General features: G+C 40.0%; 4 protein-coding genes and 1 long non-coding RNA gene across 5 annotated transcripts; 4 read left to right on the plus strand and 1 right to left on the minus strand.

The window, feature by feature from the left end:
* Nucleotides 1-13,707: 13,707 nt before the first annotated feature.
* LOC145799096 (uncharacterized) lies at nt 13,708-14,208 on the plus strand. The gene is made up of 2 exons (XR_014341100.1): nt 13,708-13,752; nt 14,019-14,208. It is a non-coding gene; the product is annotated as an uncharacterized LOC145799096 (long non-coding RNA).
* Nucleotides 14,209-16,997: 2,789 nt separating this feature from the next.
* On the minus strand, nt 16,998-28,541 carry LOC114311080 (cysteine-rich receptor-like protein kinase 29). Its single transcript, XM_028257156.2, has 7 exons — nt 27,490-28,541; nt 19,162-19,296; nt 18,709-18,839; nt 18,386-18,596; nt 17,908-18,145; nt 17,441-17,591; nt 16,998-17,351 (listed from the first exon to the last, which is right to left on the minus strand). Exons 1-7 carry the CDS (start codon nt 28,307-28,309, stop codon nt 16,998-17,000), a joined length of 2,040 nt encoding a protein of 679 aa, XP_028112957.2. The 5' UTR covers nt 28,310-28,541.
* Nucleotides 28,542-41,689: 13,148 nt separating this feature from the next.
* LOC145799451 (uncharacterized) lies at nt 41,690-42,784 on the plus strand. The gene has a single exon (XM_082889037.1). The coding sequence runs from the start codon at nt 41,690-41,692 to the stop codon at nt 42,782-42,784; it is 1,095 nt and encodes a 364-aa protein (XP_082745163.1).
* Nucleotides 42,785-43,446: 662 nt separating this feature from the next.
* LOC145799452 (uncharacterized) lies at nt 43,447-45,489 on the plus strand. The gene has a single exon (XM_082889039.1). It carries the CDS (start codon nt 43,447-43,449, stop codon nt 45,487-45,489), a length of 2,043 nt encoding a protein of 680 aa, XP_082745165.1.
* Nucleotides 45,490-45,795: 306 nt separating this feature from the next.
* Nucleotides 45,796-46,191, plus strand: LOC145799453 (uncharacterized). The gene has a single exon (XM_082889040.1). The coding sequence runs from the start codon at nt 45,796-45,798 to the stop codon at nt 46,189-46,191; it is 396 nt and encodes a 131-aa protein (XP_082745166.1).
* The last annotated feature ends 14,757 nt before the right edge of the window (nt 46,192-60,948 follow it).

The following is a 60,948-nucleotide window of genomic DNA, read 5'->3' on the forward strand; positions in this document are numbered from 1 at the left end:
TTTGATTCATAAATCAGAACATTCCAAAATGTATGTAAATACTATTATTGAGTCTCGGAATGCATCATTCTTTGAACATGTATTGCCAAATAAGACTGGACAGGAAACTAGTAACAATTAAAGATCTCATGATGCTATTACTAGTAAGGATCAAGAACATGATCAAGAACAAGAGTTAGATCAAAATGAGGAAGACGAACCTAGGCGTAGTAAACGTGTTAGAACCTCAAAGTCTTTTGGTCCAGATTTTCTAACATTTTTGTTAGAAAATGAGCCTTTAACTTTTAAAGAGGCTATGTCCAGTCCTGAAGCTCCTTTATGGAAAGAAGCTGTCAATAGTGAAGTTGAATCCATCTTGCAAAATCACACTTGGGAATTGGTGGATTTGCGACCAGGCCGTAAACTTCTTGGGTACAAGTCGATTTTCAAAAGAAAATTGAAAGCGGAAGGATCAATAGACAAATACAAGGCAAGACTTGTAGTCAAAGGTTTTAGACAAAAAGAAGGTCTAGATTACTTTGACACATACTCACCGGTTATTAGAATAGCATCCATTAGAATGCTAATTGCCATTACATCTCTATACAATCTAGAAATTCGTCAAATGGATATTAAAACCGCTTTCTTAAATGGTGAGTTAAATGAAGAAATTTACATGAAACAACCAGAAGGGTTTTCTGTTCCAGGGAAAGAAAAGAAAGTGTGTAAATTGGTTAAATCATTATATGGTTTAAAACAAGCGCCAAAGCAATGACATGAGAAATTTGGCAAGGCAATGATGTCAAATGGATTTAAAATTAATGAGTGTGACAAATGTGTCTATATTAAAAACATAGATAAAGGTTATGTCATTGTATGTCTTTATGTAGATGATATGCTCATCATTGGTAGTAATAATGACATGATTAAAACTACCAAGAAAATGTTGAATAAACATTTTGACATGAAGGAGATGGGCATTGCTGATGTAATACTTGGTATGAAAATTACCAAAACATCAGAAGGATATGCTTTGTCACAAATCTCATTACATTGAGAAAATACTTGACAAATTCAGCAAAGATGAAGATCATTGTAGACACCCCATTTTTGACCGACCTTAAGACTCAGACGTCACTGATTGAGCGCTTGGTGATGTTGCATAATGTGCTCGTTCAGAAGTTTCAGAGTTGCGGCCGTGAGCCCTGCCTCCGGACTTCCGAACCCTCTTTTGTACTTTGCCTCGGTTTGCGAACCAGGCTCGGTTTTCTTTGTTTCTTTTCCTGAGGGAAGGGAGAGGTCCCGTAGACCATCTCAATGTCCGTAGGCTACATTTGGTGGCCGTAGGCCATTTTTCCCATTTCGGAGTCCGGTTTCCGATTTTCGGAGCCGTCAGGCCGTGTGCCTCGGTTCGGGACCGCTTAACCATCTCCTATTGCTCCGGTTTTTGGCATACTTCCTATTTTCTCCCTTTTGAAGGACACTAGGGTCTGAGAAACCCACTTCGTGGCCGAATGCCACTTTCGGTGCTTAACAGCCCATTTTCGGGATCTCGAACTGCGCGTTTTGGTCCCCGAGCATTCGTTTTGCAACGGTTTTCGTTCATTTTTGGCAGGTACCTCTGTTTTATCACCGGGGAGGTCACTGAAGGGTGGGAGGCCAGCAATTGTTGCAGCAACCAGTTATACATCCTCCGACGCCCTCCGGCGCCCGTTTTTCACGCTTCCGGGCTAATGTTGAACACCTTGGGGTCACATTCTTGAAGTTTGAACCACATATTTGTGATGTACACATTTGGGAGGATCCTAAAAGTTCATGGCCGGCCACTAATCTTGCCTGACCCTTTTGAACCCCTCCTTCCGGGCCAATATTGAACACCTTGGGGCCATTTTCTTCAAACCCAAACCACATATTTGTGATGTACACACATGGGAGGACCCTAAAAAATGGTGGCCGGCCAGTAATTCCACCTGACCCTTTTGAACCCCTCCTTCCGGGCCAATGTTGAACACCTTGGGGCCATTTTCTTCAAACCCAAACCACATATTTGTGATGTACACACATGGGAGGACACCATCATGTGGTGGCCGGCCACTAAATCTGCTTGACCCTTTTGACCTCTAGCCGGCCGGCTAGGGGGTGTGGCCGGCCGGCCACCTGCAGCAAAAGTAACTGGCCGGCCGAGTTCCTTGCACTGTTCACTTTACAGCTGTATAGCTTTATCCCCCAGAAAATATCAATATCCGGGGGATATTTTGTGGGGGAAAGTTGCCCTCCTTTTCCCCCACCTTTACACCCCCTTTTTGGCCTTATAACCAGCAAGCTATATCACATTCAAGGGTTGGAAAATTTGTTCTTCAAGCCTCAAGATCCATATCTCCCTCCATCCTTCTCATTTCCCTAAAAAACCTTAAGTCCTACACCTTGTTTTCTTCATCACCACCAAGCTCTACCATCACCACTTCATTTCCAGAAACAAGGAGGGCTTCTCAAAGGCTAAAGGAGCTGCAAATTGGTCCAAGAAGCAACAAAAGCTTTAGTCTTCAAGGGTGAGTGACATTTCTCCTCTTTTGACCCTTTTTCTTGATCCATTTATAAGCCCTATATGCTTTTTCTTTCAAGCTCCGGCCCGAACTGAAAGTGGCCCTCTTTTGAGCTCATTTTCACTTTTCATTAAGGACTCAACCCTGTTTGAGTCCTCCATGATGCACTTGCTTCATTGATCCTCTTATATGTCATAATCTTGCATGCTATTTTCGGCCCATGAGTAATCTGTTTTTGAGCATGATGTAATCTGTGAATGTGCTTATTCTAGGCCCTTCTTCAACATTGTTGAAGGGCCCCTCACCATTTGATGCCTCCATGATGCACTTGCTTCAATATCTCTCTTTTGGTCCCCATTCTTGCATGCTTTGGCAGCCCACTATGCTTCCATTTTTGGACGATTTACAGGCCTAGAGATGGCCTTATTTTGACCTTATTAACATGTTTCATTAAGGTTCTTTGGCTGTTTGTGGAATATTTTGCATACCTCATGTTATAGCCTCTTTTGAGCCTTATTTTGCATTGCATTTCTAGCATGGTTGTATACTGTTTTTGGGTTTTTACAGTTCTGTAAACATGCTTATTTTTGGTCCCTCTTCAATGTTGTAGAAGGGAATTTTTCAGTTTGGGCATTGCATATACCACTTGCCTCTTTGGCCACCTTTTGGCCCTTTTTCTTGCATAAGAACTTAGCCTTGTCTATGATTGTTTTTAGGGTTTTTTACAGTTCTGAAAATATGCTTATTTTTGGCCCCTCTTCAATGTTGTTGAAGGGCCCGAACCTATTTGGGGACAGCAGCTGTGAGTTGCTTCTTTATCTCCCTTTTAATCCCCATTTTTGCATGCTTGTTTTGCCCTGTTTTTTTCCACTGTTTGGCCATGCTTTAAACTGGAAAAGTGCTCATTTTGGGACTGCCTTGCTTCTGTATTTACATTCCATGTACCAATTTTGCATAGTTGGTATAGCTATAGGCCATTTCGGGTGCCAAAATTCATGTTTCGGGACCATTCCGTGCATCGGGTGTGTTTTCGCCACATTTCGAGACTGTTTTCCCCCACATTTCAATGCTTAAATTCTATTACCATGTTTGCATATCATTTCCCATGCCATAGTTCGCATTTCTGCATTGCCTCGGTTTGCGTGCCCGTGTGCACGCATTTCGAGGCTCTTCATTTTCATCCATCGGCCTCTTATGTGAGTGTGGTTGAGGCTCTCTCATGTTAGTATAAGTCCATGTCGCATTCTATATGTCATTTCCATGCCATTGCATTGCGTATGCCATTGCCTCGGTTTGCGTGCCCGTGTGCACGCATTTCGAGGCACTTCATTTTCATCTATCGGCCTCTCATGTGAGTGTGGCTGAGGCTCTCTCATGTTAGTGTAAGCCCATATCATATTTCCATGTCATTTGCATTGCGTATGTCATTTTCTCGGTTTGCGTGCCCATGTGCACGCATTTCGAGGCATCACATTTTTACAGCATAGTGCATACTAGGTTGCATCTTAGATCGCATTCTGCCATTGCCTCGGTTTGCGTGCCCATGTGCACGCATTTCGAGGTATCTCATTTTCACAGCATAGTACATACTAGGTTGTATCTTAGATCGCATTCTGTCATTTTCTCGGTTTGCGTGTCCGTGTGCACGCATTTCGAGGCATGTCATTCCATAGCATTGTGTATGTTAGGATTGTATCTTAGTTGCATTTCATGCATGTCATGCATTATTGCATCGTGTTCGGAATAGGAGTTAGCCCGGGCACGGGAAACGAGGTGTATTTCGTACTCCGAGTGACGGAACATGTCTCAATTCCAAGTCACCGACACTCCGGATTACCCATGATGGAGTTAGGTTTTAGCTGTGTTTTCATGTGTATTCATCCTATATTGAATTGCACATTTCGACCCATCTGCCATCATGCATCGATATGCGTGATTGGTGGCACGAGGATTGAGGCATGCATATATCTGTGAAAATACATTGCTATGCCCCTTTCCTGCTCTCTGTTGCAGCAAAATGAAGAATCAGCAACTTTTCGGAGCTTGGCACGCTTTCCAAGAATAACTGCTAAACAGAGGCTAATTGGGGCATCCCGGTGGATTTCCGCGCAAGACAACCCGGACATGCATCATCCATCAGAAGCAAGGCAGTCCCTGGCTTGCATGCCAGCTTTATTTATTTTCTTAGTTAATTTGTTAATTAATTAGGAATTTGTATATTATTTGGATTGTAATATTTGGACTGTAATATTCTTTTATTCGGGACTGTATTATTTATTCGGACCCTCTGCGCGAGGGCACAACTGTAATAAGTGTGCGTGAGTGTGATGTATGTCTTCCAACCCCACGTCTTTCTTCCCTTTTATTTATCTGCTTATGATGGTTAGATTAGGGCATATTTAAATTAGCATACAGTATGACAGCATGTTTGCATCATTCATCTGTATTGCATGCACCGGGCTCGGCGGATCATACTAACTGCATTGTACTTTCAATTCCAAACTGAATACATGATAGTTGTAGCATTTCATATACCATGTTTAGAATAGCCGAGCCTGCTATAGTTTGCATTTTTGCATGTGTTGCATTAAGCATTTTTGTATACTTAGGATCATGCATGATTTCTAATGTAGTTCCTATTTTGGCTCGGAGTACTCGGTAAGTTCTATGCTTTAGCATCCTCACATGCGTGTGAGTGACTGCCATGAATATCATGCTTACCATGAGGCTATGTGCTTATGTGATATAACTGCCTGAATGCCTGTGGGTAAAGGTTGGGTTATTTGAATTGGAATAATTCATCAAATGTGTGTTTTAAGCCCACTAGATAGTGGCAAAATCATGTTTTCTAAGCCCACCCGAGGGTGGCAAATCCACGTCTTAGCCTACTTGCGGGTAGCACCATCAAACTACTTTCAAATAAACAAACATGAAATGTTTTGTTCCAATTCGGGCGACCCAGTCTATGCTTATATGCTGTGTGCATCACATAGTAACCTAGGCTAATAACCGGAGTAAGGACACACAAAGTTTTCAAAAATTGATATCATGGTTAGTAGAGGCCGATCTTTGATCGGGCGAGCGGGGGTGCTCACGAAGTGACCTTCCCCAATCGTACCCAAGTTCCCGAGCCGAGGCAACTTTGGTGATGACGGACACGTGGCCTTTGGCACCGAGTCAGGGTTTCCTAAATTTCCCATTAAAAAACATTTAGGTGGCGACTCTGTATCTGGCAAAGCAGTCCATGTTTGGCACTTCTTTTCAAAAATCTGTTTCTCAAAACGATTTGTCGGATTTGGACTCTTTGGTTCAAACTTAGAACCGTGACAAATTTGAGAGTCCTGAGCTGTAGTGACCCCAAAATGAACAGAACGGGAGCTCGTTCCTCCCGGGGCGTTCGAGGACGTCTACAATCATCTTGCTAGAACTCCTGTAGATGTTAATTTATATCTTTCTAAGAATGTACAGGAAAGTATTTCTCAATTAGAGTATGCCCAAATTATTATAACCTTAATGTACTTGATGAACTGCACTCGCCCAGATATAACTTATGCAGTAAGTAAATTAAGTAGATATACGAGAAATCCGGGAGTAGAACACTGGAAAGCAATTATAAGGGTTCTTAGATATCTCCGATTTACTTGTAACATTGGGCTTAATTATACTAGATATCCAGCAATATTTGAAGGATACTGTGATGCAAATTGGATATCGGATACAAGAGTCTCAAAGTCCACTAGTGGGTATCTCTTTACTCTTGGTGGGGCGGCTGTATCTTGGAAATCTTCCAAACAGACTTGTATTGCTAGGTCTACTATGGAATCTGAATTCATAGCTTTAGACAAACCAGGGGAAGAGGCAGAATGGCTTCGCCACTTCCTTGAAGATATTCCAATATGGCCAAAATTGGTGCCTGCTATATGCATACATTGTGATAGTCAATCAGCAATTGGTAGAGTACAGAGTCATATGTATAACGGTAAGTCTCGACACATTCGTCGTCGAGATAATACCGTAAGACAACTACTCTCTAATGGAATTATGTCCATAGAATATGTTAAGAATTCATGTACATAGCGGATCCACTAACCAAAGGGTTAGCAAGAGAGTTAGTTGAGAATTCATCGAGGGGAATAGGACTTAAGCCTATTAAATAAGAGTTACCACAACGGCAACCCAACCTAGTTGACTGGAGATCCCAAGATCTAGGTTCAAAGGGACAACCGAGTTGTGATTGACTTAGAAGGAACACTAGGGAGTCTAACTCCTACCCATTTCTTTGATGAAATAGTGATGTCTGTAGCGTTTGAGGTTAAGTAAAATTTTAATGATTCTTATATCTAGGTAAACCTAGTGGAGTATGGTAGGATACTCTTCATAAGAATCACCTATGCGAGTGTGAACTGGGCCGGTTCTATAAGATTTGTGAAGGGCTACAAGTCTTTAGAGCACTCATGAAAGACCAGGTTGTTCATGGCCAAAATGAACACAATAGTGAGAACTAAACTGTGTCTAGGAATATACTGTGTGAGTTCTATTGTCTTGGTTTACACAAGCGGCTGAACAGTTCAAGACATCATGTTCACTGGTTAACTAGTAAATCCGATAGTGTCTCACAAGGGAAGGTTCAAAGCCAAAAGCTACGTATCCTTTGCAGAATATTTCCAATTTCTGTACTCTCTGTAATTAGATCATGTTGTTGCATTTTCTCTCCGTCAAATTCCATTCATGTGGGGGACTGTTGGAAAAAATGGTTAATATAGGCATATTTTGGACCGACTTTGAGCCCAAAATTGAGTGGGCCCCGAACGTCTTTTGGGGTGGGTCCGAAGAGGTGAAGTGTTTCTTACCGCGTGGCAAGTCACACGGTGAAGACGGTTCATCAAAACCATTTATGAGTGAATGGGAACATGACGTCGTTTTTGGGTTCGTGGAATTGAACATTTAAGTTTTGAATGTGGGTTTCCTTGTGAGGCTTGTCCCACATTGAAACCTAAAGAGAGTTTTGTTGAGTTTATAAGCTCTAGCCTACAATACTTGGGTTGGGCCGCAAGGGGCACCCCAAGTTTGTAGAAGGGGGGAGTTATAGACAAAGTGAACCTTAGCCCAAACCACCATACACACTCGAGCGCGTCGCCGCCACCGTCCGTCCGGCCAAGCCAAGCCGAGCCGTGCCGGGCGTGGGTGTGGGTTGTGGGTCGGGTCGGTTCTTGTATTAATTTTTTAGACAAAATTCATTTGAATTTTTTCAAAATAATATTGTGAGAATTTAATTCAAATTTGAATTCTAATTTTTTGTCCAACATTTAAGACAACTTCTGTCTGAAATTTCTCAACAAATTTAAACTGGTTTTCAGTTATTTAACTTCCAGAAACTGCCTAGCAGTTCCAGGTATAACTGTCCAGCAGTTTATCTGTTGAAACAGTTTCAAATCTATTTGAATTTAAACTCATATCTGTTCAATTCAAAACACACCTGTTCAGTTCAAATTTTTGCACTTGTTCGGCTCTATATATACCAGCACTGTCTAGTATTGTTTGATATCCGAAAATCAGTCTGCTCTTTGCCTTTTCTGTCCAGATTTTGCTCTACTGCATTTATTCTTCATATATTAGGTTTAGGAATAAATTTCAGAGAGTTAGAACATAGGTTTGGTTCGCCGAACAAATTGTTTAGAGTACTACTACAGTTTGTGAAGATCATTGTATCCTGGGAGATAGACGCCACTCAACCATAAGTATCGTAGCGGGGCGAATCTGTCTTAAGGACAGAGTGTCTCACATTCGACTTTGTCTTGTAATTTTATTTGGTTCGACAAAATAAATTCTGTAAGTTTTTATTTATTTTGTTTGAAGTTGTTTCAATTTATTTTATTTACACAGAAGATTGTTCCAACACAAACATCTTAATGTCCTTAACAATTGCTCGACATTTCCAAGGGGGAACATCCTTGGAAACACAGAGATGGATGACAGGTTTATTGTCTCTTTCCACCTCCACTATCATAAGATTATAATCTTGAGCTAATTGACAAGAAAGACAGCAGGCTAGTGCTTCACCTTAGAGGAAGGATGAGATACAACACTTCTTTGTAAGTCCATCAATCAACTTCACTTTAGAATCCCGAAGAATAACCGCAGTTGTTGCTTGATTTGAGCCCTTCTTTACTGCCACATCGTAATTTATCTTATAATTCCCCGTGGACGGAGGCACCCAGTTCCCTACAAAAAGGTTAACACCAGCATGAATCCACAGACACAAATTATCACCCATACCAGTAGTTGACTCAAATTTTGTTCTTGCCATCCGAACACGATGTAAAATTGAAATAGGATCAATCGGTTGATGGTCAAAGATAAATTCATTCCTTCCTTTCCAAATAAACCAACTAATCCAAGCAACTTGACTAAAGAAATTATCACGCTCTTCAACATTCTGAAACTGTTCCATCAAATCACATGACAATTCTAAAACCTGGTGGATGGAACTTCAGTTGACTCTGTAATATAGATCACTCCCAAACCATATTGCTCGAACCTAATCACAACCAAAAAGTAAATGTTCAACCGATTCAGATCTGGATTGACAGATTTGACAAAGATTTGAATATGTACACCTCCTTCTAAACAGGTTCTCTCTAGAGGCTAAGGCATTTTTGCACACACGCCACTAGAAGTGACGGATCTTTGGTGGAACTTTGAGGGCCCAAATTTGTTTCCAAAACTTACTTGGAGGCTGGAAAGATGATGATGGTTTCTGGACCACAATGTTGTTTAACACTGACAAGGCAGTGTGATACCCCAAGTTAATCGAATATATGACTTTTGATTCATAATGCCAAACTCGAGAATCTTCCATAGGCGCCAAAGCAATAAGGATAAAGATCATAGCTTGTATCTCAGAGTCACATCCAGTTTCCAGCTTTTGTTTGTATCCATAGCATCCTCCATTCTCTCAATCTCGCAACCCACAGGTTTCGAAGAGGTTACTCTAAAATCAGGAAGAGAGGGGACCTATATATCATCCCGGAATCAAATAAAAGACCCAGAGTTAACTTGACACCTCACACATTCTTTTAAAATTTTCCTTTCCCGGAGGATACACTACAACAAAAACTGGCTATAACAACATTTTTTAGACAACGTTTTTCTAAAAAACGCTGTGGAAGAGGTAAAGTAAGATTAAAAGACACGCGTTATCCTCTTATGAACACGTGTTCCACAGCATTATCCTCCATTTCTCTTTCCGTTCCATTTCTGTCTCTATCGTTTTCTCTCTCCTTCCTAGATCTAGGGTTTTCTCTGTCTCCTCATGCTCCTTGAGAGATTCACCTAGGTTGATTCCGATTACTTGTTCAGATCTAACTCTAAATCCATCAATGCCTGCATCGATTTGGTTGAAATGTCTTGACGGTTTTTTGTTTTTCTTGATTCTAATTCTGATTTTGATGATTTTGCAGAGGAAGATAGTTCGATTGAGTTGCACAAATCGGCGGGGTTACGAGACTGAGGAGTGAAGAAGGATCAAGATCCTCGAGAGAGTCCTTTTTGCCTCTGTTTTCATACTCTCTGCATGGTGAGAGTAAGGTTTTTTTTTTTTTTTTTTTGGGCTTCTTCTTCTTCTTCGCTCTGTTTTATCAGATCTGCTATGTTCTAACTCTTCTCTTGTCATGTATGAGTGATTCGTTTTATGTTCTTCATTGATATGGACTTATTAGTAAGAAGATGTTAGGGTTTTGTTACTGCTTTTAGTGAATTTTTTGGTTGCAGTGCTTGTGGCCTTAGATCTAAAAAGTTTGAGATTTGACTTGATTTTGTGGTAGATTTGGAACTAAACACTCTAGTACAAGCTAGATCTCGCTATTTTGGCTGAAAATTTGCTTTTTCTTCTAACTTACAGTTTATTCGAAGTTTTTTTGCGTGACTAAGTAATTTTGTTACTGTTTTGGCCAACTTTTTCTGGCTAGCTCTCTGAGTCTACTTTGGTTTTTGGTTTTTGTTTTTGTATATTATGATTGGCTTAAAACAAAGACATACAGGAACATAAATTTGAATTTTAGTTATGCATAAATATTACTGCCACTGCCATAAACCCTTACTTAGCTGATTTTCAAAAACTATTTTTCAAATATTATCTCTACGTATCAGTAAAAGAAGATCATGTCTCTCTACCCTCCTAATCAAATTGTGAATATTTGAATTTGAATTGCATGAACTAGTGTCTTAATATATACATCATTGATTCTTTAGGAAACAAAAGCGTTAACACAGCTTCAGAAAGTCAAAAACACCAAAATGGGGTTCTCCCATTATATATAAATGATTTTACAATCTTTTGATCCAGATTCTGTGTCGTAGTGGTCATGCTTTCAATTAATGTTTGAAATATGGTTTGTAAAATGTGGGCAGTCATGCATCAGTTGGTAATTTTGGCATCTAGTACAAATGGGTGTTTATTTAATGCAAATTGTTATTTGTTATTAAGCCTTTGTTGCTTACTAATGCAACACGTAGAAGCATTGCATCTTAATTTTTATTTTGTTTCTCATTTCAATCCCTATAGTGAATTGGAAACATGTGATCACTTCAATTGTATGCTGGACTTTAATGGTTTCCCTGCTTTTCTACCTATCCACAGTGTTTGGGTCTGTCCAAATGCTTAGACTCTATGGTGTTCCCTACATGGTAAGTCAAACACATTCCATTCCCAAAGTGTTCCTAGAATTCCATCTGATAAAAAGAACGAATTTCAAATGCTCTAAATACTTCAATTCCATTTGATTCAATCTTGTCGCACATTTATCACAGATTTTTGTTATGTGGTTGGATACCGTTACTTGCATCACCATGGAAAAGAACAAAAGCTTCCTTGGTACCGCGGAAAGGTACTAGCAATTTTTTGTTCTCGGTTTTTCCAAATATGCTTAGTTTTAATCAATTCAGAAAAAAAAAACAAAAAGAAAAAAAAAAAAAAACCTTCCCCCATTCTTGTGTTTCTCTCTAGAGAGGTTGTGTATTTAATGTTGCTATTTTAATTGGTGGTTGTTGCTGTTAGAGATACTTTTACATGGGATTATTGCTTATTTTTTGCTTATGGGATTACTGCTTGTCCTTGCTGTTGAATTTGGAGTTGTTGTTTTTTGTTTTTATTTTTTATTTTTTGGTATTGAACATTTGGAATTATGTTATGGATGTGCCTATTTGGAATCTTATGTTATTGATGTCCCTCTCTCACTCTCTACATTCTTCTGTATCGGAAACCTGTTGCGTAACCATCTAAAATTGTCTTCCTGAACCAATATATTATGAACATTCATGTTGTTTTATATGTGGGTGTGTATCTATATAATTATTTGACTTTAGATTTTGAATGTTTCATATGTTGATAATGAATGTCTAGTTGCTTAGTTTCTCTTATGCGGGTTTGCTTGTTACCAGTTTGACGTATTGTCTTCCCTTCATCCTACTCCAGCAGTTTGTGGGTTTCCTATAGAAGAGGCACGTGTTCTAATTGCAGAAACTGGTACATGTATATTGCTATATTATTTATGTTCTTCAATCTATGTTCTATGGCTTGTTTACATCCATGTGAAATTTTTAACATGAGACATAATTCAATTCCTGATTAAAGTTGAACAAGAAAGGAATCAATGATCTGAAGAAAGTATACATACTTATCTTGCCTAGACGGAATCATATATCATGATTTACACTTCCCTGTAAAGCTTATGTGTTTACTGTCCATTAGTGCGACTCGTCTAATTTGAAGTACATATAACAGTGATAAAATTTGCACTATTAATGAATTCAATCTTTACTCTAGAACACTAGATTTAGCCAGACTAACATTGGTCATATTATTGTCCTTATGGTTTTGGTTCCACTTCCTGATGTGTTTTGGCAAAAGACCTCTGGTTTATTTTGAGTAATGATGCTCAATTCCTAACTGATGCAGCAGAGGATGGACTTGTATCAAGTCATAGACAAAGAAATTTAAAGTGGTATCTAAATTTTTACTTTGATTGAAGGAAATTCAATCATTCTCATTCGGAAATTTCAAGTGTTATCTGAATTTTTACTTTGACATAGACAAAGAAATTTAGGTCAACACTTTGAAGATGGAATGTTGAGTAATCTAAAATTTAGGAATGTTACAAGGAAAACTAGTTCAGGCTGTAAACCACCACACTTTCAAACACAATCTCATATAATTAGGATTATTGTAAGGTTGGATGGACTTTATCTCAATTTGTTTTGATATATCATTAAAAACTCAAATGGACCTGCTAAATGTGAAATAGGAGAACACCAAATATGTTCATTGACTGTAGCTAGTCCATCTGTTCTACTTGCTGGTGGGGAAGAACCACAACAGCATAGGCACCAGTTTCATTATTTTCAAACTGATCAATTTTCCTCCTCATCCTCTGGATCTACTATAATACCGGGAAATCGTCAAGGAATATATGTTCATAATCGGTAGTGATAATTAGCTGAATTTGTTGTTTTATTATTTACTATATTCTCATTATTTTGTCTGTAAGTTTTCTGAAGCATTTCTAAACAAATTTTCTGAACCAGAGTCTAAGTGTGCTACTTTTTTACTTTTACAGAGGTTTGGTCCATGAAAGATGATTGTTTTGGGTGGAATGGTAAAGTTCAACCTCCGACTTTTGCCAAAGGACTTATACCAGAAACGAGGATCCAGAGCAACTAATGGAGAAAGGAGATTTTATCTCACTGGCCTTAAGCAGTTGGGTCAGGGCCTAGTTGAGTCATCAATTAGTAAGTTCTACTGCATTACTAATTACTATAGCCCTATTTCCTTCACATTATGGTGTAAATAATATTATTTCCTTATTTTGTTAATCTGTGTTGCAACTTGCATTGCAATATATCATTTGGGAGGTTTTTTTATTATTATTTATTTTTATATCATTCTGTGACTTCGGTTGGATACATTGGCCTGTGCGCAAGTCATGCTTGGTTCAAAACTCATCTAGTTCACAATAATTGTGTATATTTTTTGGGTCAATAAATAAGATTTTGTTGCCTATTCATCTTGTTTCAGTTATGTTTCATTAGTACATGTTGCAATTTTATTATTTATTGGTGGTTCATGAACATTGTGAATCAGGATTTTAATTGTTTTGATCTATTACTTACTTCAAATTTTATGCATCAGGTTTGTGATTACGTCCCGCCTCCGTCAATTAACAATAGTATTAAGGTTGGTGCAACATTGTATATCTTTTACATTTGCATATATGGCATGTTGCAGATGCATACATGTTAGAAAATTAAAAAAAAAAAGGAAAAAGATTTTAGGATCACTTTATTTTATGTACAGAGAATTTTAACGTTGACTTTTGAATTTTGGTCACAAGTCATTTATAATTTATGATTATAATTTGCTAACTTTTTATTTTTTTATATTTTTTTTGGGTTAGTTTCTTTATTTTTTTTAATATTATTGATTCCAGTGTTTTTTTGTAGGAGCATTGGCCAACTTGTTCATTGAAATAAGCATTGGCCCATGAGCCTTATGGAAATTGTAGCCTTATGGAAGAGGAATTAAAATTGTTTGGTTTATTTTTAGTTTATGTGCTTGTGTAAAGAATCCTTGACTTTCAGATTTGATTTTATTTAGCTAATAGTGCAATTTGAAAATTGAATCGTTATTTTGCATTTTGTATTTTTTTTTTTTTTTTTTTTGAGGAGCTTTATTTTGCAGATTTAGTGCAATTGAAATTATACATTTTCTTTTTATATAAATTGCAGTGCTATATTGTTTTTTTTTTTTTAAAAAAGGAGAAAAGATGGTGCTTTTTTAAAAAAACGTCGGTAAATGTCGTCATACGATGTCAGCATTAACTGTGACAGTTTCACATAACGAAATGTATGAGAATTTATGACGTTTTAAAAAATGCCGGTTAAAGTCATTAGCGACGTTTTATAAACGTCGTATACCTAAGATGGCGGTCGTATCTGCGATGAAAGTTATAAATGCCGTCTTTATCCTTTAACGGTGTTTTGAAGACTTATAGTGGCATTTTTTAAACGTTGCTAATTCTGAAAATTCCTGCAGTGATACTTGCCTATGCCCACGAAGTTCAGTGACCGTTGGTTGTGTGCATAAAACTAGAATGAGGAAAATAAACGCCTTTCAAAATTTAAGCACTGAATGAATTTAGATATTTAATTAACCTCCATCCTTGTCTTGCTAGCAACACCAAATTGAACTCATTAAAATCTCTAAATCCCAACCCTCCTTGAAATTTTGACAACACCAGTTGATCCGAACTAACCCAGTGGATCTCTCTACCATCAAGATCTCCTCTCCACCAAAACCTACAAATATAGGAATTCAATTTAGTGCAGAACCTTTTTGGGAAAGCAAAACAAGCCATAGCATATGAGGGAATCATCTGTACTACCACCTTTATCAAAGTTTCCCTTGCAGCTTGCGAGAGCAATTTCATCTTCCAACCCTGAAGTTTTGACAGCACTTTTTCAATGAGAAACTCATAGGCCTCCGCCTTTGACCTTCCCCAAAATGAGGGCAGCCCCAAGTATTTTGCATTTGAGTGTGAAACTTTAAGACCAGATAGAGCACAAATGGAACTACACAAACTTGGGGGGGACGTTGGAGGAGAATTATACACTTGACTTATCAAAATTAATCAATTGTCCTAATGCTTCACAATAAGTTGACAAGATTTCCAAAACTTTTTGACATTCAGAGACATCAACCTTTAGAAATAGACGCTTTGCCTTGCAATCTTGAATCCAGAAATTTGCCTTTTCCCTAAGGTTCTTAGAGAGAAGATTTGAGGGTACGTCTATAACCAAAATAAAGAGATACAGAGATACAGGATCCCCTTGGCGACGTCTACGGGTGGGAATAAAAGAGGCCTTTTTCTCGGCGTTAGCACATACTGAAAAGCTCATAGTTGATACAGAATCCATAACCCATTGGACCCACATCAGATGAAAACCCATCTTCTTTAAGACCGCGACCAAGAAATCCCATTTTATTCTATCATAAGCTTTATTGAAATCGAGCTTTATAGCCATGTGACCAATAGTCCCAACCTTCTTCTGTTTCAAAGAGTGAAAAGCTTCATGAGCTACTAGGATATTATCTTGGATCATCCTCCCAGGAACAAAAGCTGACTAGTTCGGAGAAATTAAGAGATCGAGGACTTTTTTCAGACGATTAGCCAAAATTTTGGTAATGATCTTAACACTAAAATTACAAAGACTAATTGGGCGGAAATGTGATAACTTTGAAGGGTTACCAACCTTTGGAATCAATACCAAATTCATTTTATCAAGCTCTTTAAGCATGTGCCCTCCCACAAAAAAGCTTTGAACAGCTTGACAAACCTGGTTGCTCACCACATCCCAATAGGTTTGGTAAAAGAACCAAGGAAAATCATTCAACCTCGGTGATTTAATAGCACCTAGCTAGAAAATAGCAGTTCGAACTTCTTCATCACAAATTGAAAGGGTCAACTGACGGTTCATCGCTTCTATCACAAGTGGCTGAACCATAGAGAGGGCTTCACTAAAATTTCTATCCCCTTCACTTGAAAACCATTGAGAGAAACACTCAAGCAAGTGGAAATTTATCTCTAATTCTGAATCCATCCAACCTCCATTCTCATCTTGTAGTCGAAGGATTTGATTTCTCTGACGACGTTGAATCATGGTGGCATGAAAGAAACTGGAGTTTTTATCCCCATAATTTAACCATCTAACCCTGGACCTATGATGTAGGTACATTTTTTGCTCTTGCAAGAAAATCTTCCAATTTTGATTTGATCTGATATTGAAATTTAGAATTTTTATCAGAAAACGATTGCGATTGGAGATTTGCCAAATCAACTTTCAGGCGAACGATCTGAAGTTGAAAACCATGTTTGTGCACAAAGGAGGTAATGGAGCCAAAAACATAATTCAATGTACCTATTGAGTTTTCCAAATCTAATAACTCAATCTGGCATATGTCATCTACACAATATGCAATAATCAAGTAAAACACAAAAACAATACATGGAAAACTATTTGGAAAAACAATCCCGGCACAGCCTATTAAATACAATATTAGTCATTAAATGTTACTTCATTGCTTATCATCTTCATAACCAGAATGTGATAAATAAGGAATTATGGTGGTTTGAATAATTCAATTTTCTACTTGTAGAACAAATAAAAATTCTTACAAATATACTTATTGTAGAGTTGGGATTAGAATGGAATCACTATATCCAATATCTTAAAGAATAGATAACATGCTTTTTACGAGGCAACTCATGCCAGTCCTACCCCTGTAACGATAAAAGTACAATCCTTTGTAATGTCTTAAACTCAAACATTATTCCATTAAAATAAAGAAATTCAAAAGAGAAAGAACAGAAAACAAAAAAAATCATACAAATATATTTTTCACTTCAATCTTAACCTCAAAATTTATCGAGGATATAACTCAGTAATTGAAGCTTCATTGACCGACATATGGGTGGATTTACTTTTTGATTGACTGAACTCAGATACCACATAATTATTCTCTTGGAGTAATGGTATCTCTGAATTGATGGTACTAAGCGGAAAAGATGTTGGTTCTAAAGGTAATGAAAGAGTAAGAGAAAAGCTATTAAGCATGACAACAACAGAAGCCATGGTTGGTCTTACAACTACATTTTCTTGTACACATAGCAACCCAATATGAATGCATCTCATTATTTCATGTATCGAACCTGAGCCATCCCTTAATGTAGGGTCTATCAAATTTGATATTGTTCCTTCTCGCCAAGTTTTCCAAGCCTACAAGAATCAGTATGTGAAATAAGCTTTTAGGGACTGTAAAATTTCATGGGACTTGTAAGTTGTCATTGATATTAATTCATACTTACATAACTTAAGAGGTCCTCTACATTATCCCCATTTTGGAAGCAATTATTCTTTTGACCACTCACAATTTCCAAAACTAAGACACCGAAACTAAACACATCTGATTTGACTGAAAATTGGCCATGCATTGCATACTCTGGAGCCATATATCCGCTGTAATGTTTAATATATTAGAGGCAATAATAGATTAGAGTAATGCAATGACTAAACTTTTATATCAAAAGATGTATATTAAACGACATGTCATTCTTGTATTGATTGAAACCAACTCTCTTTTATGACCTTATCTCTATAGTTACCAATTCTTAATGATTACAACAAAAATGGTTTGCTAAATATTTTTTTCTTATTCGAAGCATATTTTGTGTACCAAAACAATTATCGGCATATGAACCAAAACCATTTGGAAATGAACAATTATAGAATGTTGATTTTAATCATATGATGCAGGGAAAAATTTAGCACTTACTAGGTTCCCACGATTCTGCTTGTATTTCCTTGAGTTTCATCTAATACAAACAATCTTGCCATGCCAAAATCTGAAATTTTGGGGTTCATCTGTGCATCTAACAAAACATTGCTAGCTTTGAGATCACGATGAATAATTCGAAGTCGTGAATCTTCATGAAGATATAGAAGTCCACGAGAAAGGCCTCTTATGATCTTGTAACGCGTATCCCAATCCAATTGTGCACGATTAATGGGATCTACAAGTTTATTCATGTAGAAGGGTGAACTAAAACTCAAAATGGATTAAATCATCTAAAAATGTCCTTCAAGGATTCTAGTTTTAGGCTTTATCATGTGATGAAATGATATTTTGATCAGGATATATTTTCACTGTAGTGTCCTTCTTCAATGCAAAGCGATGACAATGCATATTTTAGGTATGTCAAGATGAAGTTGATAACAATGCAATGTATAGGAAAACAACACAACAATCATACTGAATATGAAGTTATCGAGGCTCGAGTTGGTCACAAACTCGTAAATAAGAATTCTTTCTATTCCTTCAAGGCAGAATCCCAATAGTCTAACCAAATTCCTGTGTTGAAGCTTGGCAACTAGCATAACCTCATTCTTAAATTCTAGTTCTCCTTGTCCAGAATCACTTGATAGCCTTTTCACAGCTATTTCTTGTCTGTTTGGAAGCCTACCCTGAAGATGAACAAAATTGATGTTAAATAAATTAAACTATTTTTAGCAAATATAAAATTTAATTTTAAACATGAAGAGGATCCATCATATTCATAATTGAATATTTAATTACCCAATAAACAACACCAAATCCACCTTGTCCGAGCTTATTAGCATCAGAGAAGTTATTTGTTGCAACACTAATAGTATCAAAGTCATATTGCAAGGATTCCACTGTGCTAATTTCATCCATATCCTTACAAACTGAAACAAGTTAATAATTATGTCAATAAAAGTTATAAATGAAAATATGGATCTTTCAGTAATGTTGATAACTTCCTTTAAATCATAACGTTAGCCATCTTACATGGTATACCGAATTAGCATTCTAAAATTTTCCACTGGCACATTAAGAAGTTATCTTTTAATTTCCTCGCCAAGATTTATTTTTGGCAAGAACATACTGAGATAATTGACATCATTAGAGTTGTTCTACTTTCTTTTTTTGATTTGTTAATGGTTTCAATTGAAACAAAATCATATTAAAGTCCACATAGAGGTCTAAATAAAACTATCTTAAACTTACGTTCAACATTCTTCTTTGGCTTCCTCTGCTTTCTCTTTCTTAAGAAGATGTAAATGCATACAGTAAGTACTATCATAAAAGAAATAATTGAAACAACAATAATGATGATTGTTCGAGTTGTATTATCACCCTTTCCTGCAAAAAAAAGAAATTCTCTCTCATTAAATCATGCTATAACTATGGATATTAAATGTTTGATGCAGATCTAAGTAAACAAGGATATATAGTTGTCGAGATCCATGAATTGCAACCAAAAAGAAAAACACACATGACCACGACATCTAGTTATTATCTTTTAGGACGTCTTTCAAGAATTATCCAAGCTTGACTACTAATTCTCCTAATAACTTAAAATTGGGTTAAATTCTTTTTTTTTTTCCCTTTGTGGTTTAGGGCTGGAGCATTCCCCCCCTATCATTCAATTATAGCCAAAAAGTCTCCATGTGATTTTGGACTAAAGTACTATTAAGCCATACCATAGGACTTCTTAAATTTTAAATTAAAATTAGATTAAAAATTTAGCAATTGCAATAAATAGTTAAATATTTAGGATTAATTGTGATATAAAATATGATTAAATTAAAATTAGAATAAAATTTAAGAATTATAGTAAATAATTAAGAATTAAGAATTTATAATTAACTGTGATTTAATTGAATTAATACTAGACATTATCAATTATGTATATGAGAGGTGAGAGAGAAAGAAAATAACCCAAAAAAAATAAAAAAAAATAGGGTTTGACGGTATTATAGTCATTTCACATCTATAGTTAATGGTGTTAACGGTTGCATTTTAGTCCAAAATCACATAGGAGGCATTTGGCTATTTTTAAAAGATAGAGGAGTAAAACACTATCAAGCCATACCATAGGACTTTTTAAATTTGAAGTAAAATGGTTCAATTTATTATAGTCTCTAATTCTCTCTCCTCTATGCTAGTTTGTCTCATTTGTGCTGAGTGATTTGAGTTTTACTAAATGAGAGTTGAGTGAAGGAGAACACAAATAGAGTGTGCTTTCGCTAATTATTTGTTGTTTGTGTAGTTGTGCTTTACATGGAGCTAAAGAGAGTCTTTTGAGGGTTGAGTGATGTTATAAAATTACAGAGAGAGGAAAAGAGTGAGAGAAAAAATAAACTCTGTATTAATCATTAGTAAATAAACAATGAATACAAGAATGCTTTATATAGAAGGAGAGACAGAATTAGGAATGGAAATCCTAAGTATGGCAATGAAAACAATTTGGACATAAATATGAAGAGAATATATACACTATATTTAACACACACATACACCTCCCTCAAGCTCAAGGTAGTAAGGCAGATATCAACTTGAACTTGGCAAGCAAATCAGAGTAGCGTACGTCCTGGAGGATGAGCCTTGGTAAAGATGTTAGCTGTCTGATCGACAGAGGTAACAAAGAGAAAGCGAACAGTGCCACGAGTAACATGCTGTCGTATGAAGTGACAATATATCTCAATATGCTTGGTGCGATTATGGGAGGAAGACATCATTATGTGCAATTTGAATGGCACTCTGTTTGTCACAATAGAGATTGGTGGCAGTAGGATGAGAAACTCCCATATCAAAAGGAAGCCAACGAAGCCATACTAGCTCGTGAGTAGTGTCAACAAGAGTACAATACTCATCCTCTATACTAGAATGAGCAGTAAGAGTTTGTTTCTTGCTATGCCAAGATGAGAGAGTCACCCAAGAAGAAGCAGAACCCTATACTAGAGTAGCGGTCGATAGGATCCCCTGTCCAATTTGTATCAGAAAATGTATATAACTGTAAAGAAGAGTGAGCGAAGCAGTGAAGACCATGAAACATAGTGGCTTTGAGATAGCGCAAAATGCGAACAAAAGCATCAAAGTGCAGAGAACGAGGAGCAACCATAAACTGACTGACAATGTGAACATCATAAGCAATGTCTGAACGAGTAACTGTGAGACAAACAAGACTGCCAATGAGCTAACGATGTAAAGTAGCATCAAACAACACATGACCATCAAGAGGTATGAGACGAGTCTGAGGATCAACTAGAGTAGAGGCAATCTTGCAATTAGTAAGACTAGCATGAGCCAATAAATCAGAGGTATACTTGGCCTAGAAGAGAAAATAACTAGAGGAATCATGAGAGATGGAAGTAGCTAAGAAAACACAAATCCTTCATCTCAAACTAATGACTAAGGAACTATTTAAGACTAGAGATACCTATTGTGTCATCCCCAGTGATGATCATATCATTCACATAGAGAAAAAGAAGAAGAATAGTACTATGCTCCGTCTTACAAATAAATAGGAAAGAATCATAAGCACTAGAGGAAAACTCGAAGTCACAAATGGTAGAATTAAACTTGGCAAACTAAGCCCAAGGAGCTTGTTTCAAACCATACAAAACATGATGAAATTTGCAGACTTTGGATAACGGAACAGAGGAACCAGAAGGAGGTTACATGTAAACTTCCTCAATGAGATCACCATTGAGAAAAACATTCTTAACATTCATTTAACAAAGATTCTAGTGGCAAGTAGCAGCAACTGCAAGTAAGCTGCGAACGGAAGTAAGACGAGCAACATAGAACAAAAGTCTTCTCATAGTCAATCCTATATTCTTGACTAAACCCTCGAACAACAAGACAAGCTTTGTAATGCTCAATAGAACTGTTAGAATGGGTCTTGATCTTGTAAACCGATTTGCAACTAACAGCACTTTTGCTTAGAGGAAGATCGACCACATCCCAAGTATGAGTTTTATCAAAAGCCTGCAGTTCATCAGTCATAGCTTGTTACCACAGAGGATTAGAACAAACCGCTTGATAGGAAGTAGGTTCATGAGAAGAAAAAGTAGTGGAACCAACAATGAAATAAGAAAGAAGTACAAAAGGTTAGGTTTCCCGAGTACAATAACGAAGAGGTACCTCTGGTGCAAAATATGATGTATTGAAATCAAGGGATACATGAGGCTCACTAGGAGAGAGAATGAGGACTGGACTAGGAGCAAGAGCAAGCTCAAGATCCATGAGTGGTGCCGCAAGACTAGATGATGGAGCAGAATCCTCAAGATGGGCCAGAATCATCATGTCAGAAGTGGCATCTGTATCAAGCTAATCAAACAAAAAAGAAGGATATGTAAAGAATGATGTAGTGAGAGGAGTGGATAAATGAAACTTAGATGTAGAAAAGAACATCTTGTGTTCCCAAAATACCACATAACGAGAGACAGGGAGACGACGAAAAAGACGATCCCAACAACAATAACCTTTATGTTCAATCCATACCCCCAAGAAGCAACACAACCGGGTGTGAGGTTCTAATTTGGTACGCTCGTGTGATTGAAGAAGAATAAAATAAGCACATCCAAACACACACACGAAGACTAGTATAAGTAGGAGATATGACATACAAATGCTCATATGGGGTTTGATTTTTTATAGCCGAGGAAGAGACACGGTTGATAGTATAGACGGTTGTGAGAGCAGCTTCCCCTTAAAAAATGTTCATGACAAGAAGAAGATATTAAAAGGGCACAGACAGTATCTAACATATGGTGATATTTGTGCTTAAGCACAACCATTTTGTTGGGAGGTACCAGGACAAGAATAGTGAGAAAGAGTGCCATTTTGACCCCCCAAAAAAAAAATTCTCAATAAATGGGTTTCTTTGTATTTCTATGCATTATTAGGACAAAAAATTTTGATGGTGAAAGAAAACTAAGTTTTGACCATTCGTGAAAAATCATAAGCGAGATTTCATAAGAAATAACCAGGTAAAACAAGTGAAATCATCAACAAATATGACAGCATTTACATCTCAACATGGTGGCATTAGATGAAGGTCCCCAAACATCAGAATATATGAGATCAAAAGGTGCAGGAGACATAGAAAAACTAATATTAAATAGTAAAGCAGGTTGTTTTGCAAGTTGACAAGATAGACAATCTACTTTATTATTTGGAACAAGACCTAATTGACCACTCGAAACTAGAGATTGTAAATGACCAAATGATACATGACCTAACCGAGAGTACCATATACCAAGAGGAGAACTAGCAGTAGTAGAAGCATCAGTCTAGACAGAAGCATGACTGGATGAGGGAATATGAAGATGGATGGGCTCATACAGATGTCCATGTCTACAATCTATCCTAAGAGTCTGTCTATTTTCAGATCCTGTACAACACAACCAGTTAGAGAAAAGAGAACAGTGATACCAAGATCACAGAGTTAACCAATAGAAATAAGATTAAGGATAAGGTTTGGGATTAGATAAATGTGAAGAAGAGAGACATTAGAAGTGAAAATATGACCTATATGACCAACATGCATTTGGGAACCATCAGCAATGTGAGTAACAGGTAAAATAGAAGAAAATGTAGTGGACGAGAAACGTTTAAGGTCAGAGGTCATATGGTTGTAGTAAGTTAAATCAAAATACCAAGAAGAAATACCTAGAGTGACTGAAAGAGTAGTAAAGGGTGTACCAGAAGTAAAGGTGAAAAGAACCTTTTTCACTATGGCTTCAATATCATGACAAGTGTAGGTTGGTGAAGGTTCAGGAGTAGCAGAAGAGCCACCTAGAGAATGTTGAGCATGTAGCTGGCGATTAGTAGCAACGAAGGCAAAGTGAGCCAAAGAGTGATGTTGACTATGAGTCGTAAGTAGTCTAGCAAAGCCACCGTGCTGATAAGAGTTGTTTGAATGATCCATTGAGTGAGCAAAATAGGAATCACAAAGAGAGATCAATGGTGTCGGAGTATAACTGGGTAAAACAAAGTGTACCAGTGAATCTAGAGGGTCGGAAATAGTTGGTACCGGCTAAATCGACTCAAAAATAGATGTCCAGGTGCAAAAATAAGCCAATGATAAGGTGTGGCGCACAATAGTAAAGGAGGGTGCGGCGCACGATAACGACAAAGGCACAGGGGCATTGCAGCTGAGGCGTGACGCACGATAATAGAGAAGGTGCGTGTCGCACAATTGTAGCAAAGGCATAGGGGTGCTGAGGTGGATATTAGCGATGACGTGCACAAAAGCACGAAAGTTGGCGTTAGATAGGGCTGATGTTGGATGACATCAGCAATGAAGGCACATAGGAGTGGCAAGGCCGAGACAACGCAGCGTAAAAGGCTAGAACGCGGCTAGGGCTTATGTCAACAACACAGAATGCTAAGAGAGAGCACATGAATGCGTGTGGAGAGCATGGCGACAAGGAGACATGACATGTCTCTTTTTGGGTAGCACGTGAGGGCGTGCTCGAGGTCTAATAAAGATGTTGTTGGTGGCGTTGACTTCATCTTGAGAAGACGAACAGTCTGGTGTAGTCAAATGGTTAAAATAGTAATGATACGCGAAAACAGTATGATCTAATGGTTTGATAATGATAAAAGTTATAATGCTGCTGAAGAATGGACGAGGAGTCTAGGAGAAAAACCTAAGCTTTGATACTATGTTATAATATTAGAGAGAGAGGAAAAGAGTGAGAGAAAAAAGAAACTCTATATTAATCATTAGAAAATAAACAATGAATACAAGACTCCTTTGTATAGGAGGAGAGAGAGGTTTTTTTTTTTTTTTGGTGAACAACGGGCTAGAGGAGAGAGAGTTAGGCATGGTAATTCTAAGTATGACAATGAGTACAATATGGACATAATTATGAAGAGAATATATATACTATATTTAATAAGTGATTTGAGCCACACATTTATATGATGTTATGTGGTTAAATATTGTGGATTAAGTGAATTTATCCCCTATAAGAGTGGTGTACTAATATTTAAATATATAATCCCTCTTTATATGCAAGCTAAGAAAGCTATTACAGAGTGTTGTGAGTTCCAATATTGTGGATTGACTAAAGAGAGCCCATATAATGAGTGTCTAATCCTAGTGTTGCGGTGTGGTTTGTGTTACCCTATCCTTGGTAATACTTACATTCTGCTTCATTGTTGACAGGGTTACTTGAGTTCTAAAGGTATGGAATTGATGTCTGGTTGTGGCTACAATTTGTACTCTTCCATGGATGCAATTGGTTACTTGATTTGTGAAGGCAAGAAGTTAATGAAAGGTGGTGGCTGCAATGTGTGCCCTTCCATGGAATCAATGGTGGTGAATACTCTTTGGATCTTGTAGGATGCTCGTGATCCTCAACTAGCCACCTGAAAAGGAATGAATACTCAGGTCGGGGGTGCCGGAATTAGCACTCCGACGGATAAGTCAGTGTATACTCTCTTGGTTGCTTATATTTCAAGTTAAACTTACTTGTTCTCTCATATCTTTCTTTGGCTGATGATTCTCTATTTATATTTTTCTTTTGGGCCTCAGGGTCGGGCCTACCCTTAATCCATTGCACGTTTATGTATTCGGCCTTAGTTCGATTGGTTCCACGGCCGATTACTATATTCGGCTTTGGAATCATCCAAGATGAAGCCGAATACAAATTTCGTCATTGACTGTCATCATATCGTTATTCGGCTTTATTGCCTCCATAATATCCGGCTCCCACAGTAGACATTATAATTATGTATATGAGAGGTGAGAGAGAAAGAAAACAACCAAAAAAATAGGATTTGACAGTGTCATCACTACAACAAAAAGCAGTTTTAGCGACCAAAAATGCAAATTTCGTCGCTGAAAGTAGGACAATTGGCGACTAAAATTGAATTAGTAGCCAAAAGTGAAGATAGCCAAAGTGAAGACTTTTGGCGACTAAAACAGTTTAGTAGCCAAATGTATACTTATTGGCGACTAAAAATCAGTTTAGTCGCTGATTATATGGGTTTTAGCGACTAAAACAATTTTAGTAGCCAAAAGTGAAGGTTTTTGGCGACTAAAAGAAATTAGTAGCCAAAAGCATAGGTTTTCGCGACTAAAAAATGGTTTGGTCGCCGATTGTAGGTGTTTTACCGACAAAAAAAAATTTTGTAGCCAAAAGTAAAGATTTTTGGCAACTAAAAAAAATTTAGTAGCTAAAAGTGGACAATTGGCGACTAAAATTGAGTTTAGTCGGCAAAAGTGGCGGCTTTGGCGACTAAAAATCAGTATAGTCGCCGAAAGTGGTTATTTTTAGGCGGAAATTAATTTTTTTAGCGACTAAATTATTGGTAGTAGCCAAAACTAAGGTTTTTGGCGACTAAAAAAAAAATTAGTCACCAAAAGTGGCTCCTTTTTTTTTAAATAAATTATATTGAATAAAAATAATTATGTTTATAAATATAGGTTAATATTAATACGGGTCAATAAACTATATAAATAATATATTTTGCATATATATTCATGTGGTGTTATTGTGGCATAGTGGAGAGAGTGTGTTGGTAGAGGTTTAGAATGTGGAAGGTTGGTGGGTCCAAAACTTGGGAAGAGCAGAGGGTAATTTTTTTTTTTAATTTTCTGAAATAAGCTTTTGGAGACTAAAATGGGTGGTCTCCAAAAGCTTCAGTATTGGCGACAAAAAAAAAGTCGGCAAATGTATAAATTAAAAAAAAATAATTCACTATTGGCGACTAAAAATTTAATCGCCAAATGTCTAATTTAAAAAATATAAATGGGCTTTGGCGACGAAAATTTTAGTCGCTACAGACTTGGTTTTTGGGCGACTAAAAGTTTGTTAGTCGCCAATATCTTTCGCGACAGTTTTCCAGCGACCAAGGCGGCGACTAACAAATTTAGTCGGGGAAACTTAAAACCCGACTTTTAGCGACTAAAAATTCACTTTTGGCGACTAAAAATTTAATCGTCAAATGTATTTTTTCTTGTAGTGCATAGTCATTTGATATCTTTAGTTAACGGTATTAATGGTTACATTTTAGTCTAAAAGAACATAGGGGGCATTTAGCTATTTTTAAAAGATAGGAAAGCAAAGCACTATCAAGTCATACCACACAGGACTTCTTAAATTTTAAGTAAAATGGTTTAATTCATCATAGTTTCGAATTCTCTCTCCTTTGTGCCATTTTATCTCACATGTGGTGATGCATACATACATTCAAGCATGTAAAAGGAGCACAATGCAACTTTGGAAAGAAATTTGTTGGAGGAAACTTGAATGTATGACCACCCACGATTTGATCTCTAATCCCATATTACATCACTAATTGTACGAAAAAGCTTAAATTGTCAAGAAGATTTGGTGAGAACTCATTTACAGAATTATATTATAAACAGGACACTGTTATTTTTTTTCGTGCACGAAGGACAAACAGGGTGATTTTTTCTTGTGTTCAAATAAATTGTGCATCATCTATGTTGTTTGAAACTCTGCATACAAAAAAATTATGATTTACTATTTCAATATGTTCACGACCCAAAAAAATATAAAAAAGTCTCACTTTGATTTTTCGCTTCAGGCCTCACATGCGGTTGAGCCGGCCCGGCTGGTGGTGATAGTGGTGGTGGTGAATCAGTTGGAATCTCATTAAAGAAACTGTAGGTCTCAAACCGAAAATTACAACTTGGTGTAGCAAATCTCCCCCCTTGTTTCCCAGCACAAAAGCTTGGAATAGCTTCAATAGCCTTGGTTAGACAATCACCGCATTGCTGCTCAGATAAATCAGGGGTGCACTGCTCAAGTCCATAAATAGTTTTGAACTCCGGAGCAGTTGTGTTTCCGGCCGCAAACTTGCGACGAAGGTCTCCTGACGAAGCCTGGCTTCGAAGCCTGTCCAACAAGGTTCTCAGATCATTATTGAATTGTTCCAAGCTTGTATTTTTTACATAATTTTGATTCGGCTGGAAAAAAGGGGGATTGTCTGTCACAGTGCCATTTATGTAGTTGTTCGAGTATCGCAGCATACAAAGCTCGTACCATCCAATGGCCTCCTTTTGGTTAGGACAAACTTGTATGAGCTTACTAGTGGCGTTATTGATACAACTACGACAGGTCTCGAGCTGAACGTCTCCTCTGCAAAGCACAATCGCATTAACTCTGTCAGAGTTTTCGCCAACTGAGGAACTGTAAAACCCATATTTATCGGTGTTAGATGATAGAGAGGAGAGGAGGGTGTTGAGGTTGGTCTGGTATGTGCTATTACTGGTGTAATTACTGGTTTCGGTACAAGAGTTGAATAACAAGTCAGGCTGGGCAATGGTGAGACCAACAACATTTGTGAGAAAGAGAGAAAGGAAGAGGGGCTGACTTCCAGAACCCATTTTTCAGTGTATACACACAATATGGTCAGGGCTTACAGTAGCACAATTCTGGTCAAGATTTATGAACTAGAGGATTGAGTACAAAGTTGCTTTGGTTTTTAAAACTATATAAGCAAAAGAGGAGGCAGCTCTTGACGGGTGCTGTTTGGGTCGTTGAGATGGATTTCTTATCTCCCCACTCTAAGCTATGGAAATAAGAAACTTGCTGAACGAGTCTTATCTTGATGAATTTTTTAAATTACAACGTATAAATTATTTATAAAAACTAAAAAATAAAAAATAAATCGATCTAATAATCGTAGATTCGTTAATTTATTATATTTGTCTTCTAAAATATAAATGGTTTAGCTTTTAAATAATATTTGTCACTATTTTTTTTGTCAACTAAATATTATAAACTAACATGTTTACGATTATCAGATTGATTTAACTTTTTTCATGGGTATCTATACGTTATGGTCTACAAAATTAACGGTTTGAATCATTGAGATGAGACCTATTGTGCACTCCTTTGACCTAAATAGTACTGAGTACTGACCAATCTACGAAGTAGATTGGAGAGGAGTTGCCTCCAAATCATGGTTAGTTTTAAAAGTAAATTTGTGGTGAAGCAGGTTATCAAGAATATTATATTTTGTTTCAAAGTTTGGAATATGATGATCTGGAATTACATTTGCGCTCCATTTAAATAGATGTGAATTTTAAATCAAATGTTATGATATTGGATATTATAAAACTATTAAAGAGTAAGTTATTATAGGTGGATAGAAAAACAAGAAATGATATATATATTGTAGTAATTATGAAAATCCAAAATTACGATACCATTTTTCTTTTTAAATTACTTGTCATCCAAATATATAGTTAGGGTTGAATTTTTTTCAAGTTCAAATATGAACTTAAGAGAACTTTAGTGGCACGTGGACTTTACCATAGGTCCAGTTTCAATAATTTGAACTGTTTATTTTGTAGAACACTTCGTATATGTTATTCATAGAAAAAAAATTAAATTAATTCGATTATCGTAATTTTTTTATTTTATCATATTTGTATTTACAAAATTGAATAGTGTATTTTGAAAAACATATGTTGTCCATTTGTTTTTCTATAGACAAATGCGATTAAAATAAAAAGATTATGATTATCGGATAGACTTAATTATTTTCATGAATGATATATACATTGAAGATATAAACAATTCGCATCATCAAAATTAAATCTATAAGGAGTCTTACAAGTTCCTCAAATTCTCCCAATTTGATGCAAGCATTTAAGTTCAATATGATTTATTGTTAATAATAGACGTTTGTTGTCTTTGATTAATTAACTTGTCTACAGGAAAAACGTACCTTTCATCCTTGTGTTTCCAGTTTTGTACTTTATTATTGGTTCCATCAATAGAAACTTTTTTTTGCTGATTAAAAAAAAAAAGAAAAAGAAAAAGAAAAAGAAAAAGAAAGAGAAAGAAGAGTAAACAACTACTCTTCTTTCTTTAAAGATATTATAATACTGGATCGAATATCCCCAATTACAAATCATGTGGCTAGTTAAGGAAGGCACGCCATCAATTAAAAATAGATTATTTAATGAATTAAGTACTATCTATAAAGTAGTAAATAATTGAAATAGATTAATGAACGAATAAATAAACCTCATTCACCTTCACTAGGTAAAGACAGTTTGAAATTCTAAACATTATTAATGCTTTGTTCACGCCACGCTGATCAATAAAATGTTGTCCTATGTCCACGTCAATGAAAGTGATAAATTATAGTAAAACTTTTAATGTCATTTGAATGATGATAAACTTGTGCGAACTAAATGAGGATTGACAATTGTATAGTCACAAGTAACAGCAAAATCACTTGTTGTCTTTTGGTGTCCAAGATTTCTTAGACAAACTAATTAGGAAACCGCGAGTTTAATTTACTTAACAAAGCCTAATATTGCAGAAACAATGATTGTTGAATCATTTATTGTGAAATCTTACAATCCTACAATTTTAATTGCATCAAACGATTCGGATTACATTTAGATTTTTCTTTAATGATTTTAAAATTATTTAACGTAAATTATCATTATTGATAACTCCTCATTTTATTTTATATTAAAAGTAAAATCTTATGATTTTCGATTCGATTCTACAATCCGATCCACCAATTCTTCCCAATCATCTTACTTAAAATTTCAATTTTAACAATCTTAGACTCTAATTAAGATTGTTTGGTTTTGTCAAACTCTGCCAAAAATGGGCATCATTTTTATTATGGCTTTCCTATCAAAGGACAGCAAAGCAACTATAAGGACATAATTAGGTTGTATTTGAATTATAAATTTTGGCACAAATTTAAAAAATAAAATAAAATAAGTAGGTGAAATATAATTATATTTTATTCATATTTCACTTATATTATTTTATCTTTTCATTTTTTAAATTCTTGATCCAAATACAACGTAGAAGATTTTAGGATTTTCAATTTACTTATTTTTTATTTATTTTTTTACTTTTTTATAATAAACCCCTAAAATTTGTAGTTTCATGTACAGTCGAGAACTCCATCTTGAAAGATTTGAGTCCTTTTTTTTCACTTTTTTTTTTCTTTTTTTTCATAAGTTCAAATTAAAACCTGATTCACAGTGGATGAGAGTATAATAATTCTTAAACTATGATTCACAATGCATGAGAGGATGAACACTTTTTGTTGAGAAAATATCATTTTATCTCTTAAATTATTACTCAAAAATTAATTAAACTTTATTCTTTTAATAATATCAATTTTATACTTAAATTATTCAATTTTGCAATAATTTTACCCTCGCCCTCAATTACAGACTATAATCAAATAGGAGTTGCTAATGTGGCATCCAAATTTTATTTGAAATTTCATTTTAGCCCAAACTTTCCCAAAATATCAATTAGATCCCTGAAAATGAAATTTGGGAGTCTAATTAATATTTTAGAGATAGTTTGGAAAGTAAATGAAATTTCAATACCATGCCAACAGTTTTCGTTTTATTATAAATGGAAGCTAATGACAAAGATCAAATTAATTATGAAACAGACAATTTAGATGTAAAATTGATATTATTAAAAAAACTTAAGTTGAATTGATTTTTGAATGATAATTTAATAAGTAAGATAATATACTCATTTTGTTTGTCTAAATATTATATATATATATATATATATATATATATATATATAATTTGGTATTCGGCCTAGATCGACTAATCCAATGTATAAATTTTGTTTGTTTGTCTGGAGTACAAATATCTACCAAATTTACATGAAAATTCAACTTAAATTTACACGATGAAATGAAGAAGATAAGTTCACCTTTTGGCCTTTTTGGGCGAGTAAGGATTCTCTCCTTATCTTTTCTATTTGGCCCCTCTTTGCAATGGTTAAAATTCTTTAAGAGAATCCAACGGCTTAGATTATTTATCCTTGACTTTCCTAAATCCTGAGGGTGACGTGGTCAATGACTTTTATATTTGATAAGATATTTAAATGAAGTCTTTTTAAATTAGGGGTGTGCCCATTGTAGTATAGACAATTTAAAAGCAAAATTATAAATTAAATTGTGAATAATGAATTGTCAAATAATCAAATCGCAGTATATATGGCTTGAGACGATTTCAATTTATTAGTTGATTGAAGAATATTCTTAATCAGTTATCAAGTATTTACATAATATATGACACTAATTTGCATAATATTTTCCGTATATAATATTCTTAATCAATTATCAAATATTTGCATAATATATGACACTAATTTACATAATATTTTTCATATATATAAAACAAATTAATTTTACATAATATTATACATATATATTTATATATATAACTACTAATTTGCTACAAATTTCACATTCTAAATCTCTCTCACATTCATTTCTACTTTAATAGCATCCTCTTGATTTCGTAATGGGTTTCAAAAGAATTGAACTTCTCAATTTTATGCTAAAATTCTTATGTTTTGGATGAAATTTCAAGGTTTCCTAAAATTTAGAAATTTGGGATGAAATTTTATATTTTTATGAAGCAATGTTCATGTTAAATATGAACTTATGTAAAAATTAAACTTAGAAATTTGTGAAATTTCTCAGTTTCTCAGTTTCATTTGATTGAGAAATTATCCATCTGGTGAAATTGAAAAATTTGTCAATTTTGTGAAATTGTGAAAATTTTCCATTTTAATATAATAGAACTATCAATATTTGTGAAATTGTGTTAATTTGTATTTGTGTGTTTGGAAGAGAGAGAGAGAGAGAGATTTCTTTTAGTTTTCAATTGACTGTTACATGAATAATGAAAAATTGAGAAATTTGTAAAATTTCTTATTTTTGTAAAGAGTAATTTCTCGACTCAAAATTTTGGAACTTCTCCAAATTGTAAAAGTTCTGAGTTTGTATGTGTTTATATGGGGAGAGAGATTTTAGTTTTTTTAATTTTTAATTGGCTGCTATAAAATCGAGAAATTTTAAAATAAAACATAGGTCCCATTCACTAGTAAGGAAATCTATTTCTAGATCTGACACAAAAATAATTTTATTTTTGAAAATTAATCATACGCATATCATATTTCTTTACTATATTTTATTTCAGTTATGCTATGTAGCTCGAATCTTTTCTTCCTTCGAATCCCCCGAATTCAAAACGATATCATTTCGTCGCTTTGATTTCCCCCCTTCCCCCCCCCCCCAATAACGTAGAAGAAGAAAGAAGAAGGAGAAGGAGGAGGAAGAGGAGAGTAGCGGAGAGAGAAAGAGAAAAAAAAAATCATCATTGAAAATCTAAGTGATTCGTGATTAGATCAAGGTTATAATATTCCAAATCCCAATTATCCAAAACACACAATCTAAATCAACTAGCACTTACGAAAGTGATTTAGATTGTTTGTTTTTCAAAATAAACAATAAATCGACACAAATGATTTTTACGTGGAAAAAATCACAATTGAAGAACCTTCAATTGTAATCAAAAACCACGGGCGAAATGCCACTAATCAATCCACTACTGAAAAAAGAAAGATTACAAAGATAATACACAAATTACCCAACTCAGTCAATTTGTCTTCGAATCTTCTGCAACTCTTTCACCACGCCTTCATCTCGGAACTGATCAATCCTGAAGTTGAATCCACAACTTCACTTGTCGAATTAATGACTACGTACAGAATCAAACGCCTTTTGAAACTCCACGCTTGAATCTTCAGAATCCACCGAAGAGATCTCTCTCTTGAATTTAAAGTAACCAACTCCTTGATGTATGTATTGTAGATCATGATTGAAGAACTCTTCTCAAAACATCAAGAAAAACTCACAAAAAAACCTTAGAACAAAACTTCAAACAAAACCCTAGGACTCTTGAATAAGATCTAGGAGAAGTAATCCTAAAAAACAGCCTAAACAAGTATAAATATGCAACTTGAGTCCGCGATCTCCGCTCGAGCGGCCAACATCCCGCTCGAGCGGCTTCAGCAAAATCTGCGTGCGACAAAACAGAGTTCCGCTCGAGCGCTTGATGACCCGCTCGAGCGCGAAATCATACCTTCCAGTATTTTTATAGACCTGACAAAATACTGAAAGACCCCAATATCCGCTTGAGCGCCAATGGTCTCGCTCGAGCGGGAAGAACAAAAACACAGGAAAATTACAACTTTGTTCAATCCAAAGTTTTGTACCCGGATTTGACAATCAAGGGACCTAACAACCGGACAAAACCTTTCTAAACAAATGACCTCAAACACACGCACTAGACAAAATTAAAAATAAAGAGAAAAGACTCTAAACAACTCTATTATCAAACAATCTTGCCATGTGATCAATCAATTCATCCATCCAACTTCATCCAACATTCACCTGTGAAATAGCTAGCAACATACCAGAAAAACAAAACTTGTGGAACTGTATAAGAATATACCAAAACATACATAAAAAGAGAACCATGACACAGTATCCACCAACTACAATAACCAACCTATCCGAATATCAACAAAGTATCCAACATATCCAAACATGAACAAAATATCCATAGGAACAAAATATCCATCTAACAAAATATATCAAAAAAAATGTATACCACCAAGATCACCAAGATCTGCAAGATCTGTATCACCGATCTCCCCTTTTTTGACCGGGAATCAAGGAAGCAATGAATCATGCACCAGCAGGAGGTGGTGACTGCTGAAGCTGAAGTAAGGAAATGATGTGGGCTAGCTGAGAAGTAGTGTGGATGGCAGTCTGCTCCAACTGACCAAGGCGACCATCAAACGCATCAAAGCGGGCATCTAGAAGGTCCAACCGCCGGGTCATAGCCTCCTCACAATGCTGAAGCTGATCATGAAAAGCTCGAGGTGGAACAGGGGGAATAGCATCCTCCTCAACCCCGGCTGCTGCAGCGTCAAACTCAGCCTCCTCAGCTAGACCAGCAGTGGTACCTACAGAAGTACCAGCCCGAGAAAACTCCCCCTTAACATGAGCCCGACTCTGAGAAACAGTTTCTTTGTGAATGGTCGGGAGGGGAAGGCAAACTCATCATCCTCGTACACTGGAACCCCAAGTTCAGACAAAAGATGGTTGATCAGACAACCATAAGGAAGTCCTAATTGTTTATTCCCAGAAACACCTATCATTTTCTTAACAATCAGGGTAGCTAGATCAATAGACATGTAACGGGCGATACAAAACAAAACAAAACCAAACCTTGGTCTTGATTAATTTCAGAGAAGTGAGTGGTCACAAGGATGTTTGTACAAACAATCAGATTAAGCAGTCTAAACTCCGGAAGAAGTTCAAACTGTTTAATCAATGCACCCGTAGGCCAAGGACGGGAAGTACCACATAACACCTCAGTCACATTATTGAAATCACAGGTAGGATGGCTGGGACAGGAAAAGGATAGTGTTGAGGGTACACTTGATCAATCTTAAGAAGATGGCGAATGAGAGCAGGTGTGACAGAAATGGATTTAGACCGAACCCAAGTAGTGAATGAAGGCGCAAAGTCACTAATTTGCTCAATATTGCAGTAAAATTCTCGGACACAGTCGAGATTTTGACGTCCAGAAAAAGACAACACCAAATTACCACCTAGAGGGTCAAACAATGGACGGATGGGGATGGACTCGAAAGTGTTAGGCTGGACATTCCGTTCTAGGTGAACAGTGCGAGCCTCAAAAGATTTATGGAACAACTTGTCTTGCTTAGCAGTTTGAAACCTCTCAGAATTAAAGGAAGGACGAGACACTGTTGCCTTTCGACGTTTAGGGGCGGACATGATGAGATGAGAGATGACTAAAACCCGAAAACCCAACAAAGCCAAAAATAAACCAAACCCGAAGAGAAAAACAGGCACAATACAGAGAACATTAGTAACATTAAACGCATGATGCATAAGCATGGAGGACAAATATCAATGATATCACTTCATAAACATGGAGGACAAATATCAATGAAATGCAGAATGCAAAAATGTGCATAATGGCAATGGCAGAATATCAATGACCTAGTGATGCCAATCAATGATATAAAAACCAAGAGAACTCCTATTGCAACACTACTCCATCTTGTGGTCAAAACAACTACTCAAAATTGTAGCACAAACAAAAATACCTCCAGCATGTGGTACACACAACTCTAGGCCAAATGGACAACACAAACTCCATAACACAAACATGAAAAGCATCATGAGAAAGACAATACGACTCAGTGAAAGTGTGTGAGAGAAAGGGGAAAAAAAACACAAAAACCCAAAAACCCAAAATACAACCCCCAAATGTGCCGAAATTACAAAAAAAAAAAAAAGAAGAGAGGGAAACACTTACCAAAGAGGAAATCGGCAAGGAAGAGGAAGAAGGAAGGTGAAATCGAGCACACAGAGCCCACTCGCCAAACCCTAAGGCAGAGAAACTGAAGAAGAGGGGAAAAAAATGACCTGAAGAGTCTAAGGAGGAAGTTTTGTACAAAATAGGTCCGCTCGAGCATATGTATGAACGCTCGAGCGTGAGTCAAGGCAAGGTGACACCCGTTCGAGCTCGAATAAGGACGCTCGAGCTCAAAAATACCTCTCTCAGAACTGTAAAGCAAATAGCAAACTACTGCAAAGCGCAAAAACACGCTCGAGCGTGGGAAAAACCGTTCGAGCGGGGTAAAAAAACATTTTTTTTTATAAATAAAACAAGAAACTCAATATCTAGAAGAGAGACTTGGAACAAAAGTAGATGATCACATTTAGCCAAAATAGACGACGAAGATGAAATAATCAGCAATTCATGAATTCCGTAAACTTGCAAATTTTTTTTTTTTTTTTTAAAAATGACACTGGAAATCATGAGCAAAGCAGATAAAATATAATCAATGATCATAAGCTACATGAGAATGTACAACTCAAAATCCAACATGAGAGCTCACATGAAAAAGTGTGTGTGTGCAATCCATGAGAGGTCACTGAGCTAGAGTTAATCCTCGTAGTGATCGGATGGCTGGACCTCCACCAAGAGTAACTCAACAATACAGAGAAAAGTCAAACCACTAGGAATCACGGGGTATTTGTTGAGTAAATGCGGAGGCTCCCCCTCAATCAATGAGTCCATTTTTTTTTTTTTATTGAACTTTTTCTTTCTTGTGGGCATTCACTGGTGGCATTCACTCTCAAGAGTATGGAAACCAAACCAGAGAAGAATGAAATCATAAAGGATGGCCTAGTTGGTGCCTCTGAGGTAGCCTTTTCCTAATGCCCGGACTTCAAGGAACTGAGGGAGAAACCGTGGAAGTGAAAACAGATGGTAGATGGTTAAGAGACTCAACATCACCCATGATATACTAGTATCGGTCAATTCCACTGTAAGAAACACTGTTAGTGGTCCATAGAGAACTTTGATCACTTGTGCGGAAACCCCTGCAGCAATTAATCTCAAGGATGTGTACAGAATGAGATCATGAGGTTAATGAGCATGGGCATTCAAAATGAGCTATGACCAATGAACAATGAGATCTTGTAAGCAGCATGACTAGTGTACATAAAAAGTTGGATGCAAGAAAAACAGATATCAATGACAATGAGATTATGACATCCAAGCATACATAAGACAAAACACTTACACCTACTCAAGAAACAAGTAACACTCTAGTGATCGAGCATGACACCCAAGGTCTTTCTAAGGAACTCAAACCGAAGAAGATCAAGGGGTTTTGTAAAAATATCAGCTTTTTGATGCTCAGTGGGAATATGCTCAAGAACAACAAGGCCCTCTTCCACTAACTCTCGAACAAAATGATGAGGAATGTCAATGTGTTTGGTGCGAGAGTGTTGGACAGGATTTTTTGAAATGTTTATGGCACTTGTGTTATCACAGAAAAGAGTGAGAGTGTTCTGTTCTATCCCATAATCATGAAGCATTTGCTTTATCCACAGCATTTGTGCACAACAACTCCCTGCAGCAATGTACTCAGCCTCTACAGTCGAAAGAGAGACGGCTTTTTCTTTTTACTATGCCAGGAAACCAGATTATTCCCAAGGTAAAAACACCGCCCGGATGTACTTTTCCTATCATCAGCACACCCTGCCCAATCGGCATCAGAAAAACCAGTAATTTCAGCTGTAGAATCAGTAGAAAACCAAACCCCATACCCCGAGGTCCCATTAACATATTTAATGATGCGTTTGACTGCAAGAAGATGAGACTCTTTAGGACTGGCTTGGTAACGGGCACAAACACCTACACTGAAAACGATATCAAGACGACTGGCTGTGAGGTAAAGAAGACTCCCTATCATACTCCTATAAAGGGTAGGATGAACATCAGTACCAGAAGAATCTTTGGAAAGGTGAAGACTGGTGCTCATGGGAGTGCGAGCATGTTTGGCAGACTCAAGACCAAACTTGGACACAAGATTTTTCGCATACTTAGACTGAGACACAAACATACCTGAAGGAGACTGTTTAATTTGAAGACCCAAAAAGTAAGACAACTCTCCCATCATGCTCATCTCAAACTCATGTGTCATGCAATCCGAAAAATATTTCACAAGATGATCAGCAGTGGATCCAAACACAATATCATCAACATAACTCTGAGCAACAAGAATATGAGACTTAGTATGTTTCACAAATAAGGTCTTATCCACACTACCCCTTTGGAAATCATTATCAAGAAAAAAGGTAGTAAGTCTATCATACCAAGCCCGAGGAGCTTGTTTCAACCCATACAAAGACTTGTCTAACTTGTAGACATGATTCGGACATTTAGGGTCCTCAAACCCTTTTGGTTGCTCAACATACGCCTCTTCTTTCAAGTACCCATTCAGAAAGGCACTTTTCACATCCATTTGAAACAATTTAAAGCCAAGAAATCATGCAACACCAAGCAAAATACGAATAGATTCGAGACGTGCAACTGGGGCAAACGTCTCATCATAGTCAACACGCTTAACTTGTGTGTAGCCTTGAGCAACCAACTTAGCTTTATTCCTAACCACAGTACCATTCTCATCAGATTTATTTTTAAAGATCCACTTGGTACCTATCACATTCATGTCTCTAGGTCTGGGAACTAGAGTCCAAACTTTGTTACATTCAAATTGACCTAATTCTTCATGCATAGCATTAACCCAACTATCATCTAGCAAGGCCTCTTTAAAGGTCTTAGGTTCAATTAATGAAACATAACACATATGTGATACCTCATCCCGAATCTGTCTTCGGGTTTTCATTCGATCCGAGACACTTCCAATCACCTGTTGGGCTGGATGATTCAGTTTCACCCTTGCTGATGGTTTGAGCTCAGGACTTGCGGTGACAGAAGCAACAGGAGTGATATCCCTTTGAGCACTCTTTGGACTTGAACTTACCTGTGAGGATGGTGCTGCAACAATTTCTTGTGATTGGTCCGCAGCTTCTTGTGGTACAGTATCCAAGATTGGAGACTCACCATTGTCATCCTCATATGTTGCTGGAGTAGGTGCACCTGTGTCATCTATAACCACATTGATAGATTCCATTAAAGATGAAGTTCGCAGATTATAGACTCGAAAAGCCCTACTAGTGGTTGAATACCCTAGAAAAATACTGAGAGGGGAGATTTGCGCCGTTAGTACGGCCGAGCTAAGATGGGACGGATCTGTTTTGCTCGGTCTTAAAGACCGGCTGACCGGCGTGAACTAAGCCTGGCTGAGCTGCGACTTGCAAATATTCGGCAGTGCACACAGCCAAGTGGCGAGACCGGGCGACTGATAGCTCGGGCTAAACTATGGATAAACGAGGGTTGGTACGTCTCTGACCAGTGAGCCGAGATAGGCAGATTCCAGAGAACCTCGGATGAAGGTAGAACGGACAGAGGCCGGAATGCCTCGCGACCGGTATGCCACGATAAACCGGTCAACTCCAGCCCGGCCCATGAGCATCACCCCGCCGCCCCTTTGCCAAGGGGCAGTCCGGTGGGGCATAGCGCGGTTGAGCGCCTGTAGTGATAGTTCTTCGTGGGAGATAGGCCGGTCGTGGTACTGCGGTCAGGTGTACCACCTGGGCCAATGGCACGAGGGAAGGGACATTTGCTCCACGCATGCCTCAATACCGTTAGACAGTTCTGCATGTACTGGTGAGAGGACTAAGCCTTTACATGCGTAAGGTGGTGAGAGGCGAGCACTGCCACCTGTCTTGGGAAGGACAGCAGAGGTAGTGCGCGCATAATCTTAAGGCTGCATGGCCAGCCTTAAAAGAGGAAGGAAGACGAACGTTAGAAGTATGCAACTTCTTCCCCAAAGATAATACTCTCTCTCTCTCTCTCAGTCTTCTTCTTCTTCTTCTTCCTCAAGTGGACTGACTTGATCGTCGGAGGGTCTATCCGGCACACCACCGCCGGGCAGCTCACCGTTTCTGTGTTGCCAGGTAGACGCCGTCAAGAGAAGCTAAGAGTACAAGGAGTACGGAAAGCGGAGGATATTTCTCCCCCATACAATTAGCGCCGTCTGTGGGAAGTTTTTTGATACTCAACCCTTGTTCTTAGAGCTTCTTCGACCATTTCCATGGCCAACAACGGCGAAGCCCCACTGTCCGTCGTCGATGGCATCACACCTGAGTACGTCCGCTTGAGAGAAAGTCCTCCGAATATTCCAGCCATGGCGGGCCTAGAGACTCCTTCGCGAAGTGCGCGAGACAAATGCGGGAGGAATGATGATCACTCGCAGAGTCCTGAGGGCTGCCGACGCCGGGGGAGTCCCATACGCAGCGCCTGGAGCACAAACTCAGGGACCAAGACGCTGTCATTCGCAAGATAGCGACGGAGATGGAGCTGTTGAAACGCCAAATTAAAGGGAAGGGTGTTACTGGAGAGGGCAACCTCAGTGAGCGCACCCCGTCCCCTCGTTGCAGCAATCGCCGCCAGGGGAGGACCCACTTTCTCTCCATCACCAGGAACTATGGGGTTGGAGGTTCCGACCAAGGAGAGGGCAGGTCCCTCTCTCGCGACAACACCTACCGCCCCTCACACCCGACGCCGACGTCGGGATCCTCTTTCTCCACACGTTCCAAGGACTTGAGGGATGTATTGGAAGAGAGGGCGTGCCGCCGTGAGGCTCGGAGAGTGCCGGCATTGCAGAGGTTAAGCATTCCGGTTCGTTACAGTGAGGAAGTGGCGATGCCAGCCCCCAAAGTGATGGCCCCTGCGTTGGTGGACAAAGAGCTGGCGTGACTTACTGCCATGCCGCTGTCTCTAGAGATTGAGAGTACGCCACTACCCGCCGGATTCCACCAGCCAAAGTTCACCCTGTGCGACGGCAAGACGGATCCATACATGCATGTGAGCCATTACCGGCAAGTAATGGCTGGACACCGGCGGAATGACGCCTTGATGTGCCTCATATTCCCAGCAAGCTTGGGAGAGCTAGGTTTGAAATGGTTCGAAAGGCTCCCGGAGGGAAGTATTGAGGGGTGGCAGCAACTAGCGGAAGCCTTCGTCACCAGATTCAAAACCAACACACGAACGCCGAAGGAGGTCGACCATCTCCTGGGCGTCAAGATGGAGTCCGGATGTTCGTTGAAGGCATACAATGCGAAATACTGGGAAACTTACAATAAGATCCTCGACTGCCCCACCAATCTGGCGATCACTCAGTACAAACGGGGTCTCCCAGTCGGACATAGGCTGCGAGATTCACTCACGATGCATCAGCCTACAACCATGGAGTCATTGATGCAGCGGATCAATGAACACATTCGTGTGGAGGATGATACCGCCTCCGCGACCGAGAAGGCTAATCCGGTCGTGGCGGACAGAAGGGTTGTGGGGAAAGTTCACTCGGTTCGGTAGGAGGATAACCGCCCAAACAACCGGTCGAAAGACCAGCGCCATGGTTCAAACCGTGATGACAGAAACATGGGCCGCCACAACGACCGGGCTGACCCTCCCCGTGATGCGGCGGAGGATGCCAAAAGAAAATTGAAGGCGCGGACTGGGATCACCACGGTATTTAAAATCCCCATCTACCGCATTTTGAGCGAGATTCGCGGTGAACCCTTCGTCCGTTGGCCGGCCAAGTTGGGGAGTGCGCAGAGGGGCTTCAATTCAAAATATCGCTGCACCTTTCATGAAGAACGGGGGCACCGAACAGAGGACTGCTTGTCGCTCAAACAACACTTAGAGGAGTTGGTGGTGGCGAGGCATCTTGACCAATACATAGATAGGGGCATCAAGGCCACGCTAGTGGACCAAGCCGAGCCAAACAGCATGGCCGCCCTAGAAGCGCCCCCGCAAGGTGTAATCAACGTCATCCACGGTATCATTGAACCGGCCAGGGTTTGCGAGCTGAGAGGGATGATCAAGAAGGCCGAGCACATGAGGGAAGTGCTCTCTGTTCAGCCCGCTGTGAAGAAAGGAAAGACCGAAGAAAGGGACATCCTTTCGTTCTCAACCAAGGACTTGGAAAGAGTTCAGATGCCGCACAATGATGCTTTAGTAGTCACTCTTCGCGTCAAAGATTTTGACATCAAGAGAATCTTGATCGACCAGGGGAGTTCGGTAGAAATTATGTATTATGACGCGTTTAAACAAATGAAGTTGGAAGACAAGGACTTGGCCCCTGCAACGTCCCCTTTGGTCGGCTTCAACTCGCAGCCAGAATGGCCAATCGGAAAGATTATTTTGCCGGTCAAAGCGGGATCGGTCGTAAAGCAAGTAGAGTTCTGGGTGCTTAAAGTTCCATCAACTTACAACTTGATCTTAGGCTGGGGTTGGTTGCACGCCATGCAAGCAGTGGCTTCGACCTTCCACCAAGTCATGCGCTTTCCGGCACCAAGCGGACAAATAGAGGAAGTTTGGAGGAACCAGGTGATGGCGAAACAATGCTTCGTTGCGGTAAATGGCAGCCGGGCGGCCAAAGGGTTCGTCCAAATGATTGAAGGGCCCGAGGGTAAAGAGGTCCTTGAAGTTGTAGGAAGAAAGGCCGAGGAAAAGTCGGTCGAAGATTGGTAGAAGTGCGCATTGACGAGAACGATCCCACTAAATTCTTCCTCTTGGGATCATCCTTGTCTAACGCCGAGCGGATGGATTATGTAAACTTCTTGGTTTCCAATTTGGAGGCCTTTGCCTGGACGCCTTACGACATGCCTGGCATCGACCCGAGCTTCATTTGTCATCAATTGAATGTCTTCCCTAATGCACGGCCAGTCATTCAAAGGACGCGCCGCTCAGCCTTGCACCATGCTGAAGTGGTCGCAGAAGAAGTGAAGAATTTGTTGGAGGCTAGGGCCATAGAGGAGGTGCAGTACCCTTGGTGTATATCCAACACGGTGGTTGTTCCGAAGAAGAACGGCAACTGGCAAGTCTGCGTTGACTACAAGACTGTCAACCGAGCTTGCCCCAAGGATAGCTTTCCCCTGCCACGAATTGACCAGCTTGTGGACTTAATGCCTGGCCATCAGAGGTTTAGCTTCCTGGACGCATATTGCGGCTACCACCAGATAGCCATGTATAAACCGAACAGAGAGATCACGTCGTTCACAACCCCCAGAGGCTTATATTGCTACAAAGTCATGCCGTTTGGACTAAAGAACGCCGGGGCGACTTTTCAGAGGATGGTAACGAAGATGTTCGCTCCTCTTCTGGGCCGAACAATGGAGGCCTATATCGACGACATGGTGGTGAAGAGTAAGGAGAAGTCTCAACACCTCGCCGACCTTGCAGAGATGTTCGCCATACTTAAGCTCCACAAGCTTCGCTTGAACACCACAAAGTGCGCCTTCGGAGTTGGCACCGGAAAGTTTCTTGGTTTTCTGGTCACAAATCGAGGGATTGAAGCTGTCCCATCACAGATCAAGGCCATACAAGACCTGGAGCGTCCCAACTCCACGAAGAACATGCAACATCTTGCCGGGATGGCAGCTGCGTTGAATAGATTTATCAGCCGGTCTTCTGATCGTTGCAAGCCCTTCTTTAAAACTCTGAAGTCCAAGTTCTTCTGGGATGACGAGTGGGACCGCGCGCTAGTAGACCTGAAAGCATATCTCTCTTCAGCCCCTATTTTGGTCACACCTTATCCAGGCGAAGAGTTGTACCTCTACTTGGCTGTCTCTCAACATGCAATCAGCGCGGTATTGGTGCGTACTGAAGGCATCCAGCACCTACCGATCTTCTATGTAAGCAAGACTCTTCTCCCAGCCGAAACGAGGTATCTTCCCTTGGAAAAATTGGCGCTGGCCCTAATGATGGCGTCAAGAAAACTGGCACACTATTTTCATGCCCATACGATAATTGTGTTAACCAAGTTCCCGCTTAAAGTGCTTTTTGAAAAGGCAGACTTCACTGGAAGAATTTTGAAATGGGCCGTGGAATTAGGACAATATGACATCAAGTTCCGACCGCGCACCGCAATCAAGGCTCAAGCACTTGCCGACTTTGTGGCGGAATTTGCCCCTGGGATGCATCCAGTATGCCCGGTTGATTTGGTTGGTGCGGATTTAGCACAATCCATGATTCTGGCAGCAGAAGCGAGTGTTGGTTCGCAAGTAGGAAAAGGGACAAGCATGACCGGACTAACAAAGTCCGACGACGATGAACCCAACCAAGACAAGGAAAGGGACCAGAATGAATCAATCAGAGACTTGGAAATGAGAAGCTCCCAGAACCCCTCTGATTGCTGGAAGCTGTTTATTGGCGAAATGTGGAAGCTCTTCGTTGATGGGGCGTCCAACAGACATGGGGCCGGGCTGGGCATCGTGCTAAACTCGCCGGACGGGCTGATCATCGAGCAGGCAATTACACTCGGCTTCCCAGCATCCAACAACGAGGCTAAGTATGAAGCTCTCCTTGCCGGACTAAGAAGCACGCTGAGAATGAAAGCCACAGCCCTCATGGTATTTAGTGACTCCAAGTTGGTGGTCAATCAGGTCTCAGGGGAGTATGAGGCAAAGGACGAAAGAATGGCCAAGTATCAGGCGCTGATACGCGCAGAGATCAAGAAGTTCGCTGCAATAAGGTTGGAACAAACCGACCGCGAGGAAAACAGCGCAGCTAATGAATTGGCCGGACTTGCTTCCGCTCAGACAGCTTTTCCTAACCCCTTGATGATAGAATTTTTACCCCGGCCAAGCATTGAGGAACCAGAATCAGCCGAGGTACTCTGCGCTGACTTGGGCCCTTCTTGGATGGATCCTATCATAGCCTTCCTGAAAGATAGAATTCTACCAGAAGAAAACAAGGCGGCACACAAGATCCGGGAAAAGTCAGAGCGGTTTTTGCTCTCCCCGTCCGGGGCCTTGTACAAGAAGTCTTTCACCGGCCCGTATTTGAAATGTGTCCACCCCACCAAGGTGGAGGCTTTCCTCTATGAGATACATGAGGGCATTTGTGGCAGCCATACTGGGGGCAGATCCTTGGCTTACCGAGCAATTTCTCACTGTTATTGGTGGCCGCGCATGCAGGCAGATGCGCAAAAATATGTTCGCAGGTGCGAGAAGTGTCAGAAGTTCGCCCACCAGATCCACCAGCCGGCTAGAGATTTGCTCCCCCTCACAAGTCCTTGGTCGTTCGCGCTTTGGGGGTTGGATATTGTTGGGCCACTCCCAGCTGCACCAGGAAACCGTAAGTTCTTCATCGCCGCCACCGACTATTTCACCAAGTGGGTTGAGGCCGAACCACTAGCGACCATAAGGGAAAAGGACGTGAAGAGGTTTGTATGAAAAAACATGATCACCCGTTTCGGCATTCCCAAGGCCCTTATCTCGGATAACGGCGCTCAATTTGATGGTAAACTCTTTCGCAGATTTGGCGAAGAGTTGAAGATCGAGTTCTACAATTCGACACCGGCCTATCCTCAGTCAAATGGTCAAGCAGAGGCCTCAAACAAGACCATCCTGGACGGGCTGAAGAAACGGCTTGAGAAGGCTAAGGGCAAGTGGGTTGAAGAACTCCCTAATGTGCTCTGGGCATACCACACTACCCCAAGGCGGTCAACCGGGGAAACACCTTTTGCTTTGGCCTACGGCATGGAGGTTGTCATCCCGTTGGAAATTGGCATGCCAACCATCCGCTCTGAAGGTTTCCAGCCAGATCTGAATAGCGAAGCGTTGGCATTGGAGTTAGACCTCGTTGAAGAAATGAGGGAGCGAGCATTGATCCACATAGCAGCTTATCAACAAGAACTCTCCAAAAAGTATAACAAGGTTGTGCATCCCAGGATGTTCAAGATTGGGGACTGGGTATTAAGAAAGGTGCTTGGCAACACAGTGGTCCCTGGTGAAGGAAAGCTCGGTGCAAATTGGGAAGGACCATACAAAGTGATTGGTCTTGCCGGTAAAGGGGCATACCATCTGGAAGATATAGATGGCAAGGCTGTCCCCAGACCATGGAATACGGCCAACCTTAAGGTCTTTTACTTTTAAGATGTAATTTGCTTGTGTTGTTTAGCCTTTTTAGACCTTTGGCCCTTTGGCACTTAATGTAAAGGATAGCAATGCTTTTGTAATGAAAAATAGCCCTCTTGTTGTTTGGAATTACATCTTTGTACAATGGATTCGCAAGGACGCAAGGCAATTATGAGTACCAGGGGCAAGAGACCGACCTGAATGGGACCGGACTGATTTACTCTCGCCGGAATAAATGCAAACCACACAAACAGTTGCATTGTCAAAAGATGTAATTGGCGTAAGGCCCCATTCGCATTAGGGCCGAGATGGTTTTGCTCGCCCGGTTGAAATGTCGACGTCATGACCAACTCAACTGGAACATTGGTGTTTTGCCCAGTGTAAGGGCCGAGCTGATTTTGCTCGGCCCAGTGGACATATTGGTGTCTTGCCCAATATGGAAAACGAGCAGAGTTTGCTCGGCAGAATTCGGAATGTTGGAATTTTGTCCAATCGATAAGAAGCCGAGCTGAATTTGCTCGGCCTAAAAGAAATGTTGACGGCTTGCCCAACTTAAAAGGCGAACTGATTTTGCTCGGTCACGTCGAAATTGCATGAAATTTACAAACTAATTAAGGCCGAGTAGATTTTGCTCGGAAAAGTTAAAACGTCAATTCATTTGAAAGTTCATGGAACCGAACTACTAGTTCTGATTAGAGAACGTTTGAGCTGGTTTTAGCTCGGCAAACTGTACAGCACAGCCGGCCTGGTAGTTGTGAATTTTTAACAATTGAATCAAGGAATCCATGCAGACGCAAACCAAACAGAAATAGAAAATGAGCGAGCAAAAAGTCGAAAGTCTTCATTGATAATGGAAATTTAAGTACAAGACGGGGGGAACATAGCCCGGTTACATTAAAAAAAAAAAAAAAAAAAAAAAAACAAGAAAAAATGGTCAATCCAAATCTACGTCAACCGTTGGTTCGGCGACTTGCACTGTTTGCTCGGCCTCTTCCACATTTTGCTCGGACAGGATTTCTTCAGCGTCATCGTCAGTTCCTTCCACCACGGCAACATCCCGATCAGCCTCTTCCTCTGCACTTGGGGATGCTTCGAGAGGATTTTGTTCGGCTAGTTTCGCGGCGGCGGCTTCTTCCTCGGCCTCTTTCCTTGCATCCGTGATGAGCCGGTTTTGGGTGGCCTTGGAGTACGCCTGCATGTAGACCGGGATATAGGCAGCAGGCGGATTGATGAACATGTCAGAATCCTGACCAAGACCAACTTTCTCCACGGCAGCTTTCCAGCCGCTTTGGAAAAAGATGTCCTTGGTCGCTTGGACCTGCCGTTCATAGGTCTTCTCGCCCTGCGCGTATCCCCGGTCTTCTGCATCATCTACGGCCTTGTCCCTCTCGGCTTTGTGCGCATCGCGCAGTTTCCTCAACTCGGCGAGATACCGAGCCTTCGTCGACTTCACGGCCCGAAGTTTGTCCTCGTTAGCTCGGTCAACCTTCTGGCTCAGGATATCTCTCTCAGCCTCAACTGCTTCCTGCGCTGCTTTGAGCTTCGCTATCTTGTCCTTTTGAGCCTTATTCTCGGCTATGGCATCCCGCAGGCTCTGCCGCACTTTGATCATCCGGTCGTGGGCCAAGTAGTTCTTTTGCGTGGCCTGAAAACAAGTGAGAGATCATCAGTATTCGAAAAACCACGCAAAAACCGAGCAAACAGTTTGATGTAAAAAATGGAGAACTTACCAGCACTATGGATTTCGCCGCCGAGCGGAGGACCTTGAGGTCGGAAAGCTCATCATGTTTTTTCATATCGGCGGGCAAGATCAACCCCTTGGTCAAATTGAAACCAAGCGAGTAGTCCTTGTCCGTATACACAGAGTCTTCAGCAGAAACTGCTGGGCCCTGGTATTTGAACTCAGGTGCCCAGACCGGAGGGGCTGGGCCCTTGGATTTGCTGGTCCGTGGTTGCTCGGTCTGGTCCCCGAGCTCGGTAGAGATGTGATCGGTGGAGTCTTCATCCGCCAGACGCGGCCCGATTTTCTCGTTCCTCGGCCGCTTCTTGGACCGACCAGCCAGTTGCTCGCTGGCAAGCGCCAGCACTGCCCCATCTCCCTGCACGGCGGGTGTGGAGGATGTCCCACCGGTTGCCTCTAGGTTCTGGGGCTCGTCTTTTTCCCCGATGATCAAGGACTTGACGGCCTTGATTTTCGCCATTTCTTGCTCGGCGGTGAGTGGAATGAGCCTGATCGGTGGTAGGTTTGGATCCGGTTCTGGGGTTGGCGCACGCAGAAAATCGGTAACCCGACTCCTGCGCGACGCGGTGTAATGGTAGGTCTGATCGAAGCCGAGCAATTTCGAAGCCTCCCTCTCCTCGGTAGGATGGCGCAGCAGGACTCTGATGGCCTCTTGGTTGGCCTGGTAGTAGCCTGCTGCTAGGTGCTTATCTGCAAAAAGAAGACAAGTGTTAGATCGGCATGGAAAATAATTGATACATAAAGAAAATAGCGCGGTCAGCCGAGCAACTCATCGGCACTACCAAAATCCTTTCTAATATACCATCCCGGTATGGGTGCCTCGGTGTCCTCATAGCGACCGGACACCCACAGGAAGTCGTCGTCGTTGGTCTCCTTGTCCGGGTTACCCTCTATTAATTTTGCTTGGCCCTTCTTCACTTTGAGGTACCAGCAAAACCCGCTCTTATTTCTACTAAGACTATACTGATGGAAAATTTCAGCCAGACCGAGATTGAGACCGAGCCTCCGGTTCAGTTCGGCGACCCCGTTTATTATTTTGTAAGTGTTATTTGAAACTTGGGTCGGGCAAAACCTTGTCTGCCTCAAAAACTCACAGATCAAAGGCTGGACCGGGAAGCGGAGCCCTCCCTCTACTATTGACACGACCGTAAAGGGGCACCGGTCTAGATCTCCCCAAGGGGTATCTCCCTTTTTAGCGAGCTCTAAGATGATGTCATCTGGGATGTTGTAATCCCTGCGAAACTCGGCCATCGCACCAGGCGAGCTAACCATATAGCGGTACTTCCCCATCTATCTCGGTCTTATTTGATATAGTGTATATCTCGGTCAAAAATGTTGGTGGGTCTGCTCGGACTCTGAGCTCCACCAGTTAGTGCTGGACTGGCTTGGTCGGTCCTATTTGTTCTGCATTGTTAAAAAATGAGGCTAAGGGTTAGCGCGGCATAAATTCCACGGTTCCTATTGGAAATAGCTCAGTGAAAGGATTTTTGGTGTTTTACTGGCCTGACCCCTATCTCGGCTAGATTACTTGGTCGATATCTTAGCTCGGTTCATTCTAATTTGCAAATTTTATGGAGTATTTAGCTCGGTTAGGCTTTGAAGTGAAAGTTTCAGCTCGGTGCTTCCTATTTGCCAATCTAATTAAAGTATCCAGCTCGGTTGAGACCTCGGTAAGAAGCCACAAACCAGTTTTTGCTCAGATATAGCCCTACCAATGGATCTAAATGAGCGTTTAGCTCGGTTCTACCCAGATTTCAGCTATTCATCCCAGAAGTGGGGCGAACTCGTCTGAACCAGGAAGGAACGGGGGGTTCAGAGGCCCCCTCCTATTCTCAAGGTTTCCATTTGCCCTAGGGTGTGCAGGTTCTAAGCAAAGAGAGGGGGCACTGGTGGTTACAAACAAAAAAAAAATACGAAGCATAGTGACACGGGAATGAAGACCATGTATGGAAAAACTTTGAGAAATAGAAGCAAAAGATGCAAGGGGGGGCAGTGTGACTTACCAGAAGGACAGGCGCAAGGGTGAACGCGACCTCGAGAGCTCGATGGTGGCCTTCGAAAGGATTTGAAATGGGGGATATGGCACAGAAACAGCAACGGCAGTGGTTTGAAAGCTTGGGAGGTTTAGGGCTTGTGTGGAAGAGAAGGTGAAAAGTGCAGGGTTTTAGGCCCTTCGTTGGAATACAAAAGAGGGGGGAAGGAACCCCAAACGGCTACGCCGTTTGAATTTTGCGCGTACAGAACAGCTGGCTGTACGACCTAGTGGCGTGAAGCCACGTGGCACTGGAAACGCGGTTGTCAGTACGGCTGTACGACCTTTGATGAAACTACGAATGAAATGGCCGACTAAACGGGACAGCTCGGCGATAGATATGCCCCCAATCATGTTCGACTTGGTGATGGCGCAACTCATCCATTAGCTCGGTCATGATGGTAACCCCACTCACGACTAGGTCGGATGGGGTTAAGGGGCAATTGAGAGGGGAGATTTGCGCCGTTAGTACGGCCGAGCTAAGATGGGAGGGATCTGTTTTGCTCGGTCTTAAAGACCGGCTGACCGGCGTGAACTAAGCCTGGCCGAGCTGCGACTCACAAATATTCGGCAGTGCACACAGCCAAGTGGCGAGACCGGGCCACTGATAGCTCGGGCTAAACTATGGACAAGCGAGGGTTGGTACGTCTCTGACCGGTGAGCCGAGATGGGCAGATTCCAGAGAACCTTGGATGAAGGTAGAACGGACGGAGGCCGGAATGCCTTGCGACCGGTATGCCACGACAAACCGGTCAACTCCAGCCCGCCCCATGAGCATCACCCCGCCGCCCCTTTGCCAAGGGGTAGTCCGGTGGGGCATAACGCGGTTGAGCGCCTGTAGTGATAGTTCTTCGTGGGAGATAGGTCGGTCATGGTACTGCGGTCAGGTGTGCCACCTGGGCCAATGGCACGAGGGAAGGGACATCTGCTCCACGCATGCCTCAATACCGTTAGACAGTTCTGCATGTACTGGCAAGAGGACTAAGCCTTTACATGCGTAAGGTGGTAAGAGGCGAGCACTGCCACCTGTCTTGGGAAGGACAGCAGAGGTAGTGCGCGCATAATCTTGAGGCTGCATGGCCAGCCTTAAAAGAGGAAGGAAAACTAACGTTAGAGGTATGCAACTTCTTCCCCAAAGATAATACTCTCTCTCTCTCAGTCTTCTTCTTCTTCTTCTTCCTCAAGTGGACTGACTTGATCGTCGGAGGGTCTATCCGGCACACCACCGCCGGGCAGCTCACCGTTTCTGTGTTGCCAGGTAGACGCCGTCAAGAGAAGCTAAGAGTACAAAGAGTACAGAAAGCAGAGGATATTTCGCCCCCGTACAAATACCTTCATCACTTCGGGAGTCAAATTTGCCCAAAGGCTCTCTATCTTTGAAAATGTAACACTTACTCCCAAAAGTTTTGAAGTATTTTACATTAGGTTTCAATCCCTTCCACAATTCATATGGAGTTTGTAAAGTGCCAGGCCTTAAATGCACACGATTTATGACATAAACAGCAGTATTTAGGGCTTCAGCCCAAAACTTTAGAGGAAGTTTCTTACTAAGGAGCATGACCCTGGCCATTTCTTGAACAACCCTGTTCTTCCTCTCAACAACTCCATTTTGTTGTGGAGTGATAAGTGCAGAAAATTCATGCTTAATTCCATGCATATCACAAAAATCCGAAAACGAACTATTTTTAAACTCACGACCATGATCAGTTCGGATTCTTATGATACGCCCAATGGAAACACCCTGTTCATTTTGGATTTTAAAGACTAAGGCCTGGAAAGCATCAAACGTATCAGATTTTTCCCTTAAGAAATTTACTCACGAAAATCGAGTAAAATCATCAACAGTTAAAAAAATGTATCTTTTACCTCCGATACTTTCAGTGCGAGTAGGACCCATTAAATCCATGTGAACCAATTCAAGAGGACGTTTGGTTGTAAAGCTGTTCACCTTTTTATGAGGGGCACGGGTTTGCTTTCCAAGTTGACATGGTCCACACACATGGCTCAAATTCTTACCCAGTTTAGGTACTCCTCTCACAAGCTCTTTGTTGGCTATCTTAGTTAGGTCTTTGAAATTCATGTGACCTAATCTTTGATGCCACAAATCAATGTTACTTATGATGGCAGAGTGACAAGTGAGATCATTAATAGTAACAATCCCATAGCAGTTGTCAGATGTGCAAACCCCATGCAAGACAATATTTCCCTTTTTATCCAAAATTTCACATTTATTTTTTGAAAACAATACTTCATGATGGGAATCACACATTTGACTAATGCTCAAAAGATTTGCTTTAAGACCATCAACAAGAAGAGCATTTTCGAGCTTAAGAAGACCAACAACACTTATAGAGCCCTTACCAATGACTCTAAAGTTGCCGCCATCTCCAAAAGTAACAATTCCTCCTTCATATTTTTCAAGTGAGGTGAAGTAGGATTTGTTACCGGACATATGACGAGAGCACCCACTGTCAAGATACCACATGTGTGAATCACGTGCTTTTAGAGCAGTGTGAACAACTAAACAAGTCAAATCATCTTTTCTCACCCAAATCTTTTTAGTCTTGGTATTCCGCGTAGACATATGAGGTTGTCTCCTAGCCCAAAAAGTTTTCGAATTTCTACCCTTTTGAGACACCTTACCAAACAATTCAAAACAATAAGGACGAATGTGACCATACCTACCACAGTGATGACAAATAAAAACAGGTTTTACCTCCCTTTTGTTGATCTTACCAACTTTAGGTAGATGAAGAGAGTGATCAGCCTGGTCTACCTTCAACTTTCCCTTTGCTTGAGTCTTCATGTCATATGAAGTGGAGGCCTGTCCTTTGTGAGCTGTTGCACCATAGCCTAGCCCGCTTTTGTCACAACCCATTTGTTGAGACCTGAGGATGTCTTCTAAAGATTTGGAACCTTTGCTCCACATGGCAATAGTGGCTCTAGCAACACGGAGTTCTTCATCTTTTTGATAGACTATCTCTTCCAATGTAGCTTGTGACATCTCAAGACTTTCAAGCCTTTCTTCATATGTGGAATACACCTTTAGGAGTTCATTCCTTTCAGTTTCATAGGATAGAAGTTTTCCACATAAGTCTTGCCTGTCACTCGAGATCTTGATGACATTCTGCTTTGCTGCTACAAGTTCTCCTTTCAGCCTGACATTCTCACTCTCACATGTTTTGAGCTTGAGAGAGAGTTTGTCGTTGATTTTGGACAAATTCAGAGATTCCTCGTACAGCTTTTCGTAGGCTTGTTGTAGTTTATCGCCATTGATCTCATCATTGTCTTCAGATGTTTCATCATCCTCTTTTTGCTCTTCATTCTCCTTGACCTCATCTAGTCTAGCAACTAAGACAGAAAGGTTGCTGGATGGTAGTGAAGGTGAATTTCCTCTTTCATGGAATTGGCTCAAAATTTCCCATGCCTCTTTAGCCTTTGTGCAATGAACAACCCGTTGCTGTTCTTCAGTAGAAATTGCTCCACGAATAGTGATCAGGGCTCTCTGACTGCTCGGATTGTCCGCCCTGTCTGTATCTTCTTCAATGGCCTGCCAGCCTTCTGGATCAAAAGCTCTCAGAAAAGCCCTCATTCTGATTTTTCAAAACAAGTAGTTACTCCCATCAAAGGTAGGAGCATGATGCAGGTTCTGACCACGAGCTAACTCCGCTGGCTTTGGAAGAGGTTGAGTGAAAGTGGACCAAAATGCCATGAAAGCACTATCCCCGTCTTCTCCAGATTCAGGTTCTTCGGGTTCTTGCTCCGACCCGCTTTCATCATCCCAAGTCACAGTGTAGACTTTCTTTCGATTCTTTTTCGAAGGGCATTCAAGGGCAATGTAACCAAACCCTTGACATTCATAGCACTTGACCCCTTGCCCCTTTACAATCTTCTTTTCAGTTTTTGGAACAAGTTTTGGTGGAAAAGTTTCGGGTTTTTCATTACTCTTGTCTTTTCAAATAGGGTCTCTGAAATTAGGCTTCTTTTTCTTCAAAATTTTTTTAAATTGTTTAGTAAACATAGCCGTCATCTCAGACTCTAAATCAAATTCAGTCTCCGGAGTTTTTGCATACTCATGAGCACTAGTGAAAGCCACACTTTCTTTTTGTTTTTTCTTTGAAATCTGGTGGGCTTCATAAGTCTGCAAGTTTCCAACCAATTGATCAAGCTTGAGGGTATCAGCATTCTGAGCCTCCTCAATGGCTGTCACTTTTGATTGGAACCTCTCAGGTAAGGACCTCAAAATTTTTCCAACAACTTTAGCTTCCGGGATTTTTTCCCCGAGTGTAAAACAGGAATTCACGATATCACTAAGTTTTGCATAGAAATCATCGAACGTCTCATCATCGCGCATAAAAAGGGTTTCAAAAGCTGAGGTGAGACGTTGAAGTTTTGACCTTTTGACAGAAGCAGTACCTTCGTGAATTGTTTCAAGAATGTCCCAAGCCTCTTTTGCTACCTCACACGTGCAGATACGACGAAATTCTTCAGGTGTGACGGAGCAAAACAGGGAATTGAGAGCCTTACTGTTCCAACTCGAGTTTTGGTAATTAGTCGTGTCCCATTTATCAAGGGGTTTAGGAATATCAACACCATCAATGGTGATAGTAGGTTCACTCCACCCATAGATCACGCAGTGCCAGACTTTCTCATCGATGGATTTTAAAAATGCTCTCATACGAGCTTTCCAATAAGAATAGTTTGTACCATTGAGTAAAGGAGGTCTATGGGTCGAGTTACCTTCACGAATAGAATCCATATTACTAGTCACACAAAATCACACTCCTATATTTTTTTTTTTTAAAAAGAGTGGCCCGCTCTGATTCCAAATGAAAATCTAAGTGATTTGTGATTAGATCAAGATTATAATATTCCAAATCCCAATTATCCAAAACACACAATCTAAATCAACTAACACTTACGAAAGTGATTTAGATTGTTTGTTTTTCAGAATAAACAATAAATCGACACAAACGATTTTTACATGGAAAAAATCACAATTGAAGAACCTTCAATTGTAATCAAAAACCACGGGCGAAACGCCACTAATCAATCCACTACTGAAGAAAGAAAGATTACAAAGATAATACACAAATTACCCAACTCAGTCAATTTGTCTTCGAATCTTCTGCAACTCTTTCACCACGCCTTCATCTCGGAACTGATCAATCTTGAAGTTGAATCCACAACTTCACTTGTCGAAATAACGACGACGTACAGAATCAAACGCCTTTTGAAACTCTACGCTTGAATCTTCGGAATCCACCGAAGAGATCTCTCTCTTGAATTTAAAGTAACCAACTCCTTGATGTATGTATCTTAGATCATGATTGAAGAACTCTTCTCAAAACATCAAGGAAAACTCACAAAAAAACCTCAGAACAAAACTTCAAATAAAATCCTAGGACTCTTGAATAAGATCTAGGAAAAGTAATCCTAAAAAACAGCCTAAACAAGTATAAATAAGCAACCTAAGTCCGCGATCTCCGCTCGAGCGGCCAACATCCCGTTCGAGCAGCTTCAGCAAAATCTGCGTGCGACAAAACAGAGTTCCACTCGAGCGCTTGATGACCCGCTCGAGCACAAAATCACACCTTCCAGTATTTTTACAGACCTGACAAAATACTGAGAGACCCCAATATCTGCTCGAGCGCCAATGGTCTCGCTCGAGCGGGAAGAACAAAAACACAGGAAAATTACAACTTTGTTCAACCCAAAGTTTTGTACCCGGATTTGACAATCAAGGGACCTAACAATCATCAACAACATCATCATCATCATCTTCATATCTTTATCAACATCATCATCAACAACCATTCAACCATTCATCTTCAACCATTCAACATCTTCAACAACATCTTTAGATCTTCATCAACATCACCATCATCATCATCAACACATTTCAAAAAAAAAAAAAAAAAACGGGCGATCTGCCATTGATCGGCGAAGGCAGAGGTGGCGGCGGCAATCGGCGATCGACCCTCTCTCTCTCCATTCCCTCTTCCCCTCTCTTCTCTTTCTCTCCTCTTTCTTTTCCCCTCTCTTCTTCTCTTTTCTCTCCCTCTTTCTCTTTCTCTCTCTCTGTTTCAGACTGGATAAGGAGGGAAAAAAAAAACTGCCTAAAACGACGTCGTTTTGGGCAGTCAGGGAATTCGAGGAAGGGACTATTCGAGCTACAAACCATTTTCCATTTTATTTATTATTTCAGATGTTTTCATTGTGTTAGTCTATTGGGTCACATCTTGCATCTATATTATTAAAGTAATAGTGACGCATCGAAAAGATAAATTCAATATGATAAAGAAATATTCCTTCCATTTCAATTTATTTGTCCCTTATAAAAAATCTAACTTATTAACATGACATACAACAATTATATTTTACTTTAAATTTTGAAATATTTTTTTACCATTATCTTTCTTTTTGAATTTTAAAATGTGTTTATAATGATTTATGAGGAACAATTTCAGAAATCTAATAAAATTTAGTATCCCAAAATAGAAAGTAAACAAATATTTTGGGATAGACTAAAATAGAAAAATGGACTAAAAAAATGAGACGGATGGACTATAATGATATATGATGACAATAAATTTCGTATATTATTATTCTTGGCCTTTGTTCCGGGACAATCAATTTCAGTTAGGTCTTGTTTAATTAACAGGATTAATAGTAAAATGATTAATAATCCCATGTATTGGTGTAGGACTAATTATCCAATTAAATTATTGGGATACCATTTTTATTATGTATTCATTTTGTTTTTGTTTTTGTTTTTTTTCTTTCATACTTAAAAATTTTGATTATCAGCTCATCTCAATATTAAAAATTCGTCAATTTTGTCAAATTAAATGCCTGCTGTATATGTAATCCGATTAATAAAATTTACAATCAAATATAGAATTTTGAGTTTACAAACTAACAATTTTAATTTTATACTATAATCTTACTACTCAAATGTGTCCTTAGATTTCTGTACTAATACTTTCCAAACATGTAGAACGATATCGAGTAAAGGTTGGAATCTTCATTTTATACAACCATGCCGGTGAGGGATAAGCATACACAAAAATAATTGGACTCGAGGGTTTAAAAACTTTTGTTTAGGACCTAGCCACACACAAATCTCATAAATTAGACCTCTAATTTTTATACTAAAAACTTTGTTATTCCTCTAAGTTTGTTTATACTAAAAACTTTGTTTTTCCTCCAATTTTTATACTACATACTTTGTTGCCACTTGAGGTCATGGTATATTTTACAGCTCAATGTACAACAATATTCCATATTTTGGGTAAATGAATGAAAGAGATAAATCCCAAGAAGCAAATTATTAAATGGATTGCTAAATCATGAACTAGACGATGCCCCAATTTCAACTTGCTAAATCAAACCTGGATGAACTGGATTGCTAAATCATGAACTGAATGATGCCCCAAATTCGATTTGCTAAATCAGGAACAAGATGAATTGGATTTGTAAATGAAAGAATGTTTTGCATTCGTGAAATCAAACTTCCGCATTACAAAAGTCACAATAGTCAAAATAAACCTTGTAATTTTAAAATTTCCATCTATACCAAAAATAAAAAATAAAAAACACACACACACAACAACAACTAATATCGAGGGCATGGCTCTGTAATTGAAGCCTCATTAATTGACAAGTTCACAGGATGCTCTAGGGATAGATTTGCATTTGAAGGAAATTGGTTCGATAAGGACATGTGTGGCTGTGTGCTACTTTGGATAAAGAATCCAGGTTTTGAGGGTAGTGGGAGATTGATACTCAAGCTAGTTAGCATTAAAACAATTGAAGCCATTGTTGGTCTCTTAGCGACTTTGTCTTGTACACATAACAAGCCAATGTGAATGCACCTCATCATTTCACTCTTTGAACTGCCCCAAAGTGTTTGGTCGATCAAACTCAATGGTTTGCCTTCCATCCATTTTTTCCATGCCTATAAGAAGTGGATGAGATTAAATAAACTAACAATTAATTCATTTGATAGTGCACCCAAATACATGTTTTGCCACGTTTGGATCACATAACATTGTAGACACCCCATTTTTGACCGACCTTAAGACTCAGACGTCATCGATTGAGCGCTCGGTAATTGCGCATGTTGTGCTCGTTCTGAGGTTACAAAGTCTCGGCTGAGAGCCTTGCCTCCGGACTTCGGGGCTCTTTTGTGCTTTGCCTCGGTTTGCGAACCAAATTCTGTCTTCTCTCCCCAAAGGGAGGGAGAGGTCTCGTAGACTATCTCTCAGTGGTCGTAGCCCACTGTTCCCGTTTGGAGACTAGTTTTCGATTTTTAGAGTCGTCAACCGTGCGCCTCGGTTCGGGACCGCCTAATTTTCTCCGTTTGCTTCGGTTTTTGGCACACACCTTGTTTCCTCTCTCTAGAGGGACACTGTGGCCCGGGAGACCACCTTCGTGGTCGCACGCCACTTTCGATGCTTAAACAGTCAATTTTCGGGGCACCCGACTGCACGTTTTGGCCCCCGAACCCTTATTTTGCATCCATCTTGGTTCGTTTTTAGCATGGACCCTATTTTCATTATTTGGAAGGTGGTACAAGGGTGGGAGACCACCTTTTCTTCTTGGAAACCACTTTTTCTCTTGCCGGCCGATTTTCTTGTCAGGTAGCTGGTCTCCCTCACTGTTGGGCCACAATTACTGGTCTCCCACCATACCAGTTGCTTGCATTTCATGTGGAGACCCTCATTAGAGGCTGTCGACTAGGTTTTGTGCATTGACCCTTTTGACCCTGGTTGGCCAACCAGGGCAAGTGGTCGACCGACCACTTGAACTGGTCGGCCAGCTTTCTCCTTTTCTGTCTCACTGAGTTGATTCCAGTTGTGCCAGGGGGAGGGCACAAACTAGATCCTCCATACACATGTATGGAGGATCTTCACTCTTGTTTTTAAGCTTCTAGGAGAAGCTTTGGACCCTTGGCTCTATAAAGGAAGGGCTCCTCTTCCTTTGCAAGGGTTCAAGAGTTGGCTAAGGCTCATACATACATATCCCTCTATATCTCTCCCTTTAGGCCTTGAAAGGTTGAAGTTCTTGAACCCTTTGCATACCATCTCCTAGCACACACCTCCACTATCAACCTAAGCACCTTGGAGCTTGTTTTCAGAGGCTAAAGAGTTGCTGCTTTGGTCCAGAAGTTGCTGGAGTGCTTGAGCTTCAAGGGTAACACCCTATTCCCTCTTTTGGTCTTTATTTTGCTTCATCTTTTAGCTATACTTGCAAGTATATTTGGGCTTTGTCATAAACTGAAAAAAAGTCTTATTTTGTGGTCCTTAACATGTTTGTTTAAGACCATTTTTCTGTTGGGGGTCATCTACCCCCTTTGCATGCTTCATTTCATCTTATTTTGAGCCATGCCTTAGGGCCTTTGCATTGACCTTTGTTTGGTCTCTAGCCACTGAAATCCAGTGGATTTTCAGTGTCTAGCATGCTGTTTTGAGCACCAAAATCAGAGAGGGGTGACCCTGTCACACCTTGTTTTGTTTACTAGCATATTTGGCCTAACAAAGGAGCCCTTATTTGCATGCTTCCAAGCCATGTTTCAGGCCATTTTTGGTGGGTTTTAGGACCTGCATAGGCTTTGTCCAGAGCCCATTTTGCCATTTTGGGTGTCCATCTTGCAAAAAGACACAAAAAAACAGAAACGGGAACGAGTTTCAGAAGCAAGAACAGAGATGGTCTATCAAGAGCATAAAGAATACAAGAAGTATAGGGCCAAGAACAGTGGCAAAAGTACAGAGAAATGGTGAAACAGTGCGTGTGTTCAAGATATGGGCAAGGGCAAAGTCGTGGAAAAAAAACACATTCAGATGTATGATTCACAAATTAAAAGTTTAAACAAATGCAGTAATGGCAGCAAGTGATAGAAAGCATCAAAGAATTGAAAATGAAAGAAACAGTAAACTCACCAAAGAAAAAAAGCCGGTGTAAGGATCGCCGAAGTCAGACAATGGTTACAGAAGTAACAGAATAGCGGAAGTTTCACCAGAAGGAGGAATGAAGGCAGTTGCAGAGCTTGAGGTCTGAAACAATGGCGTGTTCAAAAGCTAGAGAGAGAAAAAGCAAAGGAATCAAATGAAAAGTGAAGAAGATGAAAGAAGAATGAAACAAGTTTTGTCAAAAACTTGAAACGGCGGCAAAAGAGGGCAATCAATGTGCCTAGGAAGACGGCTTTGTCAGACGGCGCACGCAGGCGCGAGGCAATTTTTAAGCGCGTCGCAAGTACGATCCAATTTCGGAAAGACACGTGTCATAAACGGTTGAATTATTGTATGACAGCTCATACACGTGAAAGGGTTCTTGAAGTTCTTGTTCTTTAACAAAAACATGTCGGCCAACATAATGATCTCGGCCAAGATACTGTAAACCGACGTACTAGAAGGAAGGAATGATATAGGTTCCATCACCTCAGAATGCCGAGGTAATAGAACCTAGGGGGCAGTTGTGGGGATATATTTTCTGACTACCAACACGTGGCAAGGTGACGCCGACGTGTCAGCCGAGGTGCCACGTGTCCTGGTCGTTATGCCGAGGTCATCTCGGTTAAGCCGAGGTTATCTCTGAAGATATCGGAATCCAAGATAAGCAGATAAGGGACAAGAGTCCTAGAATAAAGAGGAGACTTAGCCAAGATAAGGATAAATCTCTTAGGGAGTTTATCTTTATCTCTTAAGGAGTCCAAAGTAAGTACTGAACAGGAATCCATAAAAGTCAGGCTTCTATTGGGATTAGGATTGAGGTAACTATAAAAGAAAAGCACCCCCATGGGTCTAAGGTACGCAATTTATATTCTGTCTAGTGAGATTAGCACTATTGATTATCTTTGAGAGATATGCTGACTTGATCGTCGGAGTGCCCCCGGGTGGACGAACCACCGCCGGCATCTTCTCTTTCTGTTACAGGTTAACCCGGTGTCATCTATTCTGCTAGTGTTCTCTAGCTGAATACTGAGTTGGATAGTGTGATT

The sequence above is a fragment of the Camellia sinensis genome, chromosome 9 (assembly GCF_055761805.1).
Source record: "Camellia sinensis isolate YWXY chromosome 9, ASM5576180v1, whole genome shotgun sequence".
NCBI classification, from domain to species: Eukaryota; Viridiplantae; Streptophyta; class Magnoliopsida; order Ericales; family Theaceae; genus Camellia; species Camellia sinensis.

Excerpts from the sequence above, each read along its gene's own strand:
- LOC114311080 (XM_028257156.2), bottom strand. The coding sequence starts at position 28,309 with ATGGGTTCTGGAAGTCAGCCCCTCTTCCTTTCTCTCTTTCTCACAAAT. Across the intron at positions 19,297-27,489 it reads GCCTGAAGCGAAAAATCAAA|GAAAGGGTGATAATACAACT; the intron begins GTGAGACTTTTT and ends TTTTTTTTGCAG. Across the intron at positions 18,840-19,161 it reads GCCAAAGAAGAATGTTGAAC|TTTGTAAGGATATGGATGAA; the intron begins GTAAGTTTAAGA and ends AACTTGTTTCAG.
- LOC145799451 (XM_082889037.1), top strand. The coding sequence starts at position 41,690 with ATGGGCCGCCACAACGACCGGGCTGACCCTCCCCGTGATGCGGCGGAG.
- LOC145799452 (XM_082889039.1), top strand. The coding sequence starts at position 43,447 with ATGGTGGTGAAGAGTAAGGAGAAGTCTCAACACCTCGCCGACCTTGCA.
- LOC145799453 (XM_082889040.1), top strand. The coding sequence starts at position 45,796 with ATGGAGGTTGTCATCCCGTTGGAAATTGGCATGCCAACCATCCGCTCT.